Source organism: Phoenix dactylifera, unplaced genomic scaffold, assembly GCF_009389715.1.
Source record: "Phoenix dactylifera cultivar Barhee BC4 unplaced genomic scaffold, palm_55x_up_171113_PBpolish2nd_filt_p 000692F, whole genome shotgun sequence".
Lineage (NCBI taxonomy): Eukaryota > Viridiplantae > Streptophyta > Magnoliopsida > Arecales > Arecaceae > Phoenix > Phoenix dactylifera.
Window position 1 is genome coordinate 138,038 of NW_024068075.1, and position 53,865 is coordinate 191,902.

The window sequence follows — 53,865 nt, forward strand, 5'->3', positions numbered from 1 at the left end:
TGGCATTATTCATCATTTCATCTTCAAATGAACTCTTATATGATGAAATCCTTAGGACTTATATTATAATAAAGGAGGATTTATCTTTGAGTCCTTAAACTTGTTCGCGACCAAATGATATGTTGTTACTAGGACGACAACAATATCGAGATTAGGTCGTTGAGTGACATATACGTTGGTTGTCCTCTTAACCAAGAAGTGTGGAGACACTGGTATGCCATACAGGTGAAGTGTAGGAGTACATTTTACTGAACGTGACCAATTTCGGAATGCTCTACTGTCGAGAGATGTTTCGAGTGGATATGGGTATAAGTTTGGCCCTTTGACCTGAGACCGCAACCTGTGACTAGCAAGCAACTCACTGTACTTGGGTACCGGACTACCTGAATTTCTAATTCAGTGACGGAAGGTCACTGGGTGCAGTCAAGTACTTGCGTAGTCAGTTGTGAGTCGAGATGGAATTGACCCCTCCTGTAAACAGGAGATAATGTCTTGTGATTAATTTAGCAAAACCTTGGCCAGGATAATCCCAGTGAGGAGTCACGGGATATCTAAAGTTAATCACATTATGGATGTACTAATTATAGGGTTGACAGTGAGCTCTAAGTCATCCTGGCATTAGGAGTCAAAGGGATTGAATTATACAGTAACCATAATCCAGGGTTCCAGAATATTTGCTTCGCATATATTCGGCCTATCCGGACGTCGGGTACCATTGCTAGATGGTCACATCGATTAGTATAGGAAGATGTTCCTATACTACCGGCTTAGGTTTGAACCTATGAGATCACACGCATAGAAGTTTCTAGGTTGATCAAATGGCTGATTGATGATTAAGAATCATTCAGGGATAATTTGGTCAATTCGATTGACAAATTATCCAAAGTAAAAGTTGCATTAAAATAATTATTAAATTATTGGAGGACTAATTAGCAATTAGATTGCTAATGAACTCAATTTGATTGAGTAATTGGGCTTAGGTTGAGCCAAATTGAATAGGATTCAATTTGGGCTGCATCAGGGTTTGACCTAATTGGATTGGGTTCAACCCAAGTAGATTGAGCTTGACCCAATTGATGGGACCTGACCCAATTGGATTGGGCTTGATCCAAATCAATTATAAGACCTTATTTGATGAGGATTATGAGTCCAAATAATCAGAATTGGATAAGGAGAAGAATCCCTAAATTTTAGGAACCCATCTTTATCTTCTTGGAGAAGAATGACACCTTAATTTATTCCTAATATTTTCTATGCCTATCCTCTTTATTTTTGGCCAAAAATTGGCGTGAGAAGAGAGGAGGTGTGGGGCTATAACTCCTATAAAATTGGCACCTTAAATCTTTCTAGAAAGATTTAGATGAATTTCCTAATTTGTAGGGATTGCATGGTGCATGAAATAGGGTGGTCTGCGGCTGAACTTTGGAGGCATGAATTCCTATCTTTTAGGGATCCAAAATGCACGAAATCTGGATATGTTTATCTCTTCTTAGCTGCCAAACTACCAGAATTTTTTTGGGAATTTTATCAGCCGAATTTGTTGGCTAAATTAGGTGTGAGGCGTGGGGTGGTCTTTTGGCTATAAAAGACCCCCATGCCTTGGGTTCAAGATATACCATATTTAGAGGTTTCAAAAAATTCTGAAAAAATTTTCTGAGGGCCTCCATCCCTTCTTCTCCTTCTTCCTCACGTCCATCCTCCATATCCTTGAGGAACAAACAAAGGTTGAGTGTTTAGAAGGAGACAGCTTCAGCCATTGCAACGTTCCTGTGCGAGCTAGCACTCCCGCGGAAGACGATCTACCTAGGGCTTCGCGTGTACTTCTCAAGATATACCATATTTAGAGGCATGGAATGCCGTACCGGCCCGTACCGGTACGGGCCGGTACGTACCGGTTCGGCCATGGACCGGTACCGGAACGGATAAAAAATCGGTATTTCTCGATTTTTTATCCGTACCGGCCGGTTCGGGCCCGTACCGGCCGGTACCGGCCTCGTACCGGTGCGAACCGGCCGGTTCGCACCGGTACGATTTTTTTTTTTTTTTAGAACCACAGCGCCGTGCGCTGTGGTTTTTGAAACCACCGCATACCGGCCGGTACGGGACCGATACCAGCCGGTACGTACCGGACCGGACCGATACCGTACCGGTCCGGCCGGCCACCGGTACGCCGACCGGTACCGATACGGCGGACCTTGTTTAGAGGTTTCAAAAAATTCTGAAAAAAATTCCTGAGGGCCTCCATCCCTTCTTCTCCTTCTTCCTCACGTCCATCCTCCATATCCTTGAAGAACAGACGAAGGTTGAGTGTCTAGAAGGAGACAGTTTCAGCCATTGCAACGTTCCTGCGCGAGCTAGCACTCCCGCGGAAGACGATCTACCTAGGGCTTCGCGTATACTTCTCGTAGAGGCCATTCATGTGCGTGGCTGCAAAGTCAAAGATCAGATCCACAAGTTTCTTCCATCATAAAAGGTATTAATTCTATATTAATCTTTTTATTCTGGAGTCAGAGTCTAGGTCTGATTCTCCGAGGTTTTACCCTCCTTTAGGTCTCCTCACAGAGTTATCTCCAGAATCCATTCGATGGATATTCGGAGATTAATCGGAATAGAGTGTTTAACTTTCAGATCTGATAGTTAATCATGCATGAATATTTTAGCATAATTGTTTAAACGATTCCGGCATAATCCTATGTGTTCTTAAGGTGTTGATTTCTAGATTTGATCTTGTAAGCATGCATGAATTAAATTGTTTGATTCGGTTTTTTCGCTGCATTTTAAAACTTAAAAAAAACTACGTATGGCTTGATCCCCCTTATGAAGGGGTACGTAGGCAACCCGATCAGGTTCAGCCATGGTTTTTAAAAAAAAAAAAAATTCAGCATGCTTAATACCGAAGAACCTAGGATCCACTTTCAGATAAGAGAAAATTTAGCTTGTTAGTTATGCTTGTTAACAAGGCTAATTGCTTTTGATGGGTAATTATGGACTGGATGATCAACTGGCTAGGCAGGAGCTATGATCGGAGTTGTTTGGAAGTGCATATAGTTTACCGTGGTTTGTTGCAGGGGACTTTAATGTCAAACGTTTTCCTCATGAAAGGGTTGTAGGCAGGGTTCAGGTAGGGACATGGATGAGTTTAAAGATTAGAAGTTTGGCATTGATTGACATATACAATGTTGATATTACAGATGGTCTAAGGTGAGGGAGGATCTGGTGGTGATGGCTTAGTTGTATCTTTTCTTTATTACAATTGGTTAGGAGAGCAAATATCTGGCAATGACTGCCTTTGACAATCCCTATCACCTTTTTGATCATTCCTATGCCTATCTAATGCTGGAATTTTGAGGCTTGAATATATCTTTTGATTGAACAAATGTGAAACCAAACTATAGGTTTTGATGCTCTAATTCTGGACTAGTGGTTGGACCTATCTTCAAAGGGCTTCTGATTGGTTCAGATATTAAGAGGCCATAGACAAAAACTTGAAGTATGGAGTAGAAAGTTTGCCGCTATTGCTGAGTTGAAGAAAAATCTGTTCGACACCATTATCTGATGGGATAATAAGGAGGAAAAAATTTGACCCAAACTAACCCAAACTAGGTTAGTCTTGGAAAGGATGAGCGGGGGAAGGGGAAACACTCCGACCCCAACCTGAACTTCCCCACCTTCTCATGAATCCACCCTTGGATCATCCACCGGTCGCTTTGAGAACTATGTAGGCAGCGAATGATGGAGAAAGAAGATCTTTGAGATCTATGCCATGGGTGATCCAATGGGGATACGCATGAAGGCGAATCCTTCTTTCATTCAAAAGTTACTATCCTGATCTCCTTTTCTTTTTCTTTTTCTTTTTTTTCCATGTAGACTACCTCCACACACTCTCTCGCTCCCATCCCTTCACGCTATCCCGTCCTCCTCTCTTTCAACCCTACTTTATTTCTTCATTCCTTTGAACACCAAGGCACAAGACCCCCATCTTTGCTCTCTTCTTCTTCTTGGATAAGCTCTACTGTCCCTCTTTTTATCTCTCTCATCCTCTCTCTTCCCTCACACTATTCCAACCACCTACTTGTTCTTTCTTACTCCTATCTCTCTTCAGTACTCTTTCTTTGGTAATTTCTCTAACTCAATCTTTCTTTACTTTTTTATCATGGTTTTCCCAATTATTTTATTTATATGATGGGAGTTGTGTTGGAGAAGAGCAATATATCGGACAAAGAGGAGAGCTTAAGATCCCATCTTCTTGCACACCCTCATCTTCATGCCTGCTTCTTCATTAACCTAAGAGCCATTGCTTGTTTCTCGCTGTAGCCCTACAGTACCTCCTCCTCCTTCTCATGTAGTTCATATAGCATTGGAGCTGGATTAGGAATGCATTTAGCCTTGTGTATCTTCTCCTCTAAATTGCTTCATGCCTCTATTATGTTGCCTCGTGGTTTAAGAGGTACCTTTTCATTCCTCTTTGATTTCATTCCCATGATGTTGCCACCATTTGAGTGTCTATGATGGCCCTTCTACCAATCGGTCCTCTTCTACCTCAATGGATATATCAATAGCCTTGAACATCCTATCCTTGCTTAGCTCAGACTCCTATCCCTAGTGTAGTCGATTGCCACTCTAATTTGAATGGATTTGAGACATCGAGCACCATCACCTGGATAACCTTGTTCCTTCTCCCTCTCTCATATTTGATTTCCTCCATAATCTAATGATTTAATTTGTGTCGAGCGATCGTTCAGACACCGAACGATCTATCATGGGTTCCACACCCAAACACTTTAATTATAGTAAAAGGCCATAATCACCTCAATTATTTAGTTTAGGTGTCAGTTTGGGAAGAACCTAGAGATTAGGATCAGTTTTATAGATTTTGAGGAGGATAATTAGTTTCTCTATTTATTCTAAATTTTAATATCAAATTGATTTGGATATGTTAGGGGTATACATGGACGGATAGGTACCTTGCTTGTTTTTGTCATTGGTAGACGTAAGAATCTCTTTACATGCATGCTTATTTGTATATTAATTCAGAATATGTCTATGTGATTCTAATGTACGCATATATGTTATAGAAAATAAATGAATTTATATTATGTATAGAAATTACCAATATTTTGAATTATATAATGTGAACATTTTAATATATTTAACTAATAAAATGAGACTTGTATAATTGAATGATTGGATGGGCTGCTTTTGACTGGTCATATTATTATGGATTGCCCCATCACGGGCATCAAACATGACACTCTCAATTATCTTATCACAGGCGAGAAATATATCTATGGTTTAGTCCAAGGCCGAATATAACTTAATATAATTAATATGCATTCTTGAAATAAATGGATGGGTGAAGGCCTTAGATTAGCTATGTTATCTTGGATTGCCGGTGATAAATTAGAGCGTGATATTGTGGATAGCCTTGTCACAATAGGAACGTGGTACTATTGATTGCCTTTGGTCAAGTGGGAGTGTCCGACATCTCGGTCGGTTCAATCAAGTTGATTTTATCTGATTATAGTTAAACTAGGGCACAAATAGTTCAAGAAAAATTGGAGGTGACCAAATCTAATAGTGTCTGGTAAGAGCTAAGGTGGGGGCTGGTATAGTTTCCGACGGCCATGGATCAAAACCCCCATCATCAAGGTTGATCAAAATCATTGATAAGAGCCCTTTTGCTAGATCCAACAACCCTAGAGAAATCTATATAGAGGGAGAAATAAGATAGAGTGTGAGGAAGAGAGAGAAGAGAGAGAAAAAAAGAGAAATAAGGTCTTTCTCTCTCCGACGGGGAAGAAGAGTTTGTAGATGTGACTGTCAATCGAAGGACTGACGATTAGCCACCATTAGTAGTGGCCGGTGGCAGCAGGTGGCCGGCGGCAAAGAAATAAACTGGAGAAAGGATTGGTCAAATAGAGGATGCAATGGGTTTCTAAGTGAGCACAATCGGTGCGAGAGGATCAACCACAAGCTTCGACGACAAGTGCCGACAGCAAGGATGACCGTAAAAGAAAAAAAGAGGGCTTGAAATCAAATCAAAATAGAAGAACTAAAAGGGATAAGGAGGGTGTAGAAAAGGATTAATTAGAGGATTTGGGGGTCATTACCTCGTTTTCCTGCGACGTACGGCCGCGGCGGTGGTGAATGGTGTTTAGGAGAAAACTCAGACAAACTCTGGCGAACTCCAGCAACCTCCATGTTTAGGCCCAAATCTTCAGTGTGGGATTGAAGGGGAAGTGGAAGGGCTCTAAATAGAGCTCGAAAGAATGCTAAAATCTGTCTCGATGTTGGATTTCGTCTTATGATTCCAGGAAGAAGGAAACCCCATCAGAAGTTTACTTCTCTCATCATATGTGTTAGGCACGTGCCTTTTTTTTTTTCTATTCTGTGCCGATTTTTATATTTGAATCGATTAAATGGATTAGGCCTAGCTCTTTGTTGGCCCAATTGGGCTGGATGTTGTAGGTTATATGTTATCATCTTTTTCTCTTTTATGGATGGAATTAATGGCCAAGAATCGAATGAGAAATAAAGGACTTGATAAATGCATGGATGAGTTCCTATCCCTAACTTTTATGTGGACAAGGCATACATGTGTTGCTAAAGGGCTCATATGATAAGCTTGGCCCTTTTCAAGAGGTTGCCAAGTTGGACACCACCTGCCGAAGGGACTGGGTGCAATGAAGGCCACTAAACTAGCACTCCAGCATAGGTACAAGAAGACATCAACATGGTGGGACTTAGAAAGGGTGATGCATGTTGAATAGCAGAAGTCAGGATTGGGACAAATTTCGAACCAAAATCATATGAGATGAGCACCATAGAAGGAAATATGGAGAGGGACTTTTTTTGACACATTTCCTCTTGCATCTATCTAAAAGAAGAAATCCAAAAGTCAAATAGGATAAGAGGATTTCTGTTAACGGAATCTGTTAGTCTCCTAATTTAAAGAAAGAAAATTGCACATGCTAAAAGAGACTATTCGCAAAGAATGACAATCTACATCCTCTTTTTTTCTCATCAAGCCTCTCCTTCTATCCTCTTCCTCATCAAGTCGTCTTTCCCATCTATGAGGTCTTCCATCTTTTTCCAAGTCATTTTCTTCCTTTTTTGTGGAAACTATGTATTGATTTACCTAAAGATGTGTATTGAAATATTGGATGACTATTTTGCTAAGTGTGTATCATCTGACAGTGTAGTGTGCACCGATGAACATCATATTCTAAAAATTATGTATCGATTTACCTGAAGTTATATATTTGGTTGTTGTTGGGTGTGTATCAGAAAAGTTTACAGTATACATCAGAAAATCGACGAGTGTGTATCACTTAGCCATGTAGTATGTACCGATGAGCATCATATTCTAGAAACTGTATATCGATTTAACTAGAGGTGTGTACTGGGATGATGGATGATTATATTGCTAAGTGCGCATCAACTCGCCATATACTATGTACTGATGAGCGTCCTACTTTAAAAATTATATATCGATTTATTTGGAGGTATGTATTATGTTGCTACTAGATATGTATAAAAGAAGCTTACAGTATGTATCAGAAAGCCGATGATTGTGTATCACTTAACGAAGAAAAAAGAGAATGCGATGGTCTTTCTTCGCACACGGTCTTTATTGGTATGTGAATTTTTTTCTTGTATTTTTTTAAAGTTATAGAATTAACGGACTCCGTTAGTACAAGAAGTTCTATCTTTATTAGATTTCTCGATTTCCTCTTTAATATAGGTGTAAGAGGAAATATGGCAAAAAAAAAAGTCCTGCTCTATATTATGATAGTGCCTACCCCACATGATTTTTGTTCACAAATTTCATTGTATTATTCTATAGGGCCTATGTTGTGCACCTAGGAATAAATGCGTGTATTAGAAAGTTTGGATTGCAGAAAGAAACTACACAGATGCCTTAGCATGTGTTCTAGCATGTGCATTGTGCCAACAAATACATGTATAATATTACCGAGACAAGGAAATTTATGATATTTGCATTGCTCGACATTCCATAGCATATTTCACCGAAAAAAGATTGCATATATAGCATAGATATGATGGGGATATTTGCATGTTCTTTTCTTTCTAATTTAAATTAAACCAATCTGAAGTTTTGTACCTTGGCCTTAACCTCTTCATTGAATGGTCTATTTTATGTTCGCAGAAAAATCTCTCCCAGGTTTAAACTAGTGCCGGTTATCTGTCTGCCGGCACTGGTTTAATTCACGTCGTCCAATCTCTATTAAGCTACCGAGCTACTGATACCGTCTTCTTCTAAAAGACCAATACCGTCAGGCAGATTGCCGAACAAATCGAACCCTAGGAGCCGGCCGTGTCCTGTCCGCCATGGACGAGGCGCAGGAGATCCTCCTGAGCTCTCTCAGCAGCTCCGGGGTCTCCCTCCCCGCCGGCGTCTCTTCCATCAAAGATCTCGGCCCGGACGCCCTCGTCTCCATCTGCTCTCAATCCCTCCGCCTCCTTGACGACGATGAATCGTCCCCGTCCTTCCCCACCTCCCTTCCTGAGTCCACCGCGGAGCGCTTCAAGATATGTGCCGACGTCGCCTCTGCCGTCAAATCCCTGGGATACCGAGGCGATCTCAGCTTCCACCAGTTTATCGATCTTCTTTCCGAGATCTTTTTTTTTCCATACCAAGCAAAAGTTCTTTGCTATTCCTGAAAACATGTTATATATCTCGATTCGAGAACACCCAATTCATTGAATCGCTTCAGTCAACAAGAATAGAATAAAAAGGCGAAGAATTTATGACCCGATAATCATCAGCTATTCACCAAACAGTAAAGCAATCTTATATTTCTTTAGACCTCGAAGAGATCCATTGCTCTATTTACCAATGCTTCTATCATAATATGTGAAATATAAGAGGCGGATAATGTAGAAATTTTGGTGATAGCTTCTATTATCTAATTACGTACTGTTATAATGGGGAGCAGGGATTGATAATTTTGAGTGGAATATAGAAGGAAAATCTGGAAATCAGGATACTGGATTCTTCTTTGGTGTATGATGATGCAAATTTGGGGCTTTCAGGGATTTTTTGTGTTGTGCTTAGCTTTCTGTGGTAGCCTGCATAAAATTCATGGTCATTGATATTTGATGCAGACCAGTCCAAAGGCTAAGGTTTGTCCTGTAAGATTGATTTATAATAACTGGAAAACACTTGTTACCTCACAATCTTTACATGGAAGGCCTGCAAAGAATATATTGTTGATCTGAGATGGTTAGCACTTTTTACAGTACTGGTCTGCCAGAAGGTTAACAGGTTGTATCAAGGCAAAAAATCTATTTGCAAAAGACATAGGTGTTGTAAGTCTAAGTTTTATTGCCAATGTTCAGATCTGCACTAGTTAATTGGCAAACAAGTCAGCAAAGATCGTGTTTCAAGAGTACAAAGTTGCAAGTTCTTACACTTTAATAATTTTTACCTTAATGCAATGTGGTTAATTCCTCGATCTATTAAATGCTACTAATAAAATTGATCCAACGTGTTTTAGGCACATGTAGGGTTACCAACAGCCTGGCTGCAGTTTTGTCTTTTCTTCTTTCCTGAAGTTTGGATTCTACTCCCAACATGGTCATTATGCTTCTTATATACCACTTATTCTCAAAATTGTAAAAAAATCTGTCGCAGAAGAATATTTCAATCATATGACCGTGATACTTTCAGAATCTGATTTGCACTTGCAAATCACTTTTGCTGCTTGTTATTTCTGAAGCTTGGATCAAATCACATCAGGAATAATCTGCCGATCATTCTTCCAACTACATTCATTTATAGGGTTACACTTCTTACACTATACACCAGCTAATTCTTAACCATACCATATGAAATTTACTGGCATAATCATTAAACTACTACAAGGCTAAATGAGACTCTACTTGGAGAAAAATTATCATCTAATATACATTTCATTTTAATGCCTTATATGCTTATCAATATTATCTTGTTCTCTTTATTGATTCTACTGATCCTGCCACCATTCTTAGAAGCATTTTTTCCTTTGTTGATTCTGGCAGTTCCTGTATCCTTCTTATGATGACTCATACAAGTTGGTAAGATTTTTGGTGGAGAGGCTATCTGGATCATCTGAAGGTAGAAGAGCCAGAGAAAATACAGCAACCAAATCTACTTTGAGCAGTGGTGAAATTACTGGTGACATCCATAATGATACATTAGAGAAGCTTAAAGAAAAGGAGGATAAGGTGAGGGAGAGTCAAAGTAAAGAGAATTTTCTTTGTGAAAGAAGATCTTTGGGGGAATCAAATAAAGGCATTGCAGAGCCATCTGAGACGGTTGCTGAGGAGGTATACTCTGATGTGTTGCTTGACACTAATGCAGTTCCAGGGCAGTCAGGTGGGTCAGCTGAGACTGGAACACTCTATTCTGAGCGCATAGAATCCAGTGAGATCAAGAGCCATTGCAGCAAGGAAGGTGTTGAAGATGCTCCTGAAAAATCTATGAACTCTGAGAAAGAATTATGTGTTGATGGAGAAGATATGACCCAAACAGACAAGTATATTGCTGAACTTGAACGAAAATTAGCTTCTCTGCAGGAGCAATTATCCAAGGTAAACCATATAGAAGGATTGATATCCTTCCAGTTGATCAAGTAACTGCAATTCAACAACTGGTTATTTTATATGCTTTCATGCCGGTTTTCTGATGTATTTATATTTTCTATGACTAGTCATTGCACAGCTATTAACTTGTATCATTAAACAAAAGTTTGTATGATATGGAAGATAACTGTTCATTGGATCCTTTGGAGTAAGAGATGCAAGTAATTTCCAGTGCTGAAGGGCGATCTTTCTTTTCATGTAAAGTTGTCTGACAAACCTCTTTCTTTCCATGTAAAGTTGTCTGACAAACCTCTTACTAACATTAGGGTGCATTGCCTGATTTCTTCTGACTTGTTGTTCCAATTATGAATATCTTTAGTTGTTAATCCAAAGACAGTTTTTATTATTTTATTTTTCCACTGGTCTCTGAAATATAGCTGCTGGGCTAGCAATTTGTTCCATGATGCACTTCTTCTTGCTTGATGGCATACATCGTTCAGGTTGCATGCTTTGGGCAAATATACATTCCAAACTTCTCATTGTTTGGTTTACATAAACCTAGATTGATATTTAGCATTGATTTTCTTTTGAAGGTTTGATGCTTTATGATGCCTTTTGTCTTAATGAAGTATATCATTTCTTTTAAATGTAGAAAACATGCTGACTCTACTGGCTTCCTTGTCTTCTGTGTAATGCAGTTAAGGAATCAAGCTGACAGCTTGAAAAATCAAGAAGATATGATGACGGAGGCAAAACAGGTGAAGGCCTTGAAAGTTCAGAGCCTTGAAAGTGAGCATGAGCTCCTAAAAGAGGCTATGGATATGGCATTAGATGAACAACATTCTGTTGGCTTCTATATTGAAATGCTAAATGGACGAGTAGAAGCAAAAAGACAGAGTCTTATGAAATTGGAATCACAGTGGTAGGACATTGTGGTATATCTCTAGTCACCTGACATATTCATCTTTATTTATCTGTTCATTCATTCATTCATTCATTTATTGTGCATTGAACAGATGTAGAAACATAATGTATGAAAGCATTGTATAGTCGCTATCCTAATATGATGGAGCCTATTTCTTTCTCTCATTCTAACATTAGCATGGTTTTGCATGTCTAAGATCAAGAACTATCATAAGGTTTTTTCTAATGTATGTCATGGATTGAAGTTTCATTCGTTCCATACAATATCTATAATATATCCCATGCTAATAGCTTATTTGCATATTTGTACATTCATGCTAACTTGTATCATTATGTATTGGCCTGTCTTGGTGCATACCAAAGCAACAGGAATTGAAAGAAATGAATACCGACTTATTCCTTGATTTTAAACATGTGCCTGATTATACCGAATGATCTTTTTATTTGCAAGATGTTTCTTGTGAGCCTCTATTACAATCAGCTTTTTCATCTCTTACTGTATTAACTACAGCTTCATATTTCTAGTTGGCTCCTTCAACACCTGACTTGTAAAGATTCTTTACTCAAACTACATATTCTAGCTTTATTCTAGCAAATTGACCAATAGAAAAGTTCTAATAGAGAACATGCACTTTGACTGATGATGAAAACTTATTACATACACTAAAACTTACAGCAAACAATATTTTAAATTTGGAGCATGTAAATTTGCTGCAAAAGTCTAGAACAGTTATTGCAGAAGTTTTTCTTCTAATATAGGTTATTAGATATGACAAAAGAGTATTTAAATTTCAGTAATACACTGAATGAAGTAAGTACAAGTTACCATCTGTTGCAGGAATGATCTCAAGCAAACAGTGGAACAGAGACAGATGAGAGAGGAGCAGTCACTATATGCTGAGAAATCTTCAGTGCAAGAAAAACTAATTAAATTGAAAGAAATTGAACAAGAAACAGATGCCACCGTATCTGACATTGGCAAAAGGTAATTTTTTTGATGGAGAGTTTTAAGATATTAAAAAAATTAAAGAATGCTCTGTCAGAATTGCTTATAATGAAATATGTGAAAGAATGCTTTAGATTATTTGTTGAAGTAGATAGTAAATGTACCAAGCAAATCCAACATCTCATGTATTTTATTAGAAGATGAACTCATAGATGAGCCATTTGTTAGTTAAATCTGTAGAAATGTCATATACTACTGATTTATAAGATAATGTCAGTTTGTTTTTGAAATTTCAATTTACATGTTGCTGCTAGTTGATTGCTGTGAAGTTTGCTAAGATAATCTCATTTATTTGCCTGTGGATTGTGATTTTCTTTGCTATATCTGATTATCTTCTTGTTCTTAGAGAGGATGAACATGCTAAACTTCTTCTGGAGCTTGAGAAACTCCCAACGATCTCTTCTAGAAAATCCTACATCCAGCGCATAACTGAGATTACAAAGAATAGCTGGAAACAAGATGCCGATGTTGAGCGAATCATAAAAGAGACTCGAGAGCTTCAGTTAGAGAGTAATTCCATACAAGAACGCCTTCATAGGACTTATGCCGTGGTTGAAGAAACTGTCTTCAGGTATGATGTTTTGGACCTTGCAGCTTTCACTTGGAAAAGTATATTTTCTTTTATTTCCCAATTAGAAGAAAATGATGTCCATGACTGTTCATGTAAGTTGATGCCAACTATTATTTTCACAGCAATGACATCTTGCTTTTGGGTTTGACAAGGAGCAAAAGTACCTTGGAGGAACATTCAATCATACCATGTTTTGGGGCTTTTTGCATATATACCCTTAAAAATATAGGTTATTGCATATTTACCCTTAGAAAATAACTATTTCTATATACAGCCATCCAATAATCCTGTTTTTGCAACAAAGCCCCTCCCATTAGATTTATTTTGTGTGTATGGTGTTAGTAAATAGTTGTTTTAAGTGTTAAATGACTGTATTACCTCTTGCACTAATATCTTTGAATAGTTTTAACATTCAATTTGTTGCATAAGAAGTTATGTTTTTGCATAAATTTTTCAATGGTATTGATGCAAAATGGTGAAATAGGCATTTCACACTTAAAACAGTTATGTATTAATACCACCAGCCAAAAATCTAAGGGAAGGGACATTGGTGCAAAAACAGGATGAACTAAGAGGTACATATGAAAATAGAATTTTTTTCAAAGGTAAATGTGAGATAACCCATATTTATAAGGGTATATTTGCACAAAAAAAAGGAAAAAGTATTAGTTTTTATTGTTATTATCATGACTCCATAAAATGTCATATGCTGCATCAAATCCATATAATCATGATTTCTAGTCAAGCAGACTCTGTTCATCTACTTGATATTAGCTTCATGAACCACATATTCTATTCATGATGATTTGTAGTTTACTACCGGGTAACAGCCGTGACATTCATTCAAAGCAATGCCCTTATCCTGTTATTAATGTGCTTGGTTTGCCTTACCGGGTTCTTTAACAAGGAGCAAAAGTACTGTGGAGGAACATTCAACCGTACCATATTTCTGGGTTTTTTGCATATATACCCTTAAAATTATTCATATTTACCCTTAGAAAATAACTACTTCTATGTACAGCCATTCAATAATCCTGTTTTTGCGACAAAGCCCCCCCCCCCCCCCCCAATTAGATTTCTTTTTTGTGTATGGTGTTAATAAATGGTTGTTTTAAGTGCTAAATGACTATATTACCCTAATACCTTGAATAGTTTTAGCATTCAATTTGTTTCTTAAGAAGTTATATTTTTGCATAAATTTTCAATAGTATTGATGCGAAATGTTGAAATAGGCATTTCACACTTAAAACAGTTATGTATTAATACCACCAGCCAAAAATCTAAGGGAAGGAACATTGGTGCAAAAACATATCAAAATAGAGATTTTCTCTAAGGTAAATGTGCGATAACCCATATTTATAGGGCATATATGCAAAAATACTTTTTTTTGGGAAGAAAACATTAGTTTTTATTGTTATTATCGTGACTCCATAAAATGTCGTATGCTACATCAAATCCATATAATCATGATTTCTAGTCAAGCAGACTCTGTTCATCTACTTGAGATCAGCTTCATGAACCACATATTCTATTTATGATGATTTGTAGTTTACTACCGGGTAACAGCTGTGACATTCATGCAAAACAATGCCCTTGTCCTGTTATTAATGAATTTGGTTTGCCTGGCCTGCACTGAAAAATAAAGGTTCTTTGCCGTAACTTTTTATGCTACCGATACATTACACAGTTTGGTGCTCTTTTTTTTTTAAAAAAAAAGGAAGAATGAAATATTAAATTAGCCTTTATCTGCTTACAGCAAAGCATCTTCTGCTGACCAATAACTTTGTATGCAGGAATGCAAAAGATGACCCGGTAAGGCTGCAGGTATATAGGCTTTTAACGAGCATCCACGATAGTTTTGAACAGATTTCAGACAAGCTTCTTGCCGCTGACAGAGCTCGAAGAGAAGCCACCGAGCAAGAGGCCAAACTTACGGCCATTTCTTCCCGTAGTTTCGACATCAGCAAACTCCAAGCAGATCTTGATTCGATTAGGAAGGAAAATGAGTTTCTAGAGCAGCAGCTCTGCCATGAATAATCTGTAAAGTCTTGCATTAAATTTATCTTCTTCTTTTTTTTGATCCAGCATTTCTTAGATAATTATTTAGCAAAATTGCTATTTGAAAACAGCAATGGCTCTTCCTTCTCTTGAAGAAAAATGCTATAGCTCACCCACTACTGATCACCACTTGGTTCACTGGGGAATGTGGAGGTCAGTGATTGGCCGAGCATAGGCATGGGCCCGACTAACACTACCGACCCCACCATGTTTGGCACCAATCCCCAACAGCCACATCCAGGGTGAACCAAGCAGCGATCATCAGCAGGTGATCAATAGCAGTACTCCTCGAATTGTCTTCCGTTGTAGCTGTTGGTAGCAGAAACAATTGTACTTATAACTTTGTGAGAACCACCAGTAAGTTTCATTGCGTTAATGAGTTCTCTTCACTCTCTGCAGACTGTGGATGCCAGCTAAGAATCTTGTGCAAATCCTTGCAACAACAGTAGTTACATTAGCAGCATTCAGTTCGACTGTTACCGATGGCTTGGCATTCAATTTACAAGGGAGCTACCATACCTCTTGGAGGTGTCTATGTGGCTGCAGCAGTGTATACATATCTATGTATTTCAGGATGTTTATGTGGTTGGTTGTGCATATGATTTTAAGACTGGTTTAAAGGTATGAAATTATCCATTCTGTCAGGTTCCGGTAGATATGTTTGTGTTGTTCCAGATGATGTGGAATGACTGGTTGCGATGGAGTGATTCCCTCTGGCCATCAGCCATTTTAGAGCAAATGGTGTCCTGCAGCTGTGTGTGAAGTGGTTGGCCGAGCTAAAAGCGTGGAATTTCTGCAAGGGTTGCACCTTACCATGACTCCCTTAAAAAGACGAAAAATGTCTAAAATAATCTAAGTTATATAACACAGACGTTGGCTATCCTTGATGCTGGGTCTCTCCTAAAATTAAGTGGGTCCGTATGTCTCATTTCTCTTCTACAAACAGTATTTTTGCACTAATTATATGTCCCACATTTACTCTCTAATAAATAGCCAAATAAAGTAGATACTGATTTATGCCAATGCTCTGCAACCTGTGATTTTTGTTGTTTTTATTTGTTTGTTTGTTCTTGTTTGTTTGTTTGTTTTGACCAGGGGACATATTGTGAAGTCTCACGCACCTCTTATTGCTATTAGTACTCTTGAATAATAAACCATGAATGATGAAATCCTCAAATTATTTATAAATTCTTCGGAGCTTTTGATTACAAAGAGTTGTTACGTTCAAGATGAGTCAAAATAGAAGCGAGAAATAGCAAAAAATTTTTGCAAATGCTATCTTCTGCATTGATTTCTATGCATTGTTTCGCTAGTTTGTAGGGAAACGAAAACTTAAAAACAACAAAAATACCAGATGGGAGTTCTTCTGTTGCCATTATTGTTGTTGCATGTATGCCGCAAGCACATATGCATGTATATGCGCATGTACTTATATGTGCATGTTTGTCAATTAAATTATCCATATGGATGATTACATAAAACATCAAAACCTTATTATATTTGTCAATTAAAATATCCATATGGATAATTATATACAACATCAAAACCTTATTATAATATTGGAAGATTACATGAAACATCAAAACTTTATTATAATATTGGAACTTCCCCATCCCAACTTTACAAAAGTTTGATTATTCTAATTGATTGATACGTTGGATCTAAGCGATCGTTGAGAGTCCTCATGAGAGATGTAGTTGTAATTAATAAGATGGAGATGGACAAACTAAGGCATTTACATTATCAAGTAAACTCATTAAAACAATAGCCTGGCTCAACCTGGCCTAAAACATGAAAGTTAGGATCGCAGTGATGTTAGGGCGGCCCAACGGCTGGTTTGCTCACTCTATTCCTAGGAGTGCTGAAGACCATCAGAGATCAGATGGATGAGACCAATCATCAGAAGTTGAAGAACTCGAAAAGCCTCAATCACTCCATAAAGTTACGTTTAGAAATTGTCTATATAATAAAACTAAAATAAGATCAGATACTAGTATATCTATATCTATATTTATTTTACTTAATAAATCATTACCTAACTCAACTTACAATATTTCAGGATTCTAGCATTAATCTAACGTAAAACATCAATTTAATAAACTCTAATTTAATTATGATGGAAATTTTTGATAAATGCTAAAAATTTCGATGAAAAAAATTTTAGAAGCGAAATTGATTTTTCTCATTTGTATTGATTTAAAATCAGCTAACTATATACATGAGGATTTGGATGTTCGCCAGATACAAAAGTTTATGTCCATATTTATTTTAAACAGATACGGATATAAATCGAATATTAAAAGTATAAATATAAATATGGATATAAATTAGATGGAGATAAATCAAGTTAATAGTATATTAATAGACTATTAAAAATTTATTATTATTATATAAAATTAAATAGAATTATAAATAAAATTAAATATTTAAATATGAATACGGTTAGGAGTTTATATCCATATCTGGATGGGATAGGTATTATCGGCCGCTCTCATCTCTATCTTTATGCAAGTCCTCCAACAATGCGTAATCTATAATTCGCACCATTTCAAATTTCGTTACCGGCCAGGCCCTCCCCTCTCTCTCTCTCTCTCGATTCCATCACAGAAATCGAGGAAGGGACTTGTGCCCTTTTCCCGTCTTTCCTCTCCCCTCGATTCCTTTCTCTGTTTCTTAGTTCGGAGACCTGAAGAAAGACGCCATTTTTGGGACCCAGAATCGCCACTGGAGCGGGAGGCGCAGGGATTTGGGGTGCTCGATCTCTGATTTTTTAGGGAGAGAGAGGGAGAGGGAGAGGATTGGGGGGGTGGTTTGGGCATGAGCTGATGCGCTCTTCCAGCCGATAGGAATGGGAGTGCTGGATTCCATCTTGAGTCGGGATGCCCGGAAGTTTATCAAGCGCAAGGACAGCGACGCAGGGGAACATGGTCTCTCTCTCTCTCATGGGCACGAATTTTTTTGGTTATTTATTTCTTATTATTTTTCAGTCTGAAGCAATGGGGCTTGTAGGGCTGCGCGAACTTGGGTCTATTTGCAACTATTTATTTTATGACATTTATTTATGGGTTTTTGTTTCTATTTTGTCAACAAAAATCTGAGCTATATAGTTTTTGGGTGTAATAAAGCATGGATTTTGGCTAGCTCAATCATTGTATTTTATTTGCAATTTTATTTTTTTTTCTTTTTCCTACCCTATGGTTTGAAATCTTTTATGATTTTAGGGGTTGTTCACTGACTTGAATCCAAGTTTTAGGTTACATGTCACATTGGGGTTTTGGTTAATTTCTCTCGAGAAAAGTTTCTTTATTGTTCGATGTAACCGGAACATGGTTTTGGTAGCTCAGTCTTTGTTTGTTATTCAAAAAAAAAAAAATCATATGTTAATCCATTGAGGATTTTAATTGGATATTGCTTGTTGACCTTTTTGGTACCTTACGTTCCATGGGCCATTTTGTTTATTAGAGGGAGTGGGCACCTGGTTTGTACCACTGCGTCAGATGATTTCAATTGCTGATACTGATCGCTCTTATCTGCAATACTTAGTTTTGGGTGTATTTTGCATCTTAACGATTATGCTTTATTGTTAATGTTTACTTCCCATTCAAGTCAATAATTATAGCAATTAAAAAACATTGTTCTGTTCCTTTTCTACAGATTGATGCTTTAGTTTCTGCCTATTTGCTAGCCTGCGTTATATGTGTTGATTTTTCAATTCTCGAACTCTCTTTCTTCCTATCAGATTGTATTTTTTTATACCCCTTTTAATCTTTTTCTACCAGCAAGCAAACGGACATCTACAGCTAGGTCTGCTAGGTCATTGATTGATGCTTCTCTTGTCCTACTCTGACCTAATTTAGTAGAAGTGCATAGTTTGTTAGATTTGCTGAGTGGAGTTGTGAATTCTGTGGCCTTCTCACACCCCACTTAGAGTTTGCTTGTAGACTTGAGATTATTTTGCTCAAAACCACTGAAGTTTGTATACGTCAGAAGCCCTGTCCTCTCCAATCCATTCTCTTTTCATGCCTTACTTTTCTTTGCAACTGTCGGTAAATAATACAAGGGATGTGTTACTTATGTGTCACGAAGCTGCTTATTGTTTGCTGCTCTTTCACAGAACAAAGAAAAAAATGAGCTTTTGAAAGGAAATAAAAATTGTCTAAGGGCTTCCTGTGTTGCCTCTTTTCTTGTTCTTTGAAACCAGCAGCAGAAAACCCTCATTGCATAACATTCTATAGCCTGTGCTCTTCCCACCATTTCACCTATATTTCCATGATAAACAGAATGCTTCCCATTACCAAATTTACTACTCATAAATTGTATGATGGTAGCAAAAGAAGTAAATTTTCCCATGGAAAGACTAAAATGTTTTTGTGTGGCACTCCTGTCTCACTTTCATGGCTGCCAGGCCGAGCACTGGAAGAGCTGCGGAGTTCTTTGTATAGTGACTTCCAAACTTCTGAAGGAGCAAAACGCCAGCAGCAAAGATTCTGTGGTCCAGTTGTAGCAATGACCTTCAATTTCACAGTAGCTGTTGGCATAATCATGGCAAACAAAGTGGTAGGTGCTTCATGTCTTAGTTACTCTTTTCCTTGTTACTTTCTCTAGGATCTTGACACCAATTGGATTTCCTTGTTGATTATTTTTGTATCCTGTAAAAATTAGAATCTTATGCAGTACATTTTATTATAGGTGATGGGAAAGGTTGGATTCAATTTCCCAGTTGCTCTGTCACTAATCCACTATGCAACTTCTTGGTTTCTGATGGCCATCTTTAGCGCACTTTCACTATTACCTGCCTCCCCTCCTTCAAAGTCCACCCCTTACTCTTCCTTGTTTGTCTTGGGTGCTGTCATGTCTCTTTCTACTGGACTGGCTAACATCAGCTTAAAACATAACAGGTAGATTATGCATGTAATTGCAGAAACAACTGCAGAAACCTTCTATGCTTTTTGATGCTGACCTGCCATTGTAAATAGTCTCAGTGCTCATATAGCCCATTCTTCTTTTTTCTGTGTTGTTTTCCTTTTTGCAGTGTGGGGTTCTATCAGATGGCTAAGATAGCTGTGACTCCAACCATTGTTTTAGCTGAGTTCATGCTTTTCAGGAAAAAGGTTTCCTCCCAGAAGGTCTGTTTGTTTTCTTCTTTCCACTATTATCTCCTTTGTTGTTTTTTTCTCATTTGTCCACTAAACTATAGTTTGCTTGAGCATGTCTATCCTGAAAAAGAACTGCCAGAATCATATATCAAAAGATGATGCGTATTGGTTGTTTGATTTTGAAAAGAAACGTAGAAATTATAAATTCTCCATCTTTATTCATTTAGATGAAAGAACCATAAACTTTTTTCCTTGGCTCTGCAGGTTATCACACTGGCTATTGTATCAATAGGTGTGGCTGTTGCAACTGTCACTGATCTAGAATTCAATTTTTTTGGTGCTTGTGCAGCATTAGCATGGATTGTGCCTAGTGCTGTAAATAAAATTCTGTGGTCTAATATGCAGCAAAAGGGCAATTGGACTGCCCTCGCGTAAGTAGTGCTAGTATATATATTTTATGCTGCTTAAAGGTTTTTGAATGTCATTTAAATCAAAAAGTTTTTATTCAGGTTAATGTGGAAGACTACCCCAATTACAATCTTCTTCTTCATGGCTCTGATGCCTTTGCTAGACCCACCGGGTATTTTATCCTACAATTGGAATTTAAACAACACGATTGCAATCATCATATCAGCTCTATTTGGATTTCTCCTTCAGTGGTCAGGGGCTTTGGCACTTGGGTGAGTTTTTAACTACCTTAGTTTATAATATACTAATGCAAGAAATACATGTATACTTGCTTTTATATGATTTGATTTGAGAAATTTCCATTTTGATAATTTGCTCATGGATCTGTCAGCCTCGATACTATATAATTGTTGATTTCTGAAAGCTATGGAAAGTTAATATCAGTGAATGCAGTTTGTGCTGTGATTTTTGGCAGACAACTCCGAGATGAAGTCATTGATTGGTAAGATACAAGTATTTGAAATGTTTGAATTTTACCAATCAATGATATGCAGAATACAGCAACATTCTCAATGTTTGATTTCTCATGCATAATGTAGGCTCACCGGAGTCATCTTATCATCTTTGTATTATTTTTAAAATATTCTTGCCATCATTTTTCTAATGACTATCCTCCTCCTTGTCATGATTTTTATTATTATTATTATTATAAAAATGATAAATTATGGATGACAGAAGGATTAGTAGAGGAAGAGGTACAGCTGAAAAGCACCCTGCATGTAGTTTTGATTACTAGAGAAAAACATTAATCATCAAATGGAGCGAAAGAAACTGAAATTTAAATTTAAGTTTCTTATGATGAGCTCCAGCAGTTCATTGTGATTTGCTTGTGTTATAATAAATCTCTCTACACCCATCGTAATAACAAAGATGAGACCATGAGAAGCTATTAATCAAATTCCATAATCGTACAAGCATTCTATAATCTTGAACAGCAGAATAGTTTACATCAGAAAAGAACGGCACACTATAATGCATATGGATTCCTGATCATGCTATTGCATGCACAACACATCTTTCTTACAGCCTTCATGTTATGCAGCGCCACATCTGCTCTCTCGCATGTGGTTCTGGGCCAGTTCAAAACATGTGTAATTATGCTTGCTGGATATCTGTTTTTCAATTCCGATCCGGGAGTCATTAGTCTATGCGGGGCTGTCACTGCTCTCTGTGGAATGTCAGTCTACACTTACCTCAACCTGCAAGACTCTAAGGAGTCGGGAACAGCAGGCAAGCAGCTTCCTTTAAAGCAGACTTCATTTGCCCAAAAACCCAAAGCCGACTTTGACAGCACAGCAAGCAAGCAACTTCTTTCAAAGCAGAATTCATTCACCCCAAGGCCCAAAATCGACTTCGATGGCACAAGCAAGCAGCCTCTTCTGAAGCAGAATTCTATATCTCTAAAACCCAAGACCATCATAGACAGCGAGGCAGCCGACTTAAAGATCTCTGAGGATCCTGTTTGAGAGAACAAATGCTTGTGTGCGCCAAGGGACCCTTTCGCTAACCATGTTAACTTTTCTGTCTCTCCCTTATTTCTTTCTTTCTTTCCACCTCTGTTTTTTTTCCGAAATTTAACTTATGTACAGCAATAATCTGATTCTGGGCAATTTCGGATGATCAAAATGCATTCATCAGTTTCCATATAAATTTGTTATTCTCACCTTTGAATGGAAGGACTTTTGAGTTAGCTAATAGTATTCTTTGGTGCTTATGCATATGCAGTAGTCTGCAGTCGAAATTTCTACCGAAGCCTATGGACTTTCAGACAAACTTGGTATCTTCTAATACAAATTATACAATACAGCCAGAATCTTAAACCCTTCTTTAGTAGTTTGTTTGCCATCCTTCAGACCGGAGGGAGACCAATATTGTTGCATATGTTGAGCTCAATAGAATCATCATGACTATCCTAGTGCGATGTTCTTCTTCCTCAACTATCTAGAAAGTATCTGCCACTGGCCCAGAGTGTTACATGAGGCTTCTAAAAAGCTAGTTCATGTGGAGCAAGAATTCAAGAATCGAAAACCTCGAAAGCAGCTACTTGCTCTTCTAGGGCACATGGCTTTACAAATAGTTTCTTTCGCAAAGGCTGGATCAACTGGTGCAGGATTGCTAACAAGTGCAAATTATAGCATGAGTTCTGAAAAAACAATTTGTACTTAAAACTGATCAAAGTTATAAGCTGCTTGTGTCTGAATCAAGTAATCCTCACTGTTGCCTGCCAGTGGTGAAAACTACAATCAGTAATTTCATCTATGTTATATAAAATTCGGATGTTACTTTTTAGTTACATGAAGCATTTTGTACATGAGGATGGAAGGCTACCTATCTTCTATTTAATTAGAGCCAAGAACAATAAAATTCATGCATGTATTATAACGGTCAAAATTAAGGTTAACAATATCTTTCTAATGAGACATCTAAGATGGATGAGGTAATGGTGGTGCTGCGAGCGGTGAAGCCTCATGGATAGCCTCGAGAGATGGCTGCCACATCCCTGCCATTCGCACCCTCCTCCTCCTTGGTCGAACCCTCGGAGCCGCTGCGGGCCTTCCATTGACGCTCGCATCCACCTTCTTCCTTTCAGGCCAAGCAAATGAGAACCCAAGGAGTTTGAAGGCCGCGGCCGGAGCAGTCGTCGACTTGCCCGACGTGTTGCTCTCATTCTTCCCCTCGGATGAGTCGCCGCGGCGCCCGTGGGCTGCAGGCCGCCGGATTCGCCGCTGGAGCTTTTGGATGGTGCGGCGGGGCACGACATAGACCTTCTCGCCAGGGATCAAGATTTCCCCTGGCTGAACAAGGGAATCCCATGGCCTGCGGAACACGTCGGGTCGTGCAAGGACGGCCCGTGGATACTTCCCCATGATGCCGGCCGCCGGGATGGCCATGTAGTAGCACTCGACGTGCCCGCCGGCGTGGACAATCCTCAGCGGCCTCGAGGGGTTGGGTTGGTGAGGGTGCTCCCCCGGTGGTGCCGGCGGGGCCGGGACGGCAGAAGCAGCCGGCGCCGGCTTCCTTAGGGAGCATAATTTAATGGTGGTAGACCCAAAGAGCTTGGAGAGCATGGTGGGGTGGCGGTTGCGGCAGTTATGGCGGTTGGTGGGGAACCGGGAGGGCTTGCAAGGAGATTGTGGAAAGGAAGGGTTCCCATTTATGTTTGAAAGAGGGCGGGAACAACAAGGCCAGGTTGCCGGGCTTCTCTCTGGTCATGGCATCTTTCTATTATATTTCATTTTCTTTGAGGCTCATACGGTCAGAGGTTTCGTAAGATGAAATCTATGGGAGAAGAGAGGCTGGACCTACGGCAAGCTGTGGTTTTGTTGGGCTTTCTTTATTGTGAGAGGATCGTGGCTGTCCCGCATCTTTCTAGAGGGATGGTGATGCCTTGGGATGGCATTTTTTTATTTTTTGAATGGACCATCAACCCTAGGTCCCCAGAAAAATTCGGCTACGATCATTGAATGTACTTAGCGATTTGTTGACGGTGTGGACGTGTGCCACTTTTTAATCTAAGATATCCGAACTATGGTGTGTGATGGGGTGGTCTTCCAAACTAAGCATGTCTACATAAAGGCCAATAGAGCCTGCAGACGAAGTAGCCTCATACGTGGCCAACCACTCCGAAAACACTATTTAGGTTGAAAAGAGTAAGCTTCCTAGTGTACTCCGAAATATGCTGTATTCTGATCTTTTTGGATGTATCTGTACTAGAATTGTATGAATCATCCGATTTAAAAAAATAAAAAAATATAGAGCATAACCATGGTGATAAATAAATGAATGAAACAATAATAAAATGGCTTGCATGAATCCGTCAAGGAGGCTAATGTTTATTTTGGCAATCTAAAAGAGTTAAATTACAAAGCCGGCTTCAAATAGACGAGATGATAATTATTAGTCCAAAGTACGGTGATATGTTCCTTTCTTTGGATCAATGAGATTGTTCAACCGTGCCGCATAAAACAATTCATTAAGTATACAATCACATATGTGAAGTAAAATCATAAACAATTTGGACAACGAGAAGCACCAGCTTTAACTCCGCGTATCCAATGGCAATAACACGGACGAACGCACCTTCAGGTATATTCTTGTCTTAGAAGTAAATGCTCAGTAATGTTTTAAGTATTTGTCATTTTCTCAGAATTATATCAACATTCGTCAAACTACACGGCATGATGCTTAATTGGAAAAGATGTAGCCCATCGGAGAATTGATTGCACCTTGAGTTACAGGGACAACGAGAAGCATTAATTAGATGACCATCAAAGAATCAACATAAGATGGGATAAAGCGAGATTTTGCAGTCTGCTTTCTTCTTTTACCATGCATACCTTTTATTCATTCTAGATACGTGAGTACAGAGTTCACAATGTCCTAATAACAACAGATGTTCCAGCTACTAAGTTACCAATCGTACTAATGAACTTAAAAAAGCCTGTAGTTAATCATACACCGTGTAGTCAACATTTCCTATTTATCTCGCCACCAGAGATCGATGTCCTTCAATAGTTTAATAAATGTGGCTGAATGAAGCCAGTGGGGTAAAAAATTTTCAGGTCTTAGGATGCCATTTGGGCATATTTCTAGTGGGCTTTCAGGAAGAAGCACAGCAACATCTGCTATCATGGACTACATGAAACGAAAAGCCCAGATTTATGATGAAATTTATACTGCTAAGCTTGGAAGGATCAAGTATGTCGACAAAAACGATAGGATTCAAGATAATGAAAGAGAGAAGGATGTATAAATTAAATGCTTGATGCAGTGATCCAAGGATATCTCCTTGAAAGGAAGACTCCAAGACCATCCAAAGAGCAGAAATTTTCTACTGCTTGGTTGCGCTTTTTGCATAGATAATCATAGCAACTATGTGAGGAAGCAAGGGGAGCAAGCCTAATTCCACTCCGATCCAACAAGACTCACCAAAACTATCTTGAAAATAAAAAAAAAAAACAAAACAAAACAATTACTACAAAACCATACATTTTAGGCACTCTCAAAAGAGCCTTCCATTCTGCATCCTCTAGGCACAAAATAGAGTTCCACGATCTTTTCTTGTATTGTAGATCTGCTTCGAATGCAATTTAAATTTAAAAAAAAATAAAAAAAAAATTATAACACAAATTACAGTTCTTGGTTTTGGGGTCAAATTTACAAATAAAGGAGGATAAAAGGAGAGCTGATAAACACCCCTAATCTCTCATCCTCAGATCTTCAACCGTCTCCAAACCATCAAAGAAACAGGAGAGCCTTCCCATATGTCAAGCTATGCATGTAGAGAATTTTCCACATAATGTGGACGTTAAAGAAGATGATTGTACTTACTGTTAAGAGTATAACATGATATGTCAATGTCTTAGCAAGGCATTATAAATTATAATTTTAGGGATACTTACCTGTTGTTTTCTTATAGGCCATGCTATTTACTCAATGTTGAAGAAATAAACATTAATCAAAAATTAAAAATAAATAAAACAAAAAAAATATTCAATAAACTAGATTCAAGTTATGATCACTCCAGAAGAAGATTAAGATATCTTAAAAACAAATGCTTTAATGATTAGCACAGACTCATCCATGATTATTGGAGCCAGAAGAAAGCATTTACAGGTGCAGTTCTCCATGTTCCACAAAGCCAAATGTCTCTTTTAAATCAGTAAATAAGAAACAAATGGACTGTTCTGCTGTTTCTATTACACCAAATACAACAGTTGTAATACATTTTCTCACTATCAAAATTTACTTTACAGGTAAGTTGGAGGAAAGAACGAAAATCCACCAACTTAATTTCTTACCTTCCAAAGTTTCTATGATGCCTCGAGAAAAGCATAGAAAGGGGAAACTATGAGGAAAGGGGGAAAAAGGAGACAAAAAAAAAAAAAAACTTTTCACCACCCAGAGTAACTATAAGCTAGAAAAATGAAAGGCAAAATAATCAAGGAAAAGAGCGCCAGCAAGCAGAAACAGGGACCTGCACGTACCTCCACTCCACTGATTAAATTCGGTCAATTATCAATCACAGGTGAACTTCACCATCAGCTTCATGCGGTCTAAAACCCACAAAATTTCCATCTCAAAAGTTCCTGGCCAACCTTTATATATATATACACTTCCTCAGCAGGATGTTTCATGCTGCAAATGTTCTAATGATTTTATGCTCAAATCAATAGTACCCTTTATCATTCCCAAGAAAATGTCAAATATCCTGCATCACTGGCTACTGCAAATGAAAATTTTCTTGAGCCCTCAATGATTATTGACCCAATTGACTGGCGCACATTGTGGCTGCTGATATATGCCTGCAGGAAGGCCGGCTACTTCAATGGCTCCAGATATGGCCTGAGACTGCTGGAGAAATGGCTGAACAGAACCAGCAGCTACTGTCGGGGTGGGGTGGTAGATTCCAGTGAAGGAGCCATGGCCAGCCTGTGTTGGTGTAAACGTCACATGCTGTCCCTGAGGAGAGAGATTGTAGAAAGAACCAACCTGCAGACTAGATACATCCCTACCGGGTGCAGGAATCCACACAGTTGGACCTTCACTCTGGGCACAATAGAAATTCAGATACAACTGAGCACATGCAGGACAAGAATAACATAACACATGAAGTTCACAAAATTCTCTAAATAAACTTTTTAAATAACACATAATCAAATAAACCATGCCTAATCAAAATCTAATAACATTTTAAAGGAGGACTGATCCCAAGTAAGCTTCTTGTCAAGCCGAAATGGAATATCTACATCAAGGACACATCATGTTATGTTCCCCTAAACAGAAGGCAAGACAAAAAAATGGGACAGAAGTCTGCAATCATATTACTTCTCAACTACTCAACTAACTTGTCCAAGGAAAGCTGTTTCGTAAGCAACAAGACATGAGTCTCCACAGAAAAATATTCTAACAGAAGTCAAAAGAATCATGGCTTCAAAAATATAAAATAGATAATATACTGATACATGGGTAATTGAGTGGCGTCTAATATGCTAAGACTTGCATTTGCAAGTTGTGACATGGACGTCATTTCTCATATACAGTGGCATCCACATAAGCATTTGTTATCACGAGTACTTAATCGGTGATTTTTGTGAGTTAATGATGCAACACTAGATCCTTTTTTTTTATCAAGCAACACTAGAACATACTGGTAAATTGCTGACAAGCTGTTTTTATACAGGGCACATCTAATTAGAGTATCATATTAAGATAACCTGCAATTCGCAGCATTTAGGATCTGCAGAGCAACCTCTGCATGTTGTCTGCTAATTTAATAAAACCAAAAGACATAAAATGTACACAGAATCATATAAATACATATGAAGGCCTCCTCATAGAATAGTCCTGGAAACAAGCTACTTATACTGGTACATATGTTGGCACAGTAACATACTATTACACAGTATGCCTCTTGTTGACAGCACAGAAAAATAGCGGTGAAGTACCTAGTATCAGTATCTGCACACGGGATATACTAGTACCAGTACTTTATTAGTATTACCTAAGGTACATGAAACCGACGTAACGATGAGGACCGGTACCGGTTCGGTACCAGTCCGATACTAATTGGACCGGTACCAAACCGGCCAACCAAAAAAGAAAAACAAAACCGCGATGCACGCGCGAGTCCACGTTTTAGCCACAAAGTGGCATTAAATGCCCACGCAGGGCCATGTGGCCTCGCTACCCCACACGGGCGGGCTGCCCCGCACGCGGACGCTCTTTTTCTTTTTCTTCCCTTCTTCCTCCTTTCCGAACTCTTTTCCTCTCCTTTCTTCCCCTCTCTCCTCCTCTCTTCTCCTCTCTTTCCCCCCTTCTCCCGCGAGCGAGCCTCGTCGGCCCGAGGGAGGAGGTCGGCCCAAGGCCCAGTATGACAAGTAGGCTTCTCTTCTTCTTCTCCTCTTTCTCTTCTTCTTCCTCTTCGTCCTCTTCTTCCTTTTCTTTCTTCCTCTTCTTCCCCAGTGCCGGTACCGGCCTTGTACCGGTTCAAACCGAACCGATCGCACCGGTACCAGGTTGTACCGGTGGGAACCGCACCGGTTCACACCGGTACGGGCAAGGTGGGGTCGGAACCGAAGTCTACGGTTGTATCGTACCAGTGCTGGCCGGTACCAGTACAGTACAGGCTGAACCGATCGGTTTCGACCGGTTCAGTAGAACCTGGTATTATCTGATATGGCTGGTGGTAATCGTTACTTAAACCTTCGCTTGGAATTAACCACTTCGGGAACAAGAAAACTGAAATCTGGACCTTACAAGCAAAACTCAACCAACCCTAGAATTGGCCCATTTGCCGACTAATGAACTTGCTGAATTAGCTTTTTTATCTCAAGAAATCTGGAGGACAGATTACTGTTCCTATAGAGACATAACTAGATCATAGTCAAGCCACCATAACGGCATAACTGCCTATATCAACTGCAGTTTCATGTGTGCCACCTACTCGCTGACTATAATATCAATCACTTAATCCACAATAACTTGACCACCATCAGGAATCAAGTATCCCTTGATACACTCCTTAGATCAAAAAGAAAATTCAAAAAAAAAAACACTTTAAGCATAAATTTTCACATTTATCTGAGAGGCTTTTTTAATATAGTATAACATGCTAACCTAAAAAAGAACAATATTGTACTATGAATTGTGCTCAAAATTTCAGGTAAGCTAATCCAGTGAAGAATTCAATGACTTATCAATCAATGAACATTTAATAAACAATCACCAAAGTAGCATTACTTGTAACTAGGTTCAAAGTACAATTTTATACAAGGAATGTAGAATTTAAGCCATTAATCTTCGAAAAGACACCAAAAGTCAAACTTGCTCTTTAGAAAGTGAGTTGACAGACAACAATCAATCGCCATCACAATCCTTATGAAGTCATGCCACATGGGTGGATACGCGGGCCACTTGAGCTTACGTAGGTGTCTGGCAGGTCATTATGTTGCCCAACCCCCATGCAAAGCGGTCACCAGATCACATTTGCACGTGGGGATGAATATGCAGCCGCTGGACTGCAATTTGAATACTGATTCTCAATTATTGAATTTTCATTAAAATTTTGCACCCTGATAATGGAGGTAGATAATTTATGATAGCATCTCAGCACATAATTTTCAGTTATTTTTGCAATTTAGCTGCAAAAGAATCTTATCAACATGAAGAGGGGCAGTCTCTGTACAAAAGCAGCTTGTCTATGCCTTCTACTGAAATCAGCCTTCAGAACAGGGTTCAAGGACAAAGGACCCAAAGAGAGAAACTTCACCTGAGTTATAGGTTTGGCAAAGAATTAACTAGTCACTCAATAACTACAACCATATCTTGCAAATTAATCAAGTTAGAACGTGTTTATTAGAAGGAAAAAAATGTCAAGACAGCATAATTTTGTTGACATGTATCTGCCAAAAGAACGGGGAAAATGATATAACTTTACCGCAATGGGCCTTCAACCAAATTCAATTACAAATCCCCAACCAATATTTGACATGAATAACATTTGCCGTGCACTAATGACCAATTTTGCAGGTTAGTTGCAAACAATGTATATAAAATTTATGAAATGGTAATAAAGTGAATGTTAATCAGGATCCAACAGAAATTAAAGGATCAGAAAACAAAAGCGTGTCAAACAAGTTTAGTGGTTTTGAATGAAATATTATTGCAAAGCATAACACGGAAGAAGAAAACCCCGAACTATATCTGGTAGAGCAGTGACAAAAAAATAAGAAAATTGAGGAAATAATTCTTCAAGAAGCACCTTGAGACATGTCGTACCCCTGACAAGAGCCTCTATCCAGCCCCAAAATTGGCGGACTTTAAACCCATTCTCAAACATATTGTTCTACTAAAGAGAGCCTCTTCTTTAATTGACAATGCCTTCTTTTTAAGTAATGCCAAGGCTAGCTGATAGAAAGATAGGTTTTTCTTCTTCGCCAAACAACTAAATTCTAGATCCAATCTTTCTCTATATCTCTTGACCATGCACCTCCTTCAAAATCTTGTGGCTGGCCCCCTCAAACTTGGCACTTTTGGGGGGTAAATTCATATATCTGCTTCTCCAACACCTGCCCCTCTCAATCCAAACTCCCTTCCCAACCACCTGCTTGATCTACTTGATAGCATCCCGGAGAAACCTCTCAGACATGCCTTCCCCTCCCTTTTTTTGGTAAGATAATATTTGGACTCCTATTACATTTGGCACAATGGAAATCTACATGCCTCACTTACAAGGGAACAAATTTTTAACGATCCTTTATGAACTACAATTCCTTTATACACCATTTTAGGAAAAGATATGATAAACCGAAACATACAAGAAATATGCAACAGTAGTGCTTTAACTTCAAGAGTACACAAGAGGAAGGAAAAGGAATAACAAGACAGTGAAGGTTATGCTATGACAAAAGAAGCTACAATTCTGATTTGGAGAGATAAGCTCCTATTTCTAAATTTGAAACTCAAAAATCTTTCTTCCCCCCTCCCCGTGTGCACACATTTTGGTTACATGTTTTGGATGCAAAAATTGTCATAAATTTGTAATCTTATTTCTAGGTACATAAGTAAAATATCGATTCAATCTTATATAGTAATTGCTTAGCTTGCTAAGTTCAAGCTCTGGTTAAGTTGTTAAGTAGTCTAATTTACTATTCACCACTACCACCGTGATGAAATATATCCTTGTTAGGCTAGATAGCTTCTCTTTTGATTTTAAATGCTCTTAGTAGTATCAACATGCTAAAGAGCTATAGTTTACAATAATCGACAGATTTGCACATTTGACTACTGCACTATCGGATTTCATTTTCTTTATCAAAGTGTAAATCTTCCCCAGCACTAAAACAGAATGACAGTACTCATATCTAGACAATAAACAAGATATCAGGGTATACCTCCCAAACCCATGAAAAAACATAGTCCTGCCTCCGGACTGACAGTTGCATACTAACACCTGGACATATCCTCACAATCAAGCATCACTCCCACCACATCTTCATAACTCCATTATATTTAAAATCATTTAATGTTGATGTCTCTAAGATAGTGTCACCTCTCAGATCTTCGGAGAGATCTACGTCCTAGCTTCACACCCAAATCTGCACCAGCACATGTTTGCAATTCAGGCAACTATGCTGAAGTGTTTCAATCTTCTTTTTCCCTTTCCAATTCTCTCTAGCTATTATCATTATAATTAAAGCAAAAAAAGAACTACCTAAGTCAATAGGTGCGCACCTTGATGATTGCATCAAATTTGAGTATGGAGGATAACATGAATCTATGAATTGATATTAAATGTTACCAAGTTAGTGCTTCCCTTTGACTTCCTATATCTTATTTAATAAATAATTTCCATTTTTGGAATATAGCTATCTTTTAGATACTCATTATATTCACTGTTTTTATATTATTAGTTTTTAGGCTAACTTGGCCTCTAGGCATTTTGCCTAGGCACTTACCTAGTGCCAAGGCACTAAGCAGACCCCAGGCCACCCATAAGCCATCTTAGCCTTTTAAAATATTGCTGGTGATCAACAAAACCCTACTCTTGGAACTTCTTATCTAAAATTCCTTGAAAATACCCAAATCTAAATGGACCATACTAGAAATTTAGTATTGAAATCTTCTAAAAAGATGGCTTCTGTAGCTACCATACAACAAAACCTTTAGTCAATATCCCAGACATATTCATATCCAAGTTTCAAATAGCAGTTTCTTTCAGGCTCAGATGAAAATGTCATATCATGTTCAAAGATTATTGTTTCGTAATTCGAGCCTCAAATTTAAAACCACTTCAGGTTTCACATAATGCGCTAGAAGTGACTATTGACAAGTTCGAGGTTTATCGACATTCTGGAATACAAAGCACTATATGGAATACATGAGGTTGAGTAACTAGTACAGGCATGCAACATTATGTCATTTAAGAGAAATAAAATGTAAATAATTGCATAATCAACACGTAAACATATTTTAATCCTAAGCAATAAATATGCCAGAAAGTTTCTAATTTATCCATGGAAAGCAGCAGACAAATGTCATCTGTAACATACTTCATGGAACATAAAAAGCATGGGGTAGCAGAGAAATGTATAAAGTATAAAGTATTAAACTATGGTTGAAATGGTCGTCTAAAAGTGTTGGTGTTAATAAACAAGGACACTGTCTGAGATTCTTGTACACAAAGTTCTCTCTTGTTTTCTTTATTCATTAAGTCCTTAGCCTAATATAAAGTTTTCAGTCATTTGATAGACTGAAACAGCAGAACTCATAATTTAAGTTGAAAGTGGAAGAAAGCACCTGTTGACCATCAATGTAGGCATTATTTTCTTTAAACTGAGTAGTACCATCCTCGTTGCTAGTTGAATTTCCAGAGGTCATAGCAGGAGTGGGACTATAACTGGCTGGACTTGAACTGGGTATGCTGAAGCCAGTTGGCATTCCAGTATGGGTTGGATTACCGTTGTTAGTTGGAGGCTTGTATTGAGAGAGTGGATACTTGACAGGATTTGCAGCAGCTGCAGCTGCTGGAGGCAGATACATACTTCCAGTGGGAAGTTGCTGGGGGAATGCAGCATTGCTTAAAAAATGGTGAAGAGTTGGGGGTGGAACATAGAATGGTGAGAAATACTGATTATATGGAAAGTAGTTAGGAGGATAATGAGATAAGTGTACACCAGCAGGCTGCCGAAAGACAGGGACTGGTTGTTGGTTGATGGCAAGAGAGCTCGGAACAACTCCAGCAGCTTGGGTTACAAGAAGGGTTGGCCCTGTTGATGATAGAACAGAAGAATTCCCACTCTGGAATGGGAGGGAGAAAAACATATGAGCATCAGTAAGCTAATGATTTTAACACAAGGATGCAAAGAAGAAAAAAGGTAAAATTTCAATTAGAAGCCGCAGAGATATTTGTAGAAATGTCACTGGTATGCAATTTAAAAATCAGAGACTTTCAGTTAGAATTAACAAAAACAATGTATTACCAATTTGTGCAAGCTGCCATCAGAAAAATCTAGTTGTAATTTGTTTTCACTTCTTTGAAAGATGTAAGCCAAGAAAGAGATGACAAACTTCATAAATTTTCTCAGCTACTCAAATACCATAAGTTTAAATATTATGATTACATGACTTAGTGGATGCGAACATTTGTCAAGACCTTTGGAAATCAACAAGAGATATAATTTTAAAATATCCAAGTATATATAAGAAAATCTGTTCAGGGATATAAAAACCTTGAGCTCAATTACAAATAACATGGGGAAGCTTGCTTAGTTAGGTGATAATTAAAGACAGGAAAATGTGAGGGCACTTGCCGGTTCTTATGTATTTAAAAATTGATAAAGAATGCTTGTAACTCATACCTCCTGCTGAGACTGGCCAGTCTGAGGATGTAAGATTGCAATGCTTCCATTGAATTTGGAAGCAGCACCAGGTGGAAGAAATGGAGAGAAGCGACCATCAACATCAGCAGCAGGTCGATAAATTTGTTTATAGTAGCTTGTAGATGGATCAAAATGTTGTTGCACCTGAATAAATGAACATCATATATTTAAATTTGATTGTATTAATCAATTACAGAAACTGGACCGCAAGCAACAGCAAAAAATGAATTCATAGTATCAAGTAACAAACATCCTCATCCACTCCCCACCTACCTGGATTAACAATAAATGGAAAAACATAGTTAATATTACAAACATAATGAAGCTGACAGAGAGATCAGTAACTGAATGCACTAGGAAAGAAGAGATTAGTGAAATATAAAATATAAATTGATAGAAAAGCAGCTCTATGACTAAATTAAGTCCAGGCACATCACCCATATTAAATGACCAGGGTTTTACAATGAACACCCAATGTGCAGGATGGATAGTTTGGCTGTATGGCTTGGGCCTCTTACATGGAACAAAGTTATCATCCTGACACAGTGAAAGTTCTATGTGGCCTTCAGATCGGCTGCTGACATTGTCCCCAAGACATCTTACCATCCTATGCATGTCATGGTCACTATTCAAATGGCTTGACATCATACAAGGTTAAGATTTCAAAGGCAAAGCAGGCAGCAAATACATAGCCAGAATAGAACTTTCAATGTGCATTCTGAAGGTAGCAGAGTCCTCCAAAGGAGGGCATATCTTAACATTGATGGAGCACTGAAAGGACCTAAGGTGCCACTAAGGTGGTAGCACAGATGGAACGGGGCTTTGTTTCCACCGGAGTGGTCCAGGTTCGAAACGCACGGACGTCGATTAAATTTGCGGACCGGATGCCCCATGCCTGGATGCTTTCAGTGGGAGCGCTACTGGTCCGCTGGTACCGAGATGGCACTGGAATGACGTACTCACACGTGGGTGAGAAACCCAGTGGGAAAAACCCACGGGTCGGAAAGAGTACGCAGAAACTTGCGGCCTACATCGAACATTTCCTGGTGGAAGGGGGGCCCAGTGGGGGCTGCTACGCGAGTAAGGTCCCCCCCCCCCCCCAATCCTATCATGTACCCAAAAAAAAAGGACCTAAGGTGGGAATTTATCTCTCAAGACAGCGACCGAACAATTGACTATGTTAATTTTTCTTAGGGAAAAGTTAAGATTTCAGGTTAACAAAGAAAAGGACCAAAATGTGCAATTTAAGTGATAAATCACTTTTGTAGGCTAAAGAAATTAACTCACAAGATAAACATCAATCCATTAATTCATCAGATTCGCATTACGCAGGTTAATGTATCTAGAAAAGACAAAGTTAGACGAATTTCAATTAGTTCTGCATCAACTTAAGATTTTAAACCTTAATCTCTTTGGACAATGGAATCATATATTGTAGATATAAAGTTGCAGCTGAAAAAAAATTTAAAAAAAGGGGTCACAGAGCACAAGGTTTGACCAGATTCAGAAGCTTTTCCAGTTGAGGATATGGAGTTCAAATTTTGAAAAGTTTTGTTGCTTGTTTCATATGACTCACAAGAAGTTAGCATTCAGAGCGGATATTCATCTGACATTAAGAGAGCTAATAGCATCAAAAGTTGTAGCAGATAAAATACATGACGAGGTCAAAGACTTACAACGAAGCCTGAGAGATGAGAGGCTTCACGTGACTGAGGTTCAGCACCTTCAAGGGTTGTACATTGGCTACCCAGTACTGGTGGTATCAGTCCAAAATTTGAATAAGTTGATGCAGAATGAACCACCGAGTATTGAGCACCTTCTGGGGCTAAAGTGGCTTCTGGTTTTGGTTGATCATTTTCTGGTGCTGCAAGGATGTTGGAGGAAATTTCTGGCTCCTTGGCTGATGTATTTTCTGCAATCTGTGCTGGTGGCTGCGGATGATCTGGATAATCTGCTTCTTGAGTAGTAGACACATTGTGAAAGCTGCACTCGTTACAAACTACCAAATTACTGAGCAGAACCACATTCCATTAACAACAAAAATGAACAAAGATATATTTCTCAGAGGAGGGGAAAGGTGAACAAATGTATTAAGGGGTTTCTGGGGTTTGGGAGAAGGAGCATTCCTGTTCTTTAGTCCATTGCCTATAGGCCTATTTCTTTCAAAAAAAACATATTTATAACATTAACATGTTCCGCTCAGATGACAAGCCGCTGTCATAATCCAGTTAGTACATTAAATTAATGCTCCCTATAAATAGCATTTAGTGAAATGCTCTATTATCCAGGACTGGAATATCTCCATATCAGCAGAATAATGACAACAACTCATTATGAACCATAATTTTGGAATGATATTTTTTCAGAAAATCATGAGCAAAGTGATTGAAATAAGCATCCAAAGTGAAATGCAGTGTTCATTAAAGAATAAAATGTTAAAATAAAACTAGCAAGAAAAGGACACTTTAAAAAAAAAGCATCGCTTAGATATATAAATTTGAAAGATGATAAATACCATTAACATGCTCTCATAGGTAACTTACACAAACATTAATGGGTTTGCAACTTCAATCTTTTAGTATGATGGAGTTTTTTAAGAGAAAGAAAAAAATTAAACCTTTTAGGATCTAAATGGTCTCAAATTAAAATGGAAAAGGAATGAATTATGTAAAAACTTTGTCCATTTAAAGCCAAATGCATAACTAAAATAAAAAAATGAATAAAGTTAAGTCAATAATTTAAGAATATCCAACATCTCAAAACTTTCTGATGGAAAAAAGTTAAAGACACAAATAAAGTTAGATAAATATTTATTAACAAGAACAGGCAATCACCAGAACTTGATTCACACAATTATTTCAATAATTATATGTTATTTTCATTATGATTTAAACCATCTACTTCCTGCATGTAAAGACATTCTAGTCATTAAGCAACATTCTCACAGTCAAGTGCACGTGAAACATGACCATAGTCGAAATGAAGGAGAATTGCAATTGATGTGTCTTACATTGGAGAAGGCTCTTCAACATTTTCTGTAACCCCCTGAGATGACTCAGGCAACAGCATCAAGTTCTTGTCACTATCAGGATCATTTGCAAACCTCATGGTCAGCCCAAAATTAGCATCAAAACTTCCAAAGCTCAGACCAGTGATTTGAGATTCTGGAACCTGAAGATGATTTGGAATGATAACATGTGTTTCTGAAAACTGCAGCTCGTCTAGCTTGTTCTGCAGCTCATCTAGCTTGTTCTGCAGCGTCGAAATAGTGTTCTTGCAAGAGATAGAACTTGATGAAGGAGCAACGGTTCCTGCAGAGATGGGTTGAACTTCAGAAGTGCTCCATACACCAGAGGCCTGAGCAGAATTCACGCTTGTTGGTTTCGGTTTCCACTCCTTAGCAGGACCAACTGCTGAATGAAAATTGTGTAACCAACTCAGACTAGGCAGGAGAAGATAAAGGGAGCATTCTTAAACAGATTATATTAAACTAATATATAAACAAAGAGATGACAGGTTGCTGAAAACTAAGAAACCAAGTAGGAGAAGGGAAGAAAACAATGAGACTAAATAGATGCATTTATTAAATCTGTGTAGAATTAGTTCATTCAGATGATCTTGATAGAACTTACATAATTACACATCATCAAGTTCGCCATCTCGGTACCGAACCTCGTACCGGTGCCACACTAGCACGGTATTAGAACGGTACGATACAGAATATTTTTGGCGTACCAATATTTGGTATGCCACCCGTACCGAGTACCAATACCACATTGGAATGGTACAGTATGCCCTATACTGTCCGGTTCGGGCATGCATATGAACGTGCAAAGGAATGGTCCTTTAATGAGAACAAAAGATCAACTATAGCATCTCGTCTATCAGCCAATGCTATATGAAATGTGGCAGCACAACCTATAAAAAAGTTGGTGACTTGAGCAGTTGTTTGCCTGAAAGTGGATAGATTGTAGTAAAGATGCAAGAAAAATATCATCTAGCACTAACCAAAAAAAAGGGGCGGCCTAGTGCACGAAGCTCCCACTATTGCAAGATTGAGGAGAGTTATGCAGCCTTACCCCTACATGCGGAGAGGTTAATTCCATGTTTCGAACCCGTGACCTGCAAGTCATAATGAAGCAACCTTACGGTGCACCAAGGCTCACCCTAATCATCCAGCAATAGCCACTAGAAACTAAATCTTACAAAACGAATTTTTAAAGTTTTGCAATTTCATCTAAATTTAATTTGTTGATAAAGATTTTTGCATCCTTCAAGTTGCATACTTACAATTTTACAATTAATAAACTATCAACCTGAAAGGCTCCTCTTACATTCTGTTCAAACATCAACTCAGAAAGTGAAACTCAAATTTGTCAGTTAACAGTTAGTACTACATTTCTGGTGGAGATAAGTAGCTTTTAAGTGACACCAAGGTCTATCAATGCATGTCCATGGCATCTCAAGGCTATTACATAAAGGGTTAATCATACAAAAGGCATTGGTGTGAAATTGCCATCCTGCATCAGTTTTGAAGGCAATCTTATAATTGGCTGATTAAAATCACTACTGACATACAAATCCGATTGTCTAATGATTAAGGTCCAAGTCTGAGATGAGCATCCACATTGCGACACTTCTGCTAATCATACAAACCCAAAACACTAAAATTCATGTCCACGAAGTAACAAGATAATGAAAATACGAAAACCTAGAAGTACCATATGGTCGGCTTCTTAAGAGAGAACATCCTACACATGCCCCATACTCCAAATCATAACTTAATTATTTGAGAACCATGTTTTACAATGCAGAGAAAGATCTTTAGAAGGGTAGGTAAGAAGTTGAAAGCTATTCCTATCACAAGAAACCATAAAACTAGAAAGTGAATATTTGTTGGTAGCCGAAAGAGAGCATATAAAGCTTGCAGCTTGAGTGTTAAGATTCAAGTTAACCTTCAAAGAAAAACAAAGCAGATGACATTATCAAATTACATTCAGTGAAACAAGAGATCGATAAAAACAAATATTAAAACAGAAGGTAAATCCAAAAATAGATAAAGAACTAACTCTACTTAGCTGGAAAAAAGAGACAAATCAAGGTACACCGTCTTGGTACCGAGCCCTATACCAGTGCCACGCTATCACTGTGTCGGTACAGTACGGTACGGAGCCAGTTCGGCGTATCGAGGGCTGGTACACCCTCTATACCATGTACTGATACCGAACCGATATGGTAGGGTACGCCCTGTACCACCCGATTCGGTATGGTACGCCCTGTACCGTCCGGTTCGGTACGGTGCGACATACCCTAAGACAAATAAATTAGTTTAACTGAGGAACTTACTGAACAGATATAATAATGAGAAGATTATGGTTGCAATGAAAACTTGGAAGAAAAAAGTCAAAAAAAAAAAGAATTTCCCTATTACTCTCCATCCAAATTTTTATTTTAAGGAAGATTGGAAGAGGTGGTCACTATTTTTCAATAATTCTTGAGTTGACACCTTCAATTAAATCAAGGATTTTCAACCGTTTAGTCTTCTCAGAAGTACTCATCTCCTTCTTTGTAGTTTTAGTCACAAAACTTATGATGGACGAGACTTTGGCCTGAAAATGTTTTGCTATAGAAACTAACCAGTTAAAACCAGTTAGTGAGTGCAGTTGGCATTTGCTATGAAGTTTCCCAAAATGCAAGTCAGTGAGTGCACTAGCCATTTGAGTATTGTGTACCAATCTCCATCGATAAATTGGACATTTCTAAAGCATATGATTGCATGGTTCTAAGTTTTAGCTGAAACTCCAAAATTGCCATCACCATAATGCTAGTCAGTTTTTGACTTTGTCCCGAACTGACTTACAGGGCCAATATTTTGTACATACGAGCACTTTGTGCTATTTTTTCATCATTTATTCATTTCTTTGAATTTAAAGAAGCAATTTTATAGTGGCTGAACACTAAAGTTTATGAGTATTTACTTTGGGAAGATCTGGAAGAATTAAAATATTGCCTTGGAAAGAATATCAGAGGGCAAGGAACTTTTTTTTGCGACATATTTTTCACTTATCCTAGCTTGTCTCATACAGGTATATTTTTTTACATCTGCTAATCATTGCTTTAAAAGTTAGGTATACCATATAGCAGGTTTTTAAAAGATACAACCTATAGAGAGTTATCAATAATTTGGCTAATGTATGAGTTTGAATGACTACAATAGGCAAAAATTTGAAGGGGACATGATGTCTCAATCTTGACCCGACCAAATGTTTGAACACTGCTTAACTCAATCTGCTTCTTGTCTCATAGAACAGCAAGCTAAAAGTTTCTCTAATATAAGTGTCATCTGCTTGGTTTTATCTGAAATTCATTTGAGTCAGCTGTCTTCTTTATTTCCATTGGTGGTTTCCCAATATTCTGTCAATGTAGGGAAACTAGAAGCTAGTTGTTTATCCTTTCTTTTGGTGTTTAGGTATTTGATTCCTTACAACCTCATTAAGTCAAGTCCAATTTCCAAAAAGAAAGTAACCATGCTTGAACTAGCTTTTGGTGCTTGAAACTAATAATACAGGTATTCATAGTAAGGTGCACATATTAAGGATTCAGTGGCTATTCCTGCTATGTTGTCCAACTAGTGAATACGGATGTTGAAAATGCAATGAGCCTGTCAAGTGGGGTTCATGTATATTGTCAAAAGGATAGTCCATCTTCTTCAAGTACTACTGTACAATCTCAGATGTTTCCAGACCTTTTCTGAGTTGTCCATTATCAAAGCTAATGTATATGCACATAAACACACATACATGCATATATAGATGTGTATCCGTGTGTGAAAACCCTGGACTCCAGCAGGCCAGCCCATAATATCTTTACATTTTATTCCTATATTCCAGATACTTCAATGTAGAGCTATAATCACACGGCCTTGCATTTCCTGATTAAAGCATGTGCAAGGCACATAAAGACACTAGTATTCATAAAGTGTGAGGGGGAAGATAATAGAAACTGAAGATGGCAAGGACAACACATCCAAGATTTTTAATTTAATACCATTTATAGCTTGCACACATACTCCCCTTAAATGGATATGGATTAACTGCCTCCTCTGTATATCCAAACTTTCATGCGAACCATTATAAACACACAATACTTTCTCCTCCACATCTCAAAAATAAAAGATAAGATGTAGGAACTAAGAGAAATCATTCAAGCAGATTGATAGATCAATGTTGCTTAAGTTAAAATGGCCAAAACTCCAGTGAACCTTCAACTCTGGTATCACACCCTCTTCTATTGGTTTTGTTAATGTACTATATATACCTAGATAGGGCTTGAAAAGATCTTTCAAGGAACATCAACATCAAACTTCTCAGTACAGTTTGCTCGCTGTTAGACTAGATAAGAACGATTTGTGGAAGCAGTTCTGGAGGAGCAAAGAAGGCATTGGATATTGTACCTTTCTGAGGACCACTTAGTGGCTGTGATCTGCTGCTGTAATTAGAAGATGGCCTACTGCTCACAGAGACAGTGGTAGAAGAGGAAGATCCATCTTGTGATGAAATTTGGATCACGTCAGGTCCATTAGATTTGCTTTGCGTCCTTCCTTGTTCGTGAGAATTGGCCAATTCTGAAGAATTCTTTCCATTTATAGATGACAACTCAGAACTAGCAACATCACGAGATGCATCTCTGTTGATGTTTGTGTTCCCAGGTGTTGGTTGACTCCCAACTTCACATCCAATGGCACCAATAACACCTGGAATGCGTGCATCATGAGATGGCACCAGCACAGGGCCTGAGGCTGATGCATATACTCTTGATACAGTTGATGTTGTTCTAGATGATAAAAACTGATCAGAATTAGGTATAGACTGGCCAAATGCAGAAACACTTTTTATGTCGCCAGGTGGCAGTGTCACCATCTTATTTATTTCAGTGGTAGAACGTTCCTCTACTGAGGTGTTAACACTGACACCAGAATTTTGGCATGTAGCTCCCTGTCCCAAAATCAGGCGTTCCATCCTGGTGGAACCATCATCCAGGCCAGCTACAGAGCTGAGAAAATAATCTATGATAAATCTCAAACACACAAGATAAAGAGAGCACTTCGAACTTAGAAACCATGAAGGAAATGAAGATGAAAAAAAATGGAATAATCAAATATTATCTTCTAAGATATTATACCCATAAATTATTAAAAAATCCCACAACACATCATGAGCACCAAAGAAATCAGGACCAAAGCATGCAGCATGTTTAGGCAATCAAACTGAATAAACCATGCATGATATTAGAAAAAGCAGCTGAGAAAACCATAAATTCTTTAAAAATGAAGACAAAGAATAACATCGAACACAAAAAGACTAACTTTGGTGCATTATCAATCAATGCTAAAGTGTAGATCCACTAACATATGAGTAATAACAGAATTATGAATACATCTTTTTGATTCAATTACATAATCAAAACCAAATTAATAGTGCCAGAATTAATTGCTATTATTGTATCAAAAGAAATAGCTAAAACCTGCCAAGCAATATCAACCCTAGATGGGTGGACGTGTCAACTACTATGCTTTATCTTTAACTGTCAAAGTACTTCCTGGATGTTCATCAGCACATAATTAAGATTATAATGATGCCCCTGCAGTTTGCAGGGTGTTGCAGGAATATGGGAACCATGAAAACCAGTGAGTAAAACAAACCACACAAGAAGCTATAACTACTGCAACACTGTCATAGCATCTTGGCATGCCATACAATAAAATAGTTTCACCAATAGAATGAATTTAAATAACAACAAATTAGTTATGTCAGCAGCTTGTGGAATTCAACAAATTACACTGGTATTAGAAACTGATCATGTGTGCATGCGCGCACAAAAATTCTTGCCTAAAAATGGACATTGAACTGCAAGCAGACGACAGAATGACAAAACCTATTGTGCAGGCTGCAAAAGAAGATTACTTTGAGATGCATGCAAAACAACTGAGAGACACATACCTTGATATAGTGGTAGCAGACTTATTTTCTGTGTCATGAGTGGTAGGTGAAGATGAAGATGTGATGCTCTTATCTGTGCCTTGAATGACACCATTTTCCTTTCCAACACCACCATTATTTCCACCTCCAACATCTAACAAGAGATAATCAGTAAGCATGATATGTAATTATTAAAAAACAAAAATTAATATAAGTAGCATACCATACTGTTAGGTGTGTGTCTTCGAAAAAGGATAATTAAACTTTGGGATAATAATGTTACCCAAGCTATATATTTTCATTCTTTCTAGAGATACTGAAGCAAATTTTCAAGTATTTAACAGAAATATGAAAGGTAAAAGTGCAATAGAATGGTCAATTTAGAGGGCCAAAAATAATGCATTTGATCTACACAAGGTGTACAGAGTATATATTTTAAACAACTGGAAAAATGAAAAGCATATATGCATAAGTATGAAGATGTAGCAGTCATGCATGGTAAATGAAGAAATATACTAAGGATCATTGAAAGAACTCACATTAGTTGGAGATTTCAAAAGAAGAAGAATCAGAGGCATCCATGCATTGACAAATTCAAACAACTTTATGTCCCAGTAAATATTAAGTAAACATGGAAGTTCAAATAATAACAACAATATAACTGCTGAGTATCATGGTAGTACCATAGCCTATGTACCTTAACAACCATAGTGCACAGCTAAATGATTACCTTGTAAGTAAACAAGTACCTACCATGAGCAATATAGTGAGAATAATTTCCCCTACCACCCCTACCCCCTTGCCCTTGCAACCCTGGCCTCCACCTAGAATCAGAAGGCTCCCTGTTCTGCACAAAGTTCAAAAGCAATTATTTAAAAATTTTCATCCAAATCAGCAAACTGCAAGCATGACACATTTACCAATGTAATTTCTTCTACTGTATGGTTTTCTTACAATGTAAGAGATCACCAACTACTCAGATTTGATCTGCTAGTTAGTAAATGACATAGTAGCTCATTGGTAAACTCATTGACAAAGTTGGTTGAGTCTAAGAAGGAAAAGTATAAACTTACATAGATAAAATTAATTCAATATAGATTTTACAATTATCAAAGATAGTGATAAACAACACAGAAATGCTGATAGATATAAAGTATTTTAGACATAAAATATCAAAATTTTGATGTCCTTTGCATCACTAAGAATACTACAGAATTGTAATCCAGAAAATGCATCAAGAAATGCACCTATTAGAAACCAGTGTCAAGAATCAAGACAATAAAAAAAATTTCTGTTGAATCTAATTTATTGATAAATATATGTTATAAACAAATAGGTCATCTGAGGATTAAAGGGGGTTAGATCACTCAATCAAAACCAAAAATATATGTTATTGATAAATATATGTTACTAGACTATTTATCATTTAGTGCAAATATGTGATTGGATATGTGCACCAAAAAAGAAATGCTGCACAAATGTTCATTGGCAAACAATAAATTTGTTCCAGGATATGGTGTGCCTTCTGAAATGCAGGTCAATGCATAGATGTACCCGAAAATGGCACTGATGTTTAAGTAAACTTGTACCCTATAATATTGTCTGGACCAGCCACAGAAGACTCAATATATTCGAGCAAACAAGTCTCTTCTGAAATGGCAATAGTCGAGCTTCAAAGTTGTTGAGAAGCTCTGATTGCGTAACAAAATTTTGAATCATGAGCAGTCAAAACTATAAAAGAAATAGTCAAGAAGTAGGTTTGGTAATCAGCAGGTCTGCAGCCATAGTTAACTAAATCAACCAGATGAATATGAGGTTGACTATGAAATTGCATGCAAGCTGATCATAATAATATAACACATTTCATGAATTATGTCTAAAGCAATAGAAATCAAATTTTAGCAGATCCTCACCAGTGTTAAGGCTTAGAAGTAAGTGGACTCATGACCACCTGGCAAGGTTCAACCAATTTATTCCCCGTGATCAACATAAAATGTAAGCACTAGTTGTCAAATTTTATAGTACCAATTCAAGCCCATGTAGCCACATTGTCTCATGCAAAATTAGGCCGGTGCTACAACATTTTTTTTTTCTGCTAAGAGCTACAACATTATGAGCTAAGAACTAAGGAAGAAACAAAAGAAGCAAGAAGACAAAGAAGAAGAAGAGATCAAGAATCCATAAAGAGGAGGAAAAATTAGAGTTCAATTAAAGTGGTTAGTTAATCCATAATTCTCCACAATTTTTGGAATGGCCTTGCTCCCCAATAAATATGTCAAGATACTTTTAAAAAAATTGGACCCTGATCTAATAAAACCGGTCCTGCCTATTCTTTTAAAAAAAATGCAAAGAAAAAGTGGTCTGATACAACTACAACTCACATACTGATCACGCGTTCAAATTTAAATTATGTTTCAAATTTGAGTTTTAAAGGACAAAAGAGTCCAAGTCTCTTCCACTTAAACACGAAATAAACCATTGTAAGAGAATACAACACACAATGGACAAACTATCAGAAGCACATTTAATTTTAAATATGTATATATATGTTTTGATTAAGTGAAAATGAAAAAACATAGGCAGTTTTGATTTGATGGATTTCTTACTTGGCTACCATGCAAAAAATCAAAATGGAGATTTGAATAATGAATAAGAAACAGTCATAGGGAAAGCAATACCTCCTTTTTCCTGCTGCGCTTCCTCTTGACCTCATGAAATGGATCTGGAATATCATCAATTTGTTACCACTTCACTATATTAGAATGTCAGGACACATGATAGTAAGCTAATGCATCAGATACAAGATTCCACATTGGACATAAAATCATAATATACAAATGCAATTTCCTTTTAAATTCAAAACAGATATAATAGAAATGATTTCGGCAACATAAAAAACCAATCTCTAATGCACTGATATTACAAAGAAAAGCCTCTTGGGACATTAGAATCGTCCAGGTAGACAGCACTGGTATATTAAATTAATAAAAAAAGGCAATGTCATTGGCTTGCAAGGAGCAAAAGGGGCATAGTTAATAAGACCCTGAGCTTGAGATCATCATACATCAAATCTGACTCGACACATTTCAATACATGCTTCAATCAAGTGAACTGAATAGCAAGTACAAGAAAGTCATTAACAAAAACACGAAGTTCCTGATAGAAAGGCTTGCTTGATTTATCAGTCGACAAACAGCAGACCCTCCCAATGCAGAACAGAAACTGCCGCATCCACAGCTTGTCAAAGTTGTCCAACATGCGAGACAAATCAGCACGTTTTTTCTACAAGTCAACTTGCTGGGATCGAATGGATGCTTCAGAACAAGCATAGCCATCAATTGTTACGCAATAAAAATTCGAACAACCTTACTCAAATCTTCCTAGAGTGAAATATATCAGATCCGTGCCTGAAATCAAGACGCGGTAAGACCAATTGGACTAACGTAACGGGAGTTCATCAGTGACATCAAAAGAACGAGACGCCACATTATGATACTGGAAAGAGAGAAAAATCAATAGCCCAGCTCAAATTTAAGGACAAAATTGAAATTTTTTCTAGTTAAAATGAACAAAGATTAAGTCATATTCCACCCCCAAAAAAAACAAAATCTTAACTTGATCTAACCAAAGATACAAAGAAAACCCATCATGTCATTGATCAAAACTTCGTGAAATCAAAAAGATACGGACAACAAAAAAAAGGCACAACAACAAAGCATTAATCAACCAAAAAATTCACAAAACCATCAACCAGAGCTCGAATTTATGCGCCAAATCACCATGTCCCATCAAAACGACACATGCCCGCCACCAAATCAAGCCCCGGAAACCCGAATTGCGACCGGGAGAAGACCCATAGAGCAAAGAAAAACCATGGGCAGAGAAAACCCAACAGAACAAATGAAAGGCGAAGAGGATAGAGAGAGAGAGAGAGAGAGATGGGGGGAGAAAAAAAAAAAGGAGACCTTGGAGGAGGAGCTTATGTGCGGTCTCATTGGGATCCATCGAACACTCCTTGAGCATTGCATATATCTCCTCGTCGCTGTGGCTCCCGGCGATCTCCTTGATGTTCTGAATCGTCCTCCGGACGCTATTTGGGATGGACACCCTAGAAGAAGCGCTCATCTTGGCTCCCAGGGGAGGGGGAAGGGAGGGGGTAGTTTTCAGGAATAGCAGGCCACAATGGGAGATTTTGGGGGTTTTGAAATGTTTTTAAGGAAAAACTAGAGAGAGGGGACCGAGGACAAGGAGCCCCTCGCTAGTCTCTCTTGCCCTTAATGAGTGGGTCTTAAGAAGGGGGTCACGAGGTACTTCACTGGTAAAAGTTTCCCCGTTCTTTTTTGGGGCGGTGCTGCAGAGGCAAAGGAGATGGACAAAAGGGGCGTTGTCTTTTGGTTTTTCTCGTACATGTATGTCGTGGGCTCACAGCCCATTGGCGTCAACAGCCCCTAAAGCTTTGAAAAAAAAAAAAACAACAGCGCCTCACACACCACCGAATGCAGATGCAGTGTAGCCAATAAAATAAATAAAAAAAAATCCAAAAAGAAAAAAGCTACTTAGAAAACAACCCAATTAGACATATTATGGCCCAAATAAGTCACACTCTTCAAAATCGGCATATATCGTGGAACAATGGTACTCTGCCGGTAGCACAGCATCGATTCTAAATTTACTCGAGCACCGTAGCCGAGTTCTCCTCGAGTAGAATACAGTCCGTATCCAAAACATGCTTCGCATAAATGATACTCTTTCATGTAACTCTAAGTTCGATCCTAACAGCCAAAGTGTCAAAGATGCATCGGCCTTCTGCTGTTACTAGTGTGGCATCATAGTTTTTATGGCAAATCTCACGCATCCACTGCTTCCCCCGTCGCCGACGCTACTATTGTGTTTTTTGGCTCCTAATTTGCATAACCTGAAAGCTTCTGATTTTATTCTTTTCGTAGAGGAACAAGCCTTTATGTGTTGGAAGCTTTAGAATTAAAGGTATATTTATGCGGCTATAAATGGTGCATCTTTCCATGTCATACTGCATAAGAAATAGTACGGATGGACTGTGCTTTTTAAATGGGAGTTTGGATTTGCTTCTAGATGAAGCTACCTTGCTTCGTTTGGCATACCTATCTCTAAATTTTTTTCCACGCGGTTCAGTTCACTTATTAAAAGAAGAGACAGAGAGAGAAGGGGAGTACAGTGAGTATGATAGGTTGTATTGTTTTATCATTATTAATATCTTTTTTAAACTGAGAGGGGCTATTTCTTGCCTCATATCCGTCCCATTTCACTAAGGGTAGAGCCTAGGCCCTAGGCCCCAGGCCCGCTGGTTGTGGAACTAGGTTACCATAATCAAAAGATTGAAGCAAAGGGCCAATGCCTAATAGAATTGAATCCCATCCCTTGATTAAAGTAGCAAGGGGTCGTAAGTTTGAATGTTATCTTTGAGATTATGACTATTGTTGGAAAAAAAATGAATTGCCCCGAAGCACGTAGGCACACCGCCGGCACGTGACGACAGGCGCCCGATCTCAAGGTGCACAACCTCACGGCGCACCCGACCTCAAAGCACCCGACAAGGCGTCCAACCTCACGGCGCGCCCAACCTCAAGGCGCCCAACCTGGCGCCCAACCACACGGCGCCCGACCAGGCGCTCGACCTCAAGGCGCTCCCGAACTCAAGATACCCAACCTCGGCAGCCGTGATCTCGGCCAAGTCGACAGCCGATCGACTTTGACCCTGAAGGAGACCCAGTTAGAGAACGAGGCAAACTCCTTCGCTCCGCCGGGAACCAAGCCTTTCAGGGCCCTGTCCCGTGATCTCCGCCTGAACAACTGTCAACAATTAATGCGCATGGTTTCCGCAGACCTCCGGCTTACTCAACAATAAATGCGCATGGCCTCCACAGATCTCCGGCTTACTCAACAATAAATGCGCATGCTCTCCACGGATCTCCGGCTTACTCAAAATCTCAGGCCATCCACGGCAACTAGTTGACTCACTCAACTCCGTCCAGTCACCCACGATAATTCATTAATTCACACGATCACGCCCAATCATGACGGTAACTCATTTGCTCCGTCCAGTCATATCACAGGTAATCCTGTATCTCTCCTATAAAAGGGGAACTTCTTCCCCTTCAGGGAGGATTCGGATCCTGACTTTTATACTCTCATATACAGTCCATCTTCTTCTCCAAATAGAGCCCCCTGACTTAAGCATCGGAGGGCTGGCGCCGGCCACCGGCTTTTTGCAGGTCCTCCGGAGGACGCAGCCCGCCGACGTACCATCCGCACCGGAGCTCCCCCTTCTCAGCCAGTGGTCACCCGTGGGTCTAATTTCCAGCAACAAGTTATATATAGATCTCTCTCTCCATGTGTGTGTGTACGCACACACATTAGAATAACGAGTGAAAACTAGATTAGCAAGTATATATATTTCTCAACCCAATCATAGATGAGTTATAATGTAGGTTTACAATCATAGATGAGTTATAATGTAGGTTTACATTTGTCAACCCAATCATAGATAGATCATATATTTGAACCCAGCATGACCACATTTGAGCCATTGCCATCCTAATAGTTTTGATTGAACTTGGAAACTTGTAGCGAAAAATATATGCACTCAACAATCAACATAAGATAGGTACTCAACAATCAACATAAGATAGAACACAAGTGCCAAACTACTGACTTTCCCTATTACCCTTGTTCTCCTCGAAGCAGATTTAGCCGGTGTTTTTTCCCCCATAAATTGTTATTAAAGTTGCAAATAGGCGAGGTTGATCTATGATACTGCCCGATTTGATTTGAAGACCTATAGATTGGATCAGGTTTAAAAATTAGATTTGATCTAAATTCTAAGGGATATGGAAGAAGCCACGCCTAGATAAGGGCAACAATCGATGGCAAGACCATATTTCTTCCTGGTGGAATGGGAGTGAACCATGATGGTAATTATCCTATGTAGGGAGTCCACAAGATCAAACATGAAAGTCTTATGGCGTTGCACCACTTATCCCACCAACATCACTCCAGCTGAATACCTGCTCTTGTACCAATCATTTTAGGCAAACAACTAACATTACACACCACCATGTTAATAATATTAATATGGAGGAAGTGTCTCTCTTCTTCATTTTCCTTAAAAAAAAAAATCATCTCATGCAGAGCCGCCCAAGATGTGTTAAGTGGCCACTCATATTGGGTGTTTGTATTCTGTATTGTAAGAGAATTCAATTGCCTTGCTTCATGTTGCATGAATGTCAAACTAATAATTGACATTGTGCTCTTGACCTCTTTCAGTCATTGCAGCAAATCTAAATTGTTCCCATTAAAGATGAAATCTCTAGCCAAATGTCGCATAAAATTAGGATATGGTTCTCCTAATTTTGCATTTATGCTCATAAGCTATGTCACTAAATATACTTAATTCACTTTTTTGCTCGAGGAGAATAATAAAGAAGCACACCGCCTACGACTACGAGTATTTTATAAATTATATATAATTGTATTACGAGTACTATGCGATAGGTTGTGGTTTGGATACCTCTCAATCATGTTAGTATTTTGTTGGGGCTGGGGTTAAACTTTGACCACATGTCCTAACCATCAAAAATTAGATTGGGTCTGCATATATTAAAATCCCTATGCTATTTGATGCTTCTTAGGTTTGAAAAGCAGTTCAAGGATGACATACATGTATCTAGTGTAAAATTAATAAATATTATAAGGTATACGAAGAGTACAATAATAGAACCATATCTAAAACTTGATTAATTCATCTATATTGAGTATGTATTTGTTGGCTGGAGCACACTTTACCTAAATCAAAAAGCTGACCTGAAGTGTTCTATGGCTCTATTGATCCTCTAACAGAACCTAGGGATAAGTTGGGCATAGATCTCTGTGTCTTAATGGCAATCTTAAGTTAAAATTAATCATTATGGACCATTATAACAAGGTTATGGCCGTTATTTGTTTCAAAAGTAACATTTTAGACTTTAGGTGTCTAAATAATAATTAATTATTATAACAACTATTGTAATGGAATTGCAGCAGAAAATAGTGACCAAAAATAATATATTTTTCTTCACTTTCTATTGAATCCAAAAGATGTTATTATAAATAAATGAAATTTCGAAATATTTTATTTGAAAAGGTACAAAAATAATAATTATTATTATTTTGTTGCCAACTTTATAGGACATGCAATGCATCTCTCTCCATATAAAAGATATTTTAAGATGCTGATAACATTATTTAAAGGAGAATAAGGCTATTAATGGTGCTTTTCTTTTCTTTTTATATATTGGTGGTGAGAAAATAGCAATTTATGGTGGCTATGCTTATTATATTAGGCAAATACTGTTTTGAAAATTCAAAATATAATGAGCATTATCTTCATCAATTGTTTAAAGTAAATGATGCTCATCAAAAGGGAAAAAATCTTACAAACTAAGAAATATAAAGAGAGTAAGAAACTTATGGTTAAAAGAAATCAATCAATTTATTAAGACGGAATCTTTGTGGCACCTTTGAGCTGAACAATGATATCTTGGATATATCCAATGCGTAATTTATTAATGCCATCATATATTATATAGCTGTCATTTCTCGAAACTAAAAATGAACAGTAATAGATCATTATTTATGCTAAAAAATTGAATTACTTCTCAACCACATAGTTGCATTATTATAAGAAGTATTGCTAGGTGTTATGACACCAAATAATAGAAATAATATTATAAATTTTTCATATAACAATTTTATTTCCTATTTGAGTAGGAGTAGAGTTCAATTATTTTTTTTAACTAGTTACTTACATGCACTTTGAGTCATCCTTCCTGTATTTCTTTTAATAAGGAAATCCAAGAAAGCTTTCAGAGGCACCTGGAATCTGTGTCTAGATGTAAAACTTGAGACCAAGCAAACTTCTTCGGGAGGAAGGTGTAAACTATTCATAGTTTAAAGTAAAATGAGTTATGAGTTCACCATGGAAACTCTTAAGGTTTCATGTCCATGTTCTAATACTTGCTATGATAGCTTATTAAAATTGTTGAGCGAATGCAAGTTCCCCCGAGTACATGAGAACCTTGCCGGTATGGGACCGGATGACGGCCGACCTCGAGCGGCCGAACTTGATGCCCGACTTCAGAACGCCCGACCCGAAGAGCGCCCGACCCCGGGAGTCGGACTCCAACTGACCACTGTGGGTACTTTTTCCTACGGACCGACGCTGGATCACGCCTTAGGTGGCTTACTACACAGTTAATACGCCCGACCTGGCGCCCCACCAAGCGTCTAACTTCAGGGCTCTTGACCTCGGAAGTCCGACCTCGCCGCCCACCTACCGCGGTTGCACCCTTCTGAAGTCCGGTCAGGGGCCATACCCTGCCACCGCCTCCAGCATTTAATGCGCATGATCTCTGCAAACCCCCGACTCACTCAACAATTAATGTATATCTCCGGCTCACTCAACAATTAATGTATATCTCCGGCTCACTCGACAATTAATGCGCGTGGCTCCTATTATCTACGGATCTTCAGTCCTCCACGGCAAATCAGCTCGGCAGCGTTCGGTCAGCCGTGACAACTCTCTGATCCCGGCCTCGCCTCCGACATCAAGGTATTAATTCACCTGGTTGCGCACCAACTCAAGCGACGTGCTAAGTCGTACGGCAACCTCGCCCCATCACATCGCAGGTAATCCGACCCTCCTATAAAAAGGAACCCCTCCTTCTCAGTGGAGGTTGGACTCAGAAAAAGCCCAGCAGAACATATCTTCCTCCTCTCTCCTTTTCCAAAATTAAGCCCCCCTTCTGACTTAAGCATCGGAGGGCCGGCGCCGGAAACGCCGGCCACCGGCTTTTTGCAGGCCCCCCACGGAGGACGCCGCTCGCCGACGGATCGCCGCCCGCCAGTGTTCGCCGGAGCTCCTCCTCCTCAGCCGACGGCCGCCCCCGAGACCAATTTCCAGTAACAGTTGGCGCTAGAAGGAGGGCTCGAGTCGCGGTCATGAAGTTGAGAAGTAAGGGAGCCTCCAACGCTTCCCGGCGTCTCCCGCCGAGTCCTGGACACTCTGTCCAGAACTCACCCTCTCCGGCTGATCCGGTTCCTCAAGTTCAGCCGGAACAGTTTAACGCCCTGGTGCAGCAAGTCCAGGTCTTGGCCGCCGCCGTCCAAGGCCTGCGGCGTGAGGAAGCCCCACCTACGCTCCCCCTGCAGGCCCAGATCCCGCCAGTGCTTCCTCCGAACGGCCCGATTCTCCAAGGCCAGAACCTTCATGGCTCTTCCAGGGCCAACAACAAAGAGCGAGTGTCCCCCCAAAGAGAGCTGCCGGGAAGAAGTCTAGACAGAAGACCGCAGCTCTTCGAAGCCGAGTCGGCCCCGGACCGCCGTGAACCGGAGCAAACTACGGTGATAATCCTCCGGGTTGGGGAGCTCGACAGGAAAGTCGAGAATCTGGAGCGCCAGATTGAAGCGCTCCGCAGCGGGAAGGCAAGGCGCGAGGGGGATTTTGAGTTTACTACCAAGTCCCCCTTCTCTCACCAGATCGAGGACGAACCGGTCCCACCGAGGTTCAAGATGCCCCAAGTGGAGCCCTACAGCGGAACCACTGACCCCCTCGACCATTTGGAGATCTACCGAGCTCTCATGGCACTGCAAGGGTCCTCGGAGGCCGTGCTCTGCAAGGCCTTTCCAGCGACCCTCCGAGGGACGGCTCGACTTTGGTTTTCCGGACTAAAGCCGAGCACGGTATCCTCTTTCGAGCAGCTCGGCAGGCAGTTCGCCACCA

General features: G+C 38.8%; 3 protein-coding genes across 7 annotated transcripts; 2 read left to right on the forward strand and 1 right to left on the reverse strand.

Moving 5' to 3' along the window:
* Positions 1–4,352: 4,352 nt before the first annotated feature.
* Positions 4,353–16,153, forward strand: LOC120103874 (coiled-coil domain-containing protein 22-like). Of its 2 annotated transcripts, XR_605524.3 has the most exons (8): positions 4,353–8,619; positions 10,045–10,596; positions 11,286–11,509; positions 12,350–12,496; positions 12,864–13,088; positions 14,882–15,128; positions 15,218–15,414; positions 15,546–16,153. XR_605524.3 is itself a non-coding variant. In XM_039120016.1 (7 exons), the coding sequence occupies exons 1-6, from the start codon at positions 8,353–8,355 to the stop codon at positions 15,123–15,125; spliced, it is 1,659 nt and encodes a 552-aa protein (XP_038975944.1). In that variant the 5' UTR covers positions 4,355–8,352; the 3' UTR covers positions 15,126–15,128; positions 15,546–16,153. The 2 variants fall into 2 exon arrangements, 1 of the variants encoding a protein (XP_038975944.1); XM_039120016.1 differs by lacking the exon at positions 15,218–15,414 and having other exon boundaries at positions 4,355–8,619.
* Positions 16,154–17,622: 1,469 nt separating this feature from the next.
* On the forward strand, positions 17,623–22,373 carry LOC103716448 (nucleotide-sugar uncharacterized transporter 2-like). 2 transcript variants are annotated; one of them, XM_039120013.1, is made up of 7 exons: positions 17,623–18,073; positions 19,552–19,703; positions 19,836–20,044; positions 20,179–20,272; positions 20,507–20,673; positions 20,752–20,922; positions 21,753–22,373. In XM_039120013.1, the coding sequence occupies exons 1-7, from the start codon at positions 17,995–17,997 to the stop codon at positions 22,174–22,176; spliced, it is 1,296 nt and encodes a 431-aa protein (XP_038975941.1). In that variant the 5' UTR covers positions 17,623–17,994; the 3' UTR covers positions 22,177–22,373. The 2 variants fall into 2 exon arrangements, with proteins under 2 accessions (XP_038975941.1, XP_008802662.3); XM_008804440.4 differs by lacking the exon at positions 17,623–18,073 and having other exon boundaries at positions 18,090–19,703.
* A 3,966-nt stretch (positions 22,374–26,339) lies between these two features.
* On the reverse strand, positions 26,340–47,235 carry LOC103716449 (GBF-interacting protein 1-like). 3 transcript variants are annotated; one of them, XM_039120019.1, is made up of 10 exons: positions 47,036–47,235; positions 45,749–45,792; positions 43,824–43,917; positions 43,092–43,224; positions 41,546–42,144; positions 37,103–37,505; positions 35,769–36,075; positions 34,072–34,236; positions 33,011–33,511; positions 26,340–27,259 (listed from the first exon to the last, which is right to left on the reverse strand). In XM_039120019.1, the coding sequence occupies exons 1-10, from the start codon at positions 47,193–47,195 to the stop codon at positions 26,963–26,965; spliced, it is 2,703 nt and encodes a 900-aa protein (XP_038975947.1). In that variant the 5' UTR covers positions 47,196–47,235; the 3' UTR covers positions 26,340–26,962. The 3 variants fall into 3 exon arrangements, with proteins under 3 accessions (XP_038975947.1, XP_038975945.1, XP_038975946.1); XM_039120017.1 differs by having other exon boundaries at positions 37,103–37,502; positions 47,036–47,219; XM_039120018.1 differs by lacking the exon at positions 33,011–33,511 and having other exon boundaries at positions 47,036–47,219.
* Positions 47,236–53,865: the final 6,630 nt, after the last annotated feature.

Coding starts and splice junctions, on each gene's coding strand:
- LOC120103874 (XM_039120016.1), top strand. CDS start 8,353: ATGGACGAGGCGCAGGAGATCCTCCTGAGCTCTCTCAGCAGCTCCGGG. Junction 10,597..11,285: donor TGCAGGAGCAATTATCCAAG/GTAAACCATATA, acceptor TGTGTAATGCAG/TTAAGGAATCAAGCTGACAG. Junction 12,497..12,863: donor GTATCTGACATTGGCAAAAG/GTAATTTTTTTG, acceptor TCTTGTTCTTAG/AGAGGATGAACATGCTAAAC.
- LOC103716448 (XM_008804440.4), top strand. CDS start 19,416: ATGATAAACAGAATGCTTCCCATTACCAAATTTACTACTCATAAATTG. Junction 19,704..19,835: donor TAATCATGGCAAACAAAGTG/GTAGGTGCTTCA, acceptor ATTTTATTATAG/GTGATGGGAAAGGTTGGATT. Junction 20,674..20,751: donor GGCAATTGGACTGCCCTCGC/GTAAGTAGTGCT, acceptor GTTTTTATTCAG/GTTAATGTGGAAGACTACCC.
- LOC103716449 (XM_039120019.1), bottom strand. CDS start 47,195: ATGAGCGCTTCTTCTAGGGTGTCCATCCCAAATAGCGTCCGGAGGACG. Junction 45,793..47,035: donor ACATAAGCTCCTCCTCCAAG/GTCTCCTTTTTT, acceptor ATGATATTCCAG/ATCCATTTCATGAGGTCAAG. Junction 27,260..33,010: donor CCTACATTGATGGTCAACAG/GTGCTTTCTTCC, acceptor TATTGTGCCCAG/AGTGAAGGTCCAACTGTGTG.